The 72,089-nt window shown below is 39.1% G+C and overlaps 2 protein-coding genes and 3 long non-coding RNA genes across 5 annotated transcripts; 4 read left to right on the top strand and 1 right to left on the bottom strand.

Annotated features, from left to right (window-relative positions):
* Positions 1-20,044: 20,044 nt before the first annotated feature.
* LOC149958569 (uncharacterized) lies at positions 20,045-21,979 on the bottom strand. The gene is made up of 3 exons (XR_016478308.1): positions 21,458-21,979; positions 21,157-21,292; positions 20,045-20,353 (listed from the first exon to the last, which is right to left on the bottom strand). It is a non-coding gene; the product is annotated as an uncharacterized LOC149958569 (long non-coding RNA).
* A 9,468-nt stretch (positions 21,980-31,447) lies between these two features.
* On the top strand, positions 31,448-34,227 carry LOC149958568 (uncharacterized). The gene is made up of 3 exons (XR_016478635.1): positions 31,448-31,547; positions 32,194-32,309; positions 34,079-34,227. It is a non-coding gene; the product is annotated as an uncharacterized LOC149958568 (long non-coding RNA).
* An 11,123-nt stretch (positions 34,228-45,350) lies between these two features.
* LOC149958567 (uncharacterized) lies at positions 45,351-46,421 on the top strand. Its single transcript, XM_090167221.1, has one exon. It carries the CDS (start codon positions 45,351-45,353, stop codon positions 46,419-46,421), a length of 1,071 nt encoding a protein of 356 aa, XP_090023347.1.
* Positions 46,422-47,736: 1,315 nt separating this feature from the next.
* Positions 47,737-48,201, top strand: LOC149958566 (uncharacterized protein F54H12.2-like). The gene has a single exon (XM_090167220.1). It carries the CDS (start codon positions 47,737-47,739, stop codon positions 48,199-48,201), a length of 465 nt encoding a protein of 154 aa, XP_090023346.1.
* A 5,361-nt stretch (positions 48,202-53,562) lies between these two features.
* LOC149958565 (uncharacterized) lies at positions 53,563-55,794 on the top strand. The gene is made up of 3 exons (XR_016478307.1): positions 53,563-53,668; positions 54,303-54,423; positions 55,598-55,794. It is a non-coding gene; the product is annotated as an uncharacterized LOC149958565 (long non-coding RNA).
* The last annotated feature ends 16,295 nt before the right edge of the window (positions 55,795-72,089 follow it).

Genomic DNA, 72,089 nt, shown 5'->3' with positions numbered 1-72,089 from the left:
AAACCCGGCCGAATAGTGCATGTTGTTTCCGTTTTATAAACCCCAATTTACTCAACTATCTGAAAGCCCGGCCGAATAGTGCATGTTGTTTCCGTTTTCTAAACCCCAATTTACTCAACTTACTGAAAGCCCGGCCGAATAGTACATGTTGTTTCCGTTTTCGAAACCCCAATTTACTGAACTAACTGAAAGCCCGGCCGAATAGTGCATGTTGTTTCCGTTTTCTAAACCCCAATTTACTCAACTAACTGAAAGCCCGGCCGAATAGTACATGTTGTTTCCGTTTTCTAAACCCCAATTTACTCAACTATCTGAAAGCCCGGCCGAATAGTGCATGTTGTTTCCGTTTTCTAAACCCCAATTTACTCAACTAACTGAAAGCCCGGCCGTATAGTACATGTTGTTTCCGTTTTCGAAACCCCAATTTACTGAACTAACTAAAAGCCCGGCCGAATAGTGCATGTTGTTTCCGTTTTCTAAACCCCAATTTACTCAACTATCTGAAAGCCCGGCCGAATAGTGCATGTTGTTTCCGTTTTCGAAGCCCCAATTTACTCAACTATCTGAAAGCCCGGCCGAATACTGCATGTTGTTTCCGTTTTCTTAACCCCAATTTACTCAACTATCTGAAAGCCCGGCCGAATAGTGCATGTTGTTTCCGTTTTCTAAACCCCAATTTACTCAACTAACTGAAAGCCCGGCCGAATAGTACATGTTGTTTCCGTTTTCGAAACCCCAATTTACTCAACTAGCTGAAAGCCCGGCCGAATAGTGCATGTTGTTTCCGTTTTCTAAACCCCAATTTACTCAACTATCTGAAAGCCCGGCCGAATAGTGCATGTTGTTTTCGTTTTCTAAACCCCAATTTACTCAACTAACTGAAAGCCCGGCCGAATAGTGCATGTTGTTTCCGTTTTCTAAACCCCAATTTACTCAACTATCTGAAAGCCCGGCCGAATAGTGCATGTTGTTTCCGTTTTCGAAGCCCCAATTTACTCAACTATCTGAAAGCCCGGCCGAATAGTGCATGTTGTTTCCGTTTTCTAAACCCCAATTTACTCAACTATAGAAAGCCCGGCCAAATAGTGCATGCTGTTTCCGTTTTCTAAACCCCAATTTACTCAACTAACTGAAAGCCCGGCCGAATAGTACATGTTGTTTCCGTTTTCGAAACCCCAATTTACTGAACTAACTGAAAGCCCGGCCGAATAGTGCATGTTGTTTCCGTTTTCTAAACCCCAATTTACTCAACTATCTGAAAGCCCGGCCGAATAGTGCATGTTGTTTCCGTTTTCGAAGCCCCAATTTACTCAACTATCTGAAAGCCCGGCCGAATAGTGCATGTTGTTTCCGATTTCTAAACCCCAATTTACTCAACTATCTGAAAGCCCGGCCGAATAGTGCATGTTGTTTCCGTTTTCTAAACCCCAATTTACTCAACTAACTGAAAGCCCGGCCGTATAGTACATGTTGTTTCCGTTTTCGAAACCCCAATTTACTGAACTAACTAAAAGCCCGGCCGAATAGTGCATGTTGTTTCCGTTTTCTAAACCCCAATTTACTCAACTATCTGAAAGCCCGGCCGAATAGTGCATGTTGTTTCCGTTTTCGAAGCCCCAATTTACTCAACTATCTGAAAGCCCGGCCGAATACTGCATGTTGTTTCCGTTTTCTTAACCCCAATTTACTCAACTATCTGAAAGCCCGGCCGAATAGTGCATGTTGTTTCCGTTTTCTAAACCCCAATTTACTCAACTAACTGAAAGCCCGGCCGAATAGTACATGTTGTTTCCGTTTTCGAAACCCCAATTTACTCAACTAGCTGAAAGCCCGGCCGAATAGTGCATGTTGTTTCCGTTTTCTAAACCCCAATTTACTCAACTATCTGAAAGCCCGGCCGAATAGTGCATGTTGTTTTCGTTTTCTAAACCCCAATTTACTCAACTAACTGAAAGCCCGGCCGAATAGTACATGTTGTTTCCGTTTTCGAAACCCCAATTTACTCAACTAGCTGAAATCCCGGCCGAATAGTGCATGTTGTTTCCGTTTTCTAAACCCCAATTTACTCAACTAACTGAAAGCCCGGCTGAATAGTACATGTTGTTTCCGTTTTCGAAACCCCAATTTACTGAACTAACTGAAAGCCCGGCCGAATAGTGCATGTTGTTTCCGATTTCTAAACCCCAATTTACTCAACTATCTGAAAGCCCGGCTGAATAGTGCATGTTGTTTCCGTTTTCGAAGCCCCAATTTACTCATCTATCTGAAAGCCCGGCCGAATAGTGCATGTTGTTTCCGTTTTCTAAACCCCAATTTACTCAACTATCTGAAAGCCCGGCCGAATAGTGCATGTTGTTTCCGTTTTCTAAACCCCAATTTACTCAACTAACTGAAAGCCCGGCCGAATAGTACATGTTGTTTCCGTTTTCGAAACCCCAATTTACTCAACTATCTGAAAGCCCGGCCGAATAGTGCATGTTGTTTCCGTTTTCTAAACCCCAATTTACTCAACTATCTGAAAGCCCGGCCGAATAGTGCATGTTGTTTCCGTTTTCTAAACCCCAATTTACTCAACTTACTGAAAGCCCGGCCGAATAGTACATGTTGTTTCCGTTTTCGAAACCCCAATTTACTGAACTAACTGAAAGCCCGGCCGAATAGTGCATGTTGTTTCCGTTTTCTAAACCCCAATTTACTCAACTAACTGAAAGCCCGGCCGAATAGTACATGTTGTTTCCGTTTTCTAAACCCCAATTTACTCAACTTTCTGAAAGCCCGGCCGAATAGTGCATGTTGTTTCCGTTTTCTAAACCCCAATTTACTCAACTTACTGAAAGCCCGGCCGAATAGTACATGTTGTTTCCGTTTTCGAAACCCCAATTTACTGAACTAACTGAAAGCCCGGCCGAATAGTGCATGTTGTTTCCGTTTTCTAAACCCCAATTTACTCAACTATCTGAAAGCCCGGCCGAATAGTGCATGTTGTTTCCGTTTTCGAAGCCCCAATTTACTCAACTATCTGAAAGCCCGGCCGAATAGTGCATGTTGTTTCCGTTTTCTAAACCCCAATTTACTCAACTATAGAAAGCCCGGCCAAATAGTGCATGCTGTTTCCGTTTTCTAAACCCCAATTTACTCAACTAACTGAAAGCCCGGCCGAATAGTACATGTTGTTTCCGTTTTCGAAACCCCAATTTACTGAACTAACTGAAAGCCCGGCCGAATAGTGCATGTTGTTTCCGTTTTCTAAACCCCAATTTACTCAACTATCTGAAAGCCCGGCCGAATAGTGCATGTTGTTTCCGTTTTCGAAGCCCCAATTTACTCAACTATCTGAAAGCCCGGCCGAATAGTGCATGTTGTTTCCGTTTTCTAAACCCCAATTTACTCAACTATCTGAAAGCCCGGCCGAATAGTGCATGTTGTTTCCGTTTTCTAAACCCCAATTTACTCAACTAACTGAAAGCCCGGCCGTATAGTACATGTTGTTTCCGTTTTCGAAACCCCAATTTACTGAACTAACTAAAAGCCCGGCCGAATAGTGCATGTTGTTTCCGTTTTCTAAACCCCAATTTACTCAACTATCTGAAAGCCCGGCCGAATAGTGCATGTTGTTTCCGTTTTCGAAGCCCCAATTTACTCAACTATCTGAAAGCCCGGCCGAATAGTGCATGTTGTTTCCGTTTTCTTAACCCCAATTTACTCAACTATCTGAAAGCCCGGCCGAATAGTGCATGTTGTTTCCGTTTTCTAAACCCCAATTTACTCAACTAACTGAAAGCCTGGCTGAATAGTACATGTTGTTTCCGTTTTCGAAACCCTAATTTACTCAACTAGCTGGAAGCCCGGCCGAATAGTGCATGTTGTTTCCGTTTTCTAAACCCCAATTTACTCAACTATCTGAAAGCCCGGCCGAATAGTGCATGTTGTTTCCGTTTTCTAAACCCCAATTTACTCAACTAACTGAAAGCCCGGCCGAATAGTACATGTTGTTTCCGTTTTCGAAACCCCAATTTACTCAACTAGCTGAAATCCCGGCCGAATAGTGCATGTTGTTTCCGTTTTCTAAACCCCAATTTACTCAACTAACTGAAAGCCCGGCTGAATAGTACATGTTGTTTCCGTTTTCGAAACCCCAATTTACTGAACTAACTGAAAGCCCGGCCGAATAGTGCATGTTGTTTCCGTTTTCTAAACCCCAATTTACTCAACTATCTGAAAGCCCGGCTGAATAGTGCATGTTGTTTCCGTTTTCGAAGCCCCAATTTACTCATCTATCTGAAAGCCCGGCCGAATAGTGCATGTTGTTTCCGTTTTCTAAACCCCAATTTACTCAACTATCTGAAAGCCCGGCCGAATAGTGCATGTTGTTTCCGTTTTCTAAACCCCAATTTACTCAACTAACTGAAAGCCCGGCCGAATAGTACATGTTGTTTCCGTTTTCGAAACCCCAATTTACTCAACTAGCTGAAAGCCCGGCCGAATAGTGCATGTTGTTTCCGTTTTCTAAACCCCAATTTACTCAACTATCTGAAAGCCCGGCCGAATAGTGCATGTTGTTTCCGTTTTTTAAACCCCAATTTACACAACTATCTGAAAGCCCGGCCGAATAGTGCATGTTGTTTCCGTTTTCTAAACCCCAATTTACTCAACTAACTGAAAGCCCGGCCGAATAGTACATGTTGTTTCCGTTTTCGAAACCCCAATTTACTCAACTATCTGAAAGCCCGGCCGAATAGTGCATGTTGTTTCCGTTTTCTAAACCCCAATTTACTCAACTAACTGAAAGCCCGGCCGAATAGTACATGTTGTTTCCGTTTTCGAAACCCCAATTTACTCAACTAGCTGAAAGCCCGGCCGAATAGTGCATGTTGTTTCCGTTTTCTAAACCCCAATTTACTCAACTATCTGAAAGCCCGGCCGAATAGTGCATGTTGTTTCCGTTTTCTAAACCCCAATTTACTCAACTAACTGAAAGCCCGGCCGAATAGTACATGTTGTTTCCGTTTTCGAAACCCCAATTTACTCAACTAGCTGAAAGCCCGGCCGAATAGTGCATGTTGTTTCCGTTTTCTAAACCCCAATTTACTCAACTAACTGATAGCCCGGCCGAATAGTACATGTTGTTTCCGTTTTCGAAACCCCAATTTACTCAACTAGCAGAAAGCCCGGCCGAATAGTGCATGTTGTTTCCGTTTTCTAAACCCCAATTTACTCAACTAACTGAAAGCCCGGCCGAATAGTACATGTTGTTTCCGTTTTCGAAACCCCAATTTACTCAACTATCTGAAAGCCCGGCCGAATAGTGCATGTTGTTTCCGTTTTCTAAACCCCAATTTACTCAACTAACTGAAAGCCCGGCCGAATAGTACATGTTGTTTCCGTTTTCTAAACCCCAATTTACTCAACTAGCTGAAAGCCCGGCCGAATAGTGCATGTTGTTTCCGTTTTCTAAACCCCAATTTACTCAACTAACTGATAGCCCGGCCGAATAGTACATGTTGTTTCCGTTTTCGAAACCCCAATTTACTCAACTAGCAGAAAGCCCGGCCGAATAGTGCATGTTGTTTCCGTTTTCTAAACCCCAATTTACTCAACTAACTGAAAGCCCGGCCGAATAGTACATGTTGTTTCCGTTTTCGAAACCCCAATTTACTCAACTATCTGAAAGCCCGGCCGAATAGTGCATGTTGTTTCCGTTTTCTAAACCCCAATTTACTCAACTAACTGAAAGCCCGGCCGAATAGTACATGTTGTTTCCGTTTTCGAAACCCCAATTTACTCAACTAGCTGAAAGCCCGGCCGAATAGTGCATGTTGTTTCCGTTTTCTAAACCCCAATTTACTCAACTAACTGAAAGCCCGGCCGAATAGTACATGTTGTTTCCGTTTTCGAAACCCCAATTTACTCAACTAGCTGAAAGCCCGGCCAAATAGTGCATGTTGTTTCCGTTTTCTAAACCCCAATTTACTCAACTATCTGAAAGCCCGGCCGAATAGTGCATGTTGTTTCCGTTTTCTAAACCCCAATTTACTCAACTATCTGAAAGCCCAGCCGAATAGTGCATGTTGTTTCCGTTTTCTAAACCCCAATTTACTCAACAAACTGAAAGCCCGGCCGAATAGTACATGTTGTTTCCGTTTTCTAAACCCCAATTTACTCAACTATCTGAAAGCCCGGCCGAATAGTGCATGTTGTTTCCGTTTTCTAAACCCCAATTTACTCAACTAACTGAAAGCCCGGCCGCATAGTACATGTTGTTTCCGTTTTCGAAACCCCAATTTATACAACTAGCTGAAAGCCCGGCCGAATAGTGCATGTTGTTTCCGTTTTCTAAACCCCAATTTACTCAACTATCTGAAAGCCCGGCCGAATAGTGCATGTTGTTTCCGTTTTCTAAACCCCAATTTACTCAACTATCTGAAAGCCCGGCCGAATAGTGCATGTTGTTTCCGTTTTCTAAACCCCAATTTACTCAACTAACTGAAAGCCCGGCCGAATAGTACATGTTGTTTCCGTTTTTGAAACCCCAATTTACTCAACTAGCTGAAAGCCCGGCCGAATAGTGCATGTTGTTTCCGTTTTCTAAACCCCAATTTACTCAACTATCTGAAAGCCCGGCCGAATAGTGCATGTTGTTTCCGTTTTCTAAACCCCAATTTACTCAACTAACTGAAAGCCCGGCCGAATAGTACATGTTGTTTCCGTTTTCGAAACCCCAATTTACTCAACTAGCTGAAAGCCCGGCCGAATAGTGCATGTTGTTTCCGTTTTCTAAACCCCAATTTACTCAACTAACTGAAAGCCCGGCCGAATAGTACATGTTGTTTCCGTTTTCGAAACCCCAATTTACTGAACTAACTGAAAGCCCGGCCGAATAGTGCATGTTGTTTCCGTTTTCTAAACCCCAATTTACTCAACTATCTGAAAGCCCGGCCGAATAGTGCATGTTGTTTCCGTTTTCGAAGCCCCAATTTACTCAACTATCTGAAAGCCCGGCCGAATAGTGCATGTTGTTTCCGTTTTCTAAACCCCAATTTACTCAACTATCTGAAAGCCCGGCCGAATAGTGCATGTTGTTTCCGTTTTCTAAACCCCAATTTACTCAACTATCTGAAAGCCTAGCCGAATAGTGCATGTTGTTCCCGTTTTCTAAACCCCAATTTACTCAACTAACTGAAAGCCCGGCCGAATAGTACATGTTGTTTCCGTTTTCTAAACCCCAATTTACTCAACTATCTGAAAGCCCGGCCGAATAGTGCATGTTGTTTCCGTTTTCTAAACCCCAATTTACTCAACTATCTGAAAGCCCGGCCGAATAGTGCATGTTGTTTCCGTTTTCTAAACCCCAATTTACTCAACTATCTGAAAGCCCGGCCGAATAGTGCATGTTGTTTCCGTTTTCTAAACCCCAATTTACTCAACTAACTGAAAGCCCGGCCGAATAGTACATGTTGTTTCCGTTTTCGAGACCCCAATTTACTCAACTAGCTGAAAGCCCGGCCGAATAGTGCATGTTGTTTCCGTTTTCTAAACCCCAATTTACTCAACTATCTGAAAGCCCGGCCGAATAGTGCATGTTGTTTCCGTTTTCTAAACCCCAATTTACTCAACTAACTGAAAGCCCGGCCGAATAGTACATGTTGTTTCCGTTTTCGAAACCCCAATTTACTCAACTAGCTGAAAGCCCGGCCGAATAGTGCATGTTGTTTCCGTTTTCTAAACCCCAATTTACTCAATTAACTGAAAGCCCGGCCGAATAGTACATGTTGTTTCCGTTTTCGAAACCCCAATTTACTGAACTAACTGAAAGCCCGGCCAAATAGTGCATGTTGTTTCCGTTTTCTAAACCCCAATTTACTCAACTATCTGAAAGCCCGGCCGAATAGTGCATGTTGTTTCCGTTTTCGAAGCCCCAATTTACTCAACTATCTGAAAGCCCGGCCGAATAGTGCATGTTGTTTCCGTTTTCTAAACCCCAATTTACTCAACTATCTGAAATTCCGGCCGAATAGTGCATGTTGTTTCCGTTTTCTAAACCCCAATTTACTCAACTAACTGAAAGCCCGGCCGAATAGTACATGTTGTTTCCGTTTTCGAAACCCCAATTTACTCAACTAGCTGAAAGCCCGGCCGAATAGTGCATGTTGTTTCCGTTTTCTAAACCCCAATTTACTCAACTAACTGAAAGCCCGGCCGAATAGTGCATGTTGTTTCCGTTTTCTAAACCCCAATTTACTCGACTAACTGAAAGCCCGGCCGAATAGTACATGTTGTTTCCGTTTTCGAAACCCCAATTTACTCAACTAGCTGAAAGCCCGGCCGAATAGTGCATGTTGTTTCCGTTTTCTAAACCTAAATTTACTCAACTAACTGAAAGACCGGCCGTTTAGTGCATGTTGTTTCCGTTTTCTAAACCCCAATTTACTCAACTAGCTGAAAGCCCGGCCGAATAGTGCATGTTGTTTCCGTTTTCTAAACCTAAATTTACTCAACTAACTGAAAGACCGGCCGTATAGTGCATGTTGTTTCCGTTTTCTAAACCCCAATTTACTCAACTAGCTGAAAGCCCGGCCGAATAGTGCATGTTGTTTCCGTTTTCTAAACCCCAATTTACTCAACTAGCTGAAAGCCCGGCCGAATAGTGCATGTTGTTTCCGTTTTCGAAACCCCAATTTACTCAACTAGCTGAAAGCCCGGCCGAATAGTGCATGTTGTTTCCGTTTTAGAAACCCCAATTTACTCAACTAGCTGAAAGCCCGGCCGAATAGTGCATGTTGTTTCCGTTTTCGAAACCCCAATTTACTCAACTAGCTGAAAGCCCGGCCGAATAGTGCATGTTGTTTCCGTTTTCTAAACCCCAATTTACTCAACTAACTGAAAGACCGGCCGTATAGTGCATGTTGTTTCCGTTTTCTAAACCCCAATTTACCCAACTAACTGAAAGTCCGGCCATATAGTGCATGTTGTTTCCGTTTTCTAAACCCCAATTTACTCAACTAGCTGAAAGCCCGGCCGAATAGTGCATGTTGTTTCCGTTTTCTAAACCTAAATTTACTCAACTAACTGAAAGACCGGCCGTATAGTGCATGTTGTTTCCGTTTTCTAAACCCCAATTTACTCAACTAGCTGAAAGCCCGGCCGAATAGTGCATGTTGTTTCCGTTTTCTAAACCTAAATTTACTCAACTAACTGAAAGACCGGCCGTATAGTGCATGTTGTTTCCGTTTTCTAAACCCCAATTTACTCAACTAGCTGAAAGCCCGGCCGAATAGTGCATGTTGTTTCCGTTTTCGAAACCCCAATTTACTCAACTAGCTGAAAGCCCGGCCGAATAGTGCATGTTGTTTCCGTTTTCTAAACCCCAATTTACTCAACTAACTGAAAGACCGGCCGTATAGTGCATGTTGTTTCCGTTTTCTAAACCCCAATTTACCCAACTAACTGAAAGTCCGGCCATATAGTGCATGTTGTTTCCGTTTTCTAAACCCCAATTTACTCAACTAGCTGAAAGCCCGGCCGAATAGTGCATGTTGTTTCCGTTTTCTAAACCTAAATTTACTCAACTAACTGAAAGACCGGCCGTATAGTGCATGTTGTTTCCGTTTTCTAAACCCCAATTTACTCAACTAGCTGAAAGCCCGGCCGTCACTAATAAAGTTTAGTCATTGGTATTTAGGAGAAACCTTACAAAAAAGGTTTATTACAAATAGAATTGTTAAAGAATGGAACTCATTACCCTTTAGTATATTAAAGCTAAGGGCCCAATGTGGAGACGTTTTTCAGATTCCACGCTAAATTAAAGGAACATCGCGAATTTCTCGTCAAAACGGGTGTGCAGAGACATCTCGATCGCAAAAATAACAGAAATGCGCTCTGTTTATTTTGCGGCAAAAAATGTCGGAATTTTTTTGTGGCGTTGAGTGCTTTGCGAAGAGCGAAGGAAATAAATCTAGAAATAGACTTTGTTGAACCAAATTTTAAAAGAAAAAGAGTTTATCACTATCGACCAGAGCTTTTGGAATTACCGATCTTGAAGACGAAAAACTTTGTCAGAGACAGCATAGCTTTTAAGAATAAATATACTTTTCTGCTTTTGGCATATTCTAAGTTTCTAACCATTTGTGTTTTGTGAGCTTGCATTTTTGGCTACTGGAAGTATACAGCACTTGCGTAACGTCTTACGATTATCGCCACAGGGTGGACAATTCCGTAGTGGCCAGAATAATTAGCCGTGTTATAAATTACATCAACCAGCGGATGCACCGATACGTACGTTTTCCATCTAGCCATTAAGTACTACAAGAAATATATCTTGGATTCTATAAGAAATAAAATCTTCATGGCGTTGCATTGGATTGTACACACATACCCATACAGAAGACATCTGGTCCTAGAGCCGATGTCTTTTTAAATTGAACAATTATTTAACGTTCAACTGCTAGTTTTTTAAATACTCATTATTTAATGATCACATTTTGAAATGTCATGTTGTTCAGGTATGCGATTCTAACCGTCTCATCTTGGGCATAGTTGCAGACTGGCACACACGATGAGACAATTTGGGCAAACTGTGGTATAGCACTCGACTTCCATGTGTGCAGCCACCTTAACTCCGGAGATATTGGTGCTCTCTCGACATTGTTATTACCAAGTGTCTATTATTTTGACTGCCGGAACACTTTGACCATTTATAATTACCTCCATTGACTGAGCTTCCTCTTTATTGTGAATTGACATTGAACCACACTTTGTACCTACCGTAGATAAGAGCGTACTTCCCGCATAAGTTCTATAGATCTCCGAATGAATGAATGAATGAATGAATGACTTTAATACCGTCCATAAATTACAATGGTCCCTTTTTTAACAGGGAGGAGTCAATGACTCTACCGGTACAATATGGTAAAATACACTGAATAAAAATAAATCAAGAAAACAGTAAAATGTAAACAGAGATATGTTAGATGATGGTATTATGAACTTATATACAGGGTCTTTTTTTTTGCTCGGAAAAGTGTTTTTTTTCAAAAACTATTTATAGTACCGATTTCAAATTTGGAAGGTCAATTCTCTATACCGGGGGACATCAGTTTGAGAAATTTGAGCGTTTTCGGTAATGTTTTTCACCAATTTTGAAAAATTATTTTTCGACCACTAGGTGCGAGATAAAAAATTTCTATTATAAAGTTGTAGGCCGTCATCGAAAACCCTTAAAAATTGTTCACTCGACGAAAAACAATTTATTTATCAGTGAAAATTCGAGCTTGAAAAATTTACAAGTTGGTGAAGCCAAATTACGATTGTTTGAAACGATAATTGAAACCGAATTACCTAATCCAGTTGAAACTTTGGTTAAAAAAACGACCGGATTTAAAAAACACGAGGCTATAGGTCAATCCTAAACATGCATTGGGTATTTAAAGGAAAACTTTGGGAGATTATTATCAGTGTTTGATAATATTTCGAACAATGCCTCGTTATTCAGTAGCTGAGCGTACCGAGATAGTTGCCATTTACTATGGAGAAGCAGCGCAAAACCTTAGAAGAGTGACTGAAATCTTCGCAGAAAGACATCCAAATGGAGCACCATCTGTAAATACAGTAAGACGAGCAATTCACGATTTCAATCAATTTGGTAACTTGCAACCTAGGTTTCGCGGATTGGGTCAACCGGATTTAGACTTCGAGAACAATGTACTCGCGTACTTTGTGGCATATCCTCGTCACAGTTGCGCTAACGCCGCTGCTGATTTGGGTTCTGCAAATCGTGTGTGGAAAATTCTTCGTAAGAATCGCTATCACCCATACAGAGCTACGCTCCACCAAGGACTAATTGACGGAGACCATCAAAGACGTTATGAATTTAGCAACTGGTTACTAAATGCTGTCCAAGAAGATAGACAATTTTTGCGCCATGTTTTGTTCTCCGACGAAGCGTCATTTTCTAGAGATGGGCCCTTTAATCATCAAAACAGCCATCTTTGGTCTGACATCAACCCACATTGGGGTTTTGAATATCATCACCAGGTTCAATTTGAACGGGTCAATGTTTGGGTTGGACTTGTTGGAAACCGTTTGATTGGTCCCTTTTTCCTGCCGACGAACCTCAACGGCAAAAGGTATTTACATTTTCTACAGAACGAACTGAGTGACGCAATCGACGACCTTCCATTGGCTGAAAGACGTCAGTTGTGGTTTCAGCAAGATGGCGCCCCTCCGCATTTTTCCCGGCAAGTAACTGAGCACCTCAACAACGAGTTTCCTGAAAGGTGGATAGGGAGAAATGGTCCAGTGCATTGGCCAGCAAGGTCACCTGACCTAACACCGCTGGATTATTTTCTCTGGGGATTCGATAAAGCAAAGGTATACGCCACGCCCATTGAAACTAGGGAGGAACTCATTAGACGAATAATCAGTGCTTGCCGAGACGTCACACCAGAAATGGTAGAGAAAGCGTTTGAGAACTTAATTGTCCGCGCACAAACCTGTGTTGCAGCCAATGGTGATATTATTGAAAATGTTTTGTATAAATTTATGTGAATAAAATATCTGCATTTAAAAACCAAACGTGTACATTTTTTCAAGTGTGAAAACTCTACTACGTTTGTATTAGACTTGTTCCCTTTTCAATTATCGTTTCAAACAATCGTAATTTGGCTTCACCAACTTGTAAATTTTTCAAGCTCGAATTTTCACTGATAAATAAGTTGTTTTTCGTCGAGTGAACAATTTTTAAGGGTTTTCGATGACGGCCTACAACTTTATAATATAAATTTTTTATCTCGCACCTAGTGGTCGAAAAATAATTTTTCAAAATTGGTGAAAAACATTACCGAAAACGCTCAAATTTCTCAAACTGATGTCCCCCGGTATAGAGAATTGACCTTCCAAATTTGAAATCGGTACTATAAATAGTTTTTGAAAAAAAACACTTTTCCGAGCAAAAAAAAAGACCCTGTATATTGGAAAACTATTGAATGAGCAGGGGCAACTCAAAGAATAATAGTAAGGCCACGAGAATTGTTCAGTTCAGTTCGAAGGTGTTTTTTGGATGCGGGCTTTATCCCACTCATACAAAATGTTTTTTTGTGGAATTTATACGTTCCCAGTCCATCTCCGATGTCGAATAAAAACCAAGGCGCTCTTGGAATTCAGTGTCATTAGAACGCTCGGGATCCAATGGGAGGCGATAGCTCGCGGACACTGAGGCTCGCGGAGAAGCAAACGTGTAGGAAATAAATAAATCTTATCCGATAACTTCGATTAATTAACTTCTGATTAACCTTATTTGCGAATAGGTTCTGGCTATCACGATGGATAACGCTTCGAATAACCAAACGTTCACTAAGGAACTAGAGGCTATGAATTGGGAGTTAGATTCACAGCCGAATCACGCCTGCGTTGCTTCACTCATGTTCTAAGCCTAGTGGCCTTTTAAAATGTTTCAAGTCAGAACCACAAATCTGACTACGAGGAGCAAATTTTAGTTTTAAGCGCGCAAATATCTTTATGAAGTACTGTAGCTAGGGTATATATAAAGTTTTAAGTCATAACGACCCTAGCAGTGAAAAACTAAACACAATTAAATAAAATAGCCATAAATTCCATCAGTACCGCGCCGGGAATCTGGCTTGCGCCTATTACACTGAAAAGAAAAACTAAGCCTAAGCATTAAACATTTCAAAAACGCGTTATAAAAAATCCAATAAAATAGAAAACCCCATAATGAAAAATCCCATAAAATTGAAAAATCGATTATGAAAAATCCAATAAAATAGATAACCCAATTATAAAAAATCCAATAAAATAGAAAAACCGAATTATGAAAAATCCAATAAAATAGATAACCCAATTATAAAAAATCCAATAAAATAGAAAAACCGAATTATGAAAAATCCAATAAAATAGAAAACCCCATAATGAAAAATCCAATAAAATAGATAACCCAATTATAAAAAATCCAATAAAATAGAAAAACCGAATTATGAAAAATCCAATAAAATAGAAAAATCGATGGTGAAAAATCCAATAAAATAGAAAAATCGATTATGAAAAATCCAATAAAATAGAAAACCCAACTATAAAAAATCCAATAAAATAGAAAAATCGAATTATGAAAAATCCAATAAAATAGAAAAACCGAATTATGAAAAATCCCATAAAATAGAAAAATCGATTATGAAAAATCCAATAAAATAGGATATGTATCCACCACTACTTCGGGGAACCCCCCGAACCAATGAGGAGAGAACGCAATAAAAATCAGCTAGACTAATATCCAAGACACCACCCCAGGCCCAAGTAAGCTAGAGACTTTTAATGCCATTATATCAGGTGGGCTGGTTACAATTCATTCCACTCGAGCCAACAGCTCCCTACACTAACTATTACCGTTTTATGGCAAGGGGAAAAACCTCTAGCATGTGGGGAGATAACTCTACGTGGAAGGAGTAGTTCCGAGTTTTCACCCAGTGCCGCAAGCTTGGATCGAAACCGGCTCCTCTCGCCGTGAAGCGAAAGTGCTCACTACTCGGCCACCAAATATTTTAGATGTTTGGAAATTCTGGGTAAAATTCGAGAAGTTCCATTTCTTCTGTAACACAATCAAACTCTTCAGTCTTACTTAAATAATCTCACTAAAAACTATTAAAATTCAAACACCGGTTTAAATCATTTTTTAATTTTTATGCTTTTATTTTACACATGGTACAATAAATGTATACACTTTATATTTTCTTTTCAATACACTCCGAATATTTTATACATTTTACACTAAAATAACTGTTACACGAGTGTAAAAAGAATAATGTAAAAACGTGATTAGCCTAGCTGATTATTATAATCTAGAATTTGGTAGTGTTACCAGGTAAGGTTTTTAAGCCAATATTTTGCAATTCGATTCGAACTAAATAAACATATTTTGAAGAAAAATTTATAATGTTCACGTTTACCGAATTAAAATTTCAAATAACAGGATAACATTAGTTTTCAAATTCAAATTTAAAACTTCAGAAGTAATTTTTAAGTTAATCTGCCGTTACCTAACGTGTCAACTGTCCCTTTCATTTGTATCGTCCTTGTTAAACATTCAACGGATTGTATTTGAAATTTGCAGTGCATGTATTATGAGATATACAATTCCTCTAATGCATGATTTTGAACTTCCGTTATGCATTTTAGAAGCATGTGCTTTGTTATTATATGGTCACAGGAAACTGGTCTTCAAATATATTTTCGGAATCTGCTTTGTAAGTGTAAGTTCTTATCCATTCTCGCTTTCCTAGCAGTGATTGCAAGTGGTGATTTTAGAGAATAGCTTCTATATTCCTAAAAGCATCCTACAGACTTCTCCTAGAGCGCATTATGAAAAGGCGAAGGCTTATTCAGATTTGAATTACGTGGATTCAAGTGCGGAATCCTATTACTTGACTAGCCTTAGTAAAGAATTCCGTTGTATGCAATATCGTGATTTTATTTACAATACTCGCAGTATTTAATTTTATCAGATCCTTTGCTTTTACTTAAAACTAGCCATATGCCATGATTATCTAGCAAAATATTGAAAAAAATTATAAAGGAACGCTTGTTATAATAAAGATTTGAAAGTTTTGAAGCTCATTTCATTACCTCTAAATTTTTCTCAATTTATAAATAAATTGTATTGAATTATTTTTGTATTCATTTAAACAAAATTAGAGGTTAAACCTTATTAATTAACATCTTCAACTTATTGTGGATCTGGACGGGTGCTGGGGTGTTGAATTTCCATAACTGAATGAACCTTGAGGCATAATTCTTAATGTGCTGAGTTGCTCCTGAGTCGAAGTACCAGGCAGCTTCTAATGATGTGCAAGGGACTAAGCCGTTCGTTGCGAAGAGACCTCCACCGTTCTGCGACCACTAGCTCTGTTAATTCCTATCTAAGGTGCTTTCTTCGGCTCTGGGAAATCGTTCGAAACATGCCCCAGCTTGGGTAGCGTCCATTAATTACGTGAAGCGATTTTGGCAATTTTTCGACCCCCCCCCCCCCTTCCCCTTGGTGAGATGTCGTGAGATTTGGCTCGACCCCTCCCTCCCCCTAATATCACGTGAGATTTTTCAAAATGCGTATTTTTAGTGTAAATACGCTAATCTGTATTTGATTGCGTTGGATTTATTTAAAAAAAAACATGATTTGCTTAATTATTTATATTTAAGACTAGTTAAGATGCGCATAGGTGTTATTGTGTAGGATTTAGCAGTATTTTAGTGGATAAACATGTTTTACTTAATTAAACCCAGTTTTATCGCAATTTTACAGTTTCTTGCGAAAAAAATTACGTGATATTTGGCGAAACCCCCCTCTCCGGCACGTGAGATTGGGTGAGATTCAGCTCGACCCCTCCCTCCCCTAAACGCCTCACGTATGGACGCTCCCTTGATGATTAGAATACGGTTAAACGAATATTTCGGTACCTAAAAGGAACAACAAGTCTAAGACTGTTGTTTGGAGTCAACGACGTACCAATCACGGTTCCGTATTGCGACGCAGATTACGGGGGTTGTGACGATACTAGACGGTCAACATCTGGAGTCGTCTGCTTCATCGGTTCAACTGCAGCCACTTGGGCCAACCAGGAGCAACAGTCCGTTGCTCTTTCGACAACTGAAGCCAACAAAAGATGTGGTCTGTATTGAAGGCATCCAAGCAGCCCTGGATACCTAGAAAGCTAACGACGTTCTTCTACCACATATCGACAACGCCGGAGCCATAAAGTGGATCCGTAATCCAGAGTTCCACCGGCCCACCAATAATACTCTCGGGAATTAGTCGACCTAGGGAATCCTAGACGTCATCTACGTTCTCACTGATGATCAGTTGGCGGAAATCTTCACTAAACCACTTGGCAATCAAGTCTTTGCCCAACTACGTTAAACCTTCACATTTATGAAGAAGTCTTCATCGAGGGCGAGTGTTGAAGTAAATATGATTAAGACTTCATTCCACCCGATACAAAACCATATGCCTATAGTGAAAGTCCAAGCCTTCTTTTTAGGTTTTATATTGTCTAATAAACAGTTATATATTTAATTATTGTCTCGTCATTGCATCTAGGAGCAACAAACACAAGGGGAACGCAGCTAGCCTTTAAACACGCTAACGCGGTGCTGTGTTCAAATTTCATTGGACGAACCTTTACGCTGAACGTTTTACTGGCGGGGGAGAAGGCAATTTCCTAATTTTTCCCCTTCCGACGGCAGCAGGCGCTAAAGCGTCTAACCAATGAATAATGTACGCCAGAAAATACGCGACTTTTGACGGTTTGCGCTCTCCTTGTGTGGGGTGCTCTGTTTGTTGCTCTTAGATTGGATCAACTTTGATTATGTTGAATCAATTACTTCAACGGAAATGGTTGTACATTACGGTAAATATTTTGTTTTAAATTGTGGATTTACCCAAATTTATGGTTTTTAAATTTGTTCAGGATCAAATTTCACAACGTTGTGAATTTACGATTGTAATTTTGATAAGATTTTAATGTTGTGAGTACACTGCAAAAAAAAGGTTCACTAGTAAATCACTAAAAGCACGCTAAAAGTGCGCAACAAAATCGGATCACTATACACCAAGAGATCACATTTGGAATATAGTACTTCGTGTGTGTGTAACTAGTGTACTATAGTGATCTACAAGCGTGAATAATACGTTCTTTAAGCAATTCAAAAGTGTGTACAGGTGGATCACTAAAAGATCACCAGCGCAACAAAATTGGCTCACTTGCTCACTTAAAGCACACTTAGGAAACACATAAGAGAACACTACTGTTTAAGTGTTTTTTGGTGTGTTTTTATTGTTCCTGAGTGATCTTGTAGTGTTTTTTGGCATTCTGAAAGTGTTTCAAAAACAGTTCAAAATAGAGCACTAAAAGATCACCTGCGCAACAAAATTGGCTCACTTGTTCAATTAAAGAACACACCGGAAACACAGTAGAACACTTAAACAGTAGTGTTCCCTTATTTCTTTAAGTGAACAGGTGAGCCAATTTTGTTGCGCAGGTGATCATTTAGTGCTCTAATATTGAACGGCATTATTTTTGTTTGCAATTTATTAACGTGAATGATATAAGTATCTTTTTCTGCTACTACAGATATATCTAAAAAAATAGTTTAGACCCCGTGCGTTAAAAATCTTGGTTTTACCGATATGGGTAGGAAATAAATATGTAAGGCAATAGGCCCCTGGCGTAGATTAGATATCTGGCAGCATTAAAGGTATCCGCAATGAGGAAAAATACCACATGTGGCTCTCATTTTCGTCTGCTTTATTAAGTTTACACTATAGTCCTTGGATAAATTAAAAGTTAAGCAGACGATTTGAATTTACTTGTATCTTCTCTTTTCATGCACGGGGCCTATAGTAAATTTCATAACCTCATTTCTTATTTAAATTAACGGTTATATTATATTGTTTTACTTTTTTCATAATTCAATGTCCATTGGCGGCTTCTTCTCGCTAAATTTACTATTTATTGTTCCCTAAGTAAAAAGAATTAAGTAGAAATGTTCATATTGTAACGAGCTTTGGTCGCTGATTTTCAGAGTTATTAATTACTTTATTACATTTTATCTTTCTTCATTGGTTTCTTACCTCTACAGCTGATCGTATACGTTGATTGGAATAACACCAGGAATCCAATAACTCACCAATTTGGTAAATTTTATCGGGAGCGTTGTAATCATAGAGATATAATCTCTATGGTTGTAATCGGTCGTTGCTGCGGCGATGTCTCTAGCACGATTGCCAACTTTTTGGACCACCTAGACAGGCCGGAACTTTTTTCTAATTAATTGTCAAGATGAAAGTGAGAATGATAAATTTTGGGGAGTTTTGTGCTACATATTTATCCTGTTTATTCGCGTTTGTAGTGAAACGATGCTACAAGTTATACGTAGTGGATGATATTTTTTGCATTAATCTATATTAAAGAAAACATAACGGAGTGTAATTATGATTTATGGGAAAGCTTTTTAGTTCTAGACAAAAACTTATCACGTATGTTACTTTTAGTTTCCAGGCGAGGACCATTATGTTTGACGCGGAAAAACTCGTTAAGTGTGACATCTAGCGAAATAATAATGAAGAATAGAAGCACTTTATCGAAGATTTCATTGTTTATAGTGTTTACAAAGTTCAACGACTTTTAGATTTTAGAGCGAACGACTCCCGTAAGCAATCGAGAACAGAGGTGGACTGGCAGGTGGACCAAATTTTTCTCTGGAGTCAGTAGATTAGAAGGAAGTAGGTGTTCCTCTTTTTAAGAGGTCAGTACTATTTATTCGGCATCCGCCCTCGAGATTCAAACAAGTGGCCCTCTTTCACGAGCAGAGGCCCAAATTCTCGAAAAGGACCAAAAAATTTAATAATTTTGCGTACTTGTTTACTTTAGGTCGCACTCTTTTACTACTGACAGATCTGAATTTAAGATACATTTTGTGAATAATGATGATAACATATTACTTAACATTAATTACTACTTAATTATATACAATAACATTTATTTGTTTATTTATTATTTACCATTATTTACCCCCAATTAAATATTAATTTGGATCGTATCCTATAGCTCAGGTGGGGTGAACCACTAAAACGTTTTTCCGTTATTAAAAATGTGAACCTTAACTATCTTGTCAGATCTTTATACTGTTTATTATTATTAAAGTTTTAAATGGACCAGTATCTCGCAAATTGAGCCTGGGCCTCCTGGACCAATAGTTATAATCTACGTCAATTCAATTTGAAAACTTGCACAACATCGTGTTAAAAGATTTTATTTCTAAAGAAATTCAGGAGATTACAAACACTTTGCAGCTAGATTAGGGTGTTGAAAAGGTTCAACAACCTAACGGAAACACTAATCCAAAACATTTAACAGATCAACACACTGATTAACTTCGAACATATTGATAACGTCGTTGAATTAAATAAACGAGCGCTATGGATATCGGTAAAAATAAGGTAAAATATCAAATAGAGATGGCTATTGTTTAGCGCTATGCTATGATGTATCGGAAGTTATTCGTGAAATAAAAGTAAAATATATTTTATAAACCAATATTCATTTGGTATTTTAATTTTCCTTACATTTGCAATATTTATATCCACCACCAGGTAAAATTTTACATTTACTTGTTCCCTCGGGACATTTTACGTTTTTGGATCTTGGGGTGTAGGAGTTTTCACATTCGTTGTCATCGCTACAAGGACAAACGCAACGACTATACCTGCTCCCATAGCAGAACGCTTCGGCATCGGATGCGCATTTAATTGTGCTTGAATTGCATTTCATTGGTTCTTGTTTCGGAGAGCAAACTACAATGAGAGAAAAATACTCAAAGAAAGGTTAAAGTACTATTATTAAAGGCAGTCAATGAAGCTAAACTATTGGCGTTTGCTCCTAATTAAACGACGATTTTCAAAAATATTCCGAATTTCTTTTTTAAATCATTATACTAATAATATATTATAATATCATCTAAGTGTAATTTATAATATACTGTTCACGAGATAAGTACATGCACATTCACAGCCTCGATGCAAATTCCAATAAGCGCCGTTTAATAATGGATTTGTTCATCGTCTCACGTTTCAAAAGTAAAGTCTAAAAATACCATTACTGCGCCTAACGAAGTAAAATTTAAAAGTTGCATTTGTTATGGTTATTTTGTTATTTATAATTCGTATTTCCCCTCTGTTATCAATTTCCCCTCTGTTATCAGACACGGGCAAAGCTTTGGAGGAGACACGGAAAACATTCGTTATTTCCCGAAGGTCAGAGTGAAAAGGCGTGTATGACCATCTCTCCTCTGAAGCGAAGGTCTGCTCTACAGCAAATACAAGTGTTCCTTCCGTCCTTTGTCCTCCATTCTATGGATTTATGGTTCCGCATCCGAATTTCGCCCTCTTGAAGGAAGTTTTGTACTCTACCCTCTCTCCCTTCGTTCTAAAAAGTACCTCCAACCTTCGCCCCTCCGACCTCTGAATAAAGCTTTTATCCTTGATTCTGGAGGCTGGAGGGAAAAGAACGTGCTTCAAACCTCCGCTTAAAATGGGAGAGGGGTAAAAAGAAGTGAGCCGCAATTTGGCCCAAGCATAACTTGTGTCTAAATACTTGCATATGGTTTGTTGTGAGAGTGCCTTGTCCACAGCGTCGAACGTGAGTAACAGGCAGAAGAAACAGACCAACCATTTGGCAGACATCTCGGTGACTGAAAATCAAGTCGGAACAACAAGCAGCGAAAGTTTCAAACCCTGTAATCACACATAATGTAAGAAGGGTATCGCATTATTTTAGACTTTAAACATTTCTCTAACTTCGTGGGCTTATTCAAAGCCACTATAAGACTATTAACATTTAACCAATGACAACGAGAAAAATCCAAAAAATAACTAATGTCAAAAAAAATTAAAACTTACCTTAAGACAAGCCTCCTCTATCCCAACGTGAAAAGAGTAAAAACGAGCTGAAGCCTGAAAACCAGCGCGCGAGCACTTGACTGCGACAGAATAGGTTCTAACGTCGAAAAGGTGAATATCCGCGGTTAGCTTCTCTTTCTAAACAAGAACAGGCGACAGAGCCTAAACGGGAAAAACAATCAACTCGCATTTATCACACGGTGACACAATAAAGCCCGTAAACTACTTCCTAGATAAATTTAATACAGCATGATTAATCTAAAATTTTAACAAAAAACGCAAGTGGTGTAAATGCCAGATGCGTGTCTGGAGGGTTTAGTGGACGCCGACCTCTTCTTCAATGCCTTCTCGAAGTGTCGCGAATATTTGATAATCAGCAACCAACTTCAAATCGGTTCCCTAACGAAATTGGAAGTATTAAAATTAGTGTTGTTAATTTTCCGGAAAGATAAAATGCGGAAAATGTTTCTTCAACAATACAAATGCAAACATAAATTTGGAATCGAAATTTATCTGAAACTTGTACAAGTTCCAAATAATGCCAAAATAATTCCCATAGGTGAAAAGAGAAAACGTGGGCGACCTCAAAAGGCCCATTAATTCTTTTTTATTTATATTTTATCTGAGGACAAATTTACTTATTTGCGGCTTTTAAAAGTAAATTTGAGCAGTTTTTAATCCGTGGATAAAAACTATTCTTTGGCGGTATAAAAAATCTTATTCTGCGACGGGATTTAATTTTTAGTCTTTAAAATTTCAAGGCCCTTTCCAAGCTTTGCATTCAGTAAAAGAAATACACAAGAAAATTAAACGTTTTTGTTGGCTTGGATTCTATTAATTGATAAAACGTTTCTGAAGTCACTGGTTCACATATATCGCAATTTTTAAACTCTTCTTTGCGAATTTGTACAGATAGAGTAGGGAAAAATACTGTAGAATCTTATCTCTAAGCCTAGGCCAGAATAGTTACATAACCAAATTAGTTGTGAGTATCACAAGCGGTGGAAAGAATAACTTTCAAAAGATCCACCTTCGAACATTCCATATTCGAAGAGAAAACATTAAAACTAACTTTCAAATGTATTTATATAACAAATTAAACCGCCCTGACTATTCACAAACCCGCAAAGAAAGTACGATGGTGAAAGCCAGACGGGGGGGGGGGGTGAAATGAAATTTTTATTTCCCCCCACCTGCCCCCTCAGTTTAATCCATTCCCCCTCAAAGAATGTTCTCTGCACCTTCGTCTTTATTACTTTTTTAAACTTCTATTCGTTGAAATTATCCTTTTCAACCACTTGTCTTTGTCTAAGGGTTAGGTCGTTTTTTATAGGAAACTATTTCTTAATAAAATACAAGTTGTAGAACGGTCTGCTTCAGAAATCAAGGTTTTTTTTGTTGAACACCAAAAGCGCCACTTACGTTAATTTTCGAAATTAGGTAACGGAAAAAATGTGCCCCCTCCCAAAAAGCTACTGTCCCCTTAACGAAATTTTTCTGGCTACGGGCCTGGTGAAAGCACTGAAGCAGACGATTTTCAAAATCGTAACCTCCGATTGGTTTATTTAAAACGTTGAATGACGTAAATCGAAAGTTAGCCCAACCTTCTTTTGACGATGAAGGTACCATAGCTGAATTAAAGGCTTTAAAAGTCGCTCGATGACTTCGGCCTAGGGTGGTTCTTTGGGTATTAGCCTAGCTGATTATTATTATAGCCGCCTACAGATCAAGGGGTCGGACATTCCAAAAAAAAAAACGGGATTTCGATTTCTCTGTGATTTCGCGATTTCGTCAGAGATGTCGCAATTTCGTCAATGTTGTGTATGTGTAGAATTAAATATTCACTTTCATAAAATATAATACTTTAAATTCTCACAACAAAGATATCACGTTAGTCGCGGGCCGTACAGAAACTCCGAGTCCCTCTGCTCACAAACCAAAGAAAAACTAAATGCTAAAGGGGTGGTATAAAGATATGGCGGAAAATTCAAATCCTGACTTATGATTTATGAATTATTTGTAATGGATATTACAATACCTCCCAATTAAATTTACTTGTTATGGGGTTGAGTACGGTACATAACTGTTCATTAAGGTAGATAGCGCGCCGGAATCTTTCGGTGTCGCACTGGTCGTGTTCGGAAAGACGTGGATTCATCAGTCATCCACTGCTCGGATGAATATTCAGCTGTATTGTTTTTCTCAAGGGCCCGGGATGTTCGTGTTGATGCCTCCGTTGTTGCTGGTACGAAATTCAAACGAGTTTGAATCATTAATCTCATAGCTCGCTGTCTGCGTGAGGGAGGAAACATTTCGTCAGCTGGAGTGTGGTGCGGAGAAAAAGGAGGAGCTGACTGCGGCGATTCATCTGCCGTGAGGGTTGGGGTTGTCATCACTGGCGTGGAAAGACGTTGGTGTCTATCGTCCGGTGGTTGCACTGCAGGGGATTTATCGTTTGAGTTGTTAAGCGGTGTGCCATTCCGTGGCCTCAATTGATTTTGATGTCATCTTATTTCACCTCGTGGAGTTTGTACAACGTACATCATGGCACCCTGAAGTCTTGTAATCAAACCATGAAACCAACGATTTCCGGAACCAAAGTTGTAGGCATAGACCAAATCATTTTGTTGGAATTGAGGTTTCATTTCAAATTGGTCATGTGAAGAGGTAGACCCCCGTAGATAATTAGGATTTATCTTTGGGTGACAAAGGTCTATGCGCGCTGTGATTATTCTGCCCAACATTAATTCGGAGGGCGATTTTCCACTTGATGTTGGAGTTCGCCGATGATTGATTAGAATCTTAGCTAATCGCTCTTCCAATGTCCCCTGTTTGTAGGTGTTTAATCCTGTGTTTACAATGTCCAAAGCTTCAAAACGAATATCCGATACCTTAGCTAAATTGTCTTTCACCGTTCTAGCGCCCCGTTCCGCAGCTCCATTGGACGCGGGATGATATGGCGCAGTTGTTAAATGATGGATTCCATTGCTTGTAACATATTCTGAGAATTCTTCGCTACTAAAGAAAGTTCCATTATCGGAAACTAAACGTTATACCGAATCGTGAGATGACTTCCCGTAGGACGCGAATAACGGCATGTGAGGTTTGCGAGGTTGTCACATAAACTTCAAGCCATTTACTATAACTGTCCACAATTATCAACAGGTATCTACCTTCAACAGGACCCGCAAAATCCATGTGGACACGGTCCCATGGTGCTCTCGTAGCCGGCCATGGTTGGAATTTCTTTGACGGTAACGTAGCGTGTTGACAACAAACTTCACATTTACGTGAAACTTCTTCGATATCACGATCTATAGCCGGCCACCAAATCCGTGATCTGGCTACAGATTTCATTTTCACGACTCCTTGATGTGATGAGTGTAATAAGTCTTGTTGTTTCGATTTGGGAATTACGGCTCTATTGCCCATGATAATTATGCTGTTGAAGTTTGATAAATCAGTTCTGCGTCGGTAGAATGCTTGTAGTTCGGGTTGAATTGTAGTTGGCCATCCGTTCAACATATAGGTCTGTAATGTTTGAAGTGTGGGATCTTCTTTTGTAGCTTTTCCCAATTGTTGGGGAGTGAGAGGTCCTGCTGCTGCTATCGCGCGAGTGAGATACACGTACTCTGCTGGACTGGGAATCGTTGTTTTTGAAATTGGCAAAGGGGAACGGCTGAGGGCATCAGCGTTAGCGTTTGCGTTACCCTTTCTAAACTTGATGGCGTATGAATATGCTGCCAATATGAGTGACCAGCGTTGTATTCTAGCTGCAGCAAGGGGTGGTACTGGTTTATTAAAAGCCAAGAGTGACACCAATGGGTGGTGATCCGTATAAAGTGTGAAGTGTTCACCATACAAATAGTCTTTTAAACGTTTGACACCGAAAATCAAAGCCAACCCCTCCTTTTCAAGTTGGGAATAATTTATCTCAGCTTGAGCCAAACTTCTTAAAAGCTATAGGCCGGTCCTGTCCATCCACAATGTGCGAAATTACTGCTGCAACGCCAACTGGGGACGCATCACAAGCCAGCGTGATTTCTTAATTTTCGTCAAAATGAACCAACAAGTTTGATGTTTGCAAGGTGTTCTTTACTTCTTGAAATGCTTCTTGTTGCGGTGTTCCCCAGGTCCATGGTGTGTCACGTTGCAATAAAGTGTAGAGTGGTGCCAGTCGAGTTGAGTTATTGGGAAGGAATCGTGCGTAGTAATTCACAATACCCAAGAAAGATCGTAAGGTTTCCACATTCGTGGGAGCGGGCGCATCCATAATCGCTGTCATCTTAACTTCTTGGGGGTGTATACCATGCTCATCCAGTTTATGCCCCAAAAACTCGATCTCGGTCTGGAGAATTTTGCATTTCTGGCGATTGAGTTTTAATCCATGTTCCTGGTATTTTTTGCAAAACTTGGTCCAAAATTTGTAAATGCTCAGTTTTAGTGCGGCCCCCAATCAGGGTATCATCCTGAAAAGGTGTAACCCGTTTGATATCCGCAAGTACCATTTCCATTACTCGTTGGAAAATTGCCGAGGACGATGCTATCCCTTTTGGTAGACGTTTGAATCGGAATAGTCCCAATGTAGTGGTGATAACCGTGACACGTTGGGATTCTTCATCAATTTCGATTTGGCTATATGCATCACGTAAGTCCAATCGGCTGAAAAACTTGCATCCAGCAAGTCGGGCAAAAATATCTTCGCACTTTGGTAGTGGATATTTGTCAATATTCAACTGAGGATTTACTGTGGCTTTGTAATCCCCACATGTTCGTATACCTCCGTCTGGTTTCTGGAGACTGACTATTGGAGAAGCGTACTCTGAAAAATTTACTCTCTCGAGAATTCCCTCTTTTTCCATTCTGCGAAGTTCGTCTTCTACAGCTTCTTTGCGTGCGTAGGGAACAGATCGAGCTCCACAGTATTTAGGGATCGCTCCATCTTTCATGTATAAATGGGCCTTTAGACCCTTCAATTTTCCAATGCCTGGACTAAAAATCTGGGAATGCTTATCCAAAATTTTATTAAGATCGGAATCCTCAGTTAGTAAGTGTTCCTTGGGAGATGTGTGATGCCTTGTAGTCTGTTGTGTTATGGTGTTTATTTAAGGTATCCGTTGACTAATTTCAGGCAAAATCTTGAGCTCTGAGTACAACCATCTTCGTCCACAGAAGTTAGGTTTATTTCCACTAACTATAATAATGGGTAACTCAGCTTCGCTGTTTCTATATTTAACATGCATTTTGGCTTTTCCCAATACATTGATTACTGTTTCTGTGTATGATTGAAGTTGCCTATCAAAAGGCTGTATTTCCGTTTCTTGTCCTACGATTTGTAAATCCTTTTCATTTACCATGGTGTATCCAGACCCACTATCAATCTCAAAGTTCAAAAAGTGTCCATTCACTTCCAAACTTACAATTTCTTGAGGTGGTACGTATTCGTCATCCATATATATTTGGTTGATACTGTCAGCATGATTGGCATCTGTCTGTGTTATATAGTAAATATCAGGGTCGTATTCCTCGAAATAGCTCATAACTGCCTTCAGGTTCGTGAACTACTGCAATTTGATGGGTGTTTTTCTTATTTGCTCCCTTGTAATCTTTGTTATCCTGAGTATTATTCTTGTGCGAAGGATTAAGACATGCCTTGGCTAAGTGACCAATACGATCACACTTGTGACATTTTGCGTCAGCAAATGGACATGCATGAGATTTGTGATCACTCCTCTTGCATCGTAGACACTTCGTATAATCGGGTTGAGGTTTCAAATCTTGCGGGCTACTTTTGCTCTTAGCCGGAGGTGGTTTTCGATTAGCTGGGACGTGGGCCTGTTGACCTTCCCTGCCAGATTTAGTACAAGTGTTGTGGAACTGTTGTTTTGGTTTTATACGATTAATCTGTGAGGCGGTTGTCATGTCCTCTGATTTCATTTCCCCTTGACTTCGTCTAGCATTTTCAATAGCCAATAAAATGTTGGTTGCCTTTTTCAGAGTGATAACTTTATTTTCAGCTTCTTCCGCTATTAGCTTTTGTTGCATAACATCATCTCTGATACCATAGATGATCTTGTCGACGATCATCTCATCAGGCTTATCAAATGCACAATCTTGTACCAACATTTGTAAATCCGCGATGTAATCCTCAATGCCCTCCTCTGGCTTGCGATTTCGTCTGTGAAAACGCAGGCGTGCAATACATCGCAGAGGTTTCGGACTGAAGTATTGTTTCAGTAATGCTACCTAGGAGCAACAAACACAAGGAGAACGCAGCTAGCCTTTAAACACACTAACGAAGGGTTGTGTACGAATTTCATTGGACGAGCGTCACGAGCCTTTACGCTGAACGTTTTACAATTTCCGAATTTTCCCCTTCCGACAGCAGCAGGCGCTAAAGCGTCTAGCCAATGAAAAACGTACACAAGAAAATCCACGACTTTTGACGGGTTGCTTTCTCCTTGTGTGGGGTGTTGTGTTTGTTGCTCCTAGATGCTACTAACTCAGCATAGTCTTTAGAGGCCAAATTAGCAGGACGTGCACGGTTAGTGAGCATAACATATGCTTCTGGGCTGAGAACTGTTTGAAGCACTGCCTTCATGACACCCGGATCAGTAATGTTGTTCGCTGTGAAATAAGCATTTAGTCTCTCCGAATATATGTCCCACGATTCCTTCTTGCTGTCAAAAACATTCAGGTGTTCTATTATACCAGCAATTATTTGCTTGAATAGCCAATGCTGAGGTTGTGAAGTGTGGAATACTTGATATATTGAGCAACTTTTGTATCTTGTAGTTGTGTAGACAATGGGTGTGACAAGGCCTACTGAACTCGACGTTTGTTTGAACGGGATATCTTCTTTTAAAGTTGTCTTGTTCTGTCCAATCTTTAGAAGTGTTGGGATCGCCATTTTTGTTGTGTATGTGTAGAATTAAATATTAACTTTCATAAAATATAATACTTTAAATTCTCACAACAAAGATATCACGTCAGTCGCGGGCCGTACAGAAACTCCGAGTCCCTCTGCTCACAAACCAAAGTAAAACTAAATGCTAAAGGGGTGGTATAAAGATAAGGCGGAAAATTCAAATCCTGACTTATGATTTATGAATTATTTGTAATGGATATTACAGTCAAAGATTTTGGGATTTCGTCAGAGATTTTGAAATTTGGTCAGGGATTTCGGGATTTCAACGGAGATTTCTTGAGAAGTGTACTGGATTTTGTACCCCTTACCGCAGTATCTTCTCGGATGGCATTCTTTTGCGGCATTAGGGCTTTTCGAATAGGTTCTTTTGCTTTATAATTTTCTACGAAAACTTATTAATATTTAAGTTAAATACCGTTAGTTAATGAACAGTCTATCAGTCAAGTTGACGAATTTATTTGGTAAAAAGGAAGTCAATGCACATGCGTAAACCGATATTTTAATTATGTAATGTTGGGCAAAATTTATTATTTTTTATTATTTTACGAAGGCTGAAACTGAAACTCCTTTAACCCATATAGCCTCATCATCTAAATTATTTATCCAGAACGATGATGGTGAAGAACCACCCAGCCGAACTCAGGAAGAAGAAAATCCAAAGCCATTACATAATAGCATTGGCCGTGGCGTACCTAAATGTGGAACTATTGCCGATTTCTTAAAGCGGACTAGTGAAGATTCCTCACGTACCAGTTCATTTTATATCGTTTTGGATTAAGATAGATAATTACTCTTAATAAACACAATTCTGAAACAAACTCTCGATTGTTTTTCTTAACTACACGATTTTTTTTAAATAGAGCTATACCCAAGGCACCACCTTCGACCTATTAAACTTGGTTTGGCTTGATTATTATAAACAAGGCTAAAAGGCCACCTACAATATACACAATGTGTCTATTGTAGGTGGCCTTCTTGCCGAAAATTCGGAAATATTTCCCACAGCTCATATGGGGAAGTGAAGAGAGATAATATTTTATTGAAAAACCAATTTTTCAAGCCTATTTCCTAAACCCAAATGATTCGGTTTAACAATATTTTTATTCAGTGTTTAAGCTGATGGTTACCATAATAAAACGGTTGCTAATATCAGTACGATATGATTTGTATTATCAAATGTAGAATTTATACATTTTTAATGTACATGCATACTGAAAAGCTATCATTAACTAACTTGTGAGAGGAACCCATAGCTCTATTTGGAATGCTTATCGCGGCAGATTTTCGTCTCGATGTGGCTGACGGTTTTTATGACGTCACTATGTTAACTTAACAAACAACAACGTGAGAGGAAAGCGCGCGCATAGGTGATTTTTTCTCTCGTAGGCGGGGCCAAAGCCGTCAGAGTGATCTTACCATACGCGATACGGCAGGATAAGTATTCCAAGTAGAGGTCTGGATTCCTGTGGAGGCTAATAGTGTCTGTCCCAATCACGGACATTCTTTTGACCATAGAAAAACACCTTCCTACGCGTTGTAACCCGGCCACCTAAATTGAAGGCATTAAAAGTGGTTAAATGACTTGGGCTTAAGCTGGTGTCTTGGGTATTAGCCTAGCCCAGCTAATTAATTAAAAAAAAATTATAGGAAAAATAGGAAACAAAAATGAAGATTTTATATGAGATTTTTAGACAATTACAGGAAAATATAGGACAAATTCCATTGAAATAACGGGAAAATATAGGTTTCAAGTACTTAGAAAGTGAAAAGCCGTGGATTTATGGTGGAATTTCGATTATTTGTAACTTTGTAGAATTTGAAATCAAAAGATTAATTGCAACAGTTGAAGCCCGATAAATTACACAAGTATAGAAAGTTAATCAAAACTGACCTTAAAGGATGAAACGTCCACTCGAGGGTGTAATCGCTTTAGTAATCAGATTTACAAATTCACTTACGCAAATCAATGGAAATCACGATAATATTTAGAAAAATCGCCTTTTAATATAATTTAGTACTTAATTTAAATTAAATCTAAATTGACTCTTTAAAATTGAACCTAAATCGTTATAAGGAAAAGGGGCAACAAATTCCTAGAACAGACAACGACGAAGCGCACCGAACAGCTCTACACATACACTCTCCCTCTATATCCTGTCAGTCGGTGTCCCAATATCGAAGCGGCGCTTTACCTTTGACAATAGTGTCAACCGAAACTGAACTTCGAAAATTGTTCCTTAATTAGAGATAATTTTATAATCAGAAACTAATCAACTTAAACAATGCATTTAATTGTGCCACGAGCTTTTCTATCTAGCGTAAGTCCTTAAGTAAGCTCCATAAGTGCATCTCTTACTCGAAATAGTTACTGAAATCTCTGTGGGAAGTGACGTAATAACCAAAAGGATAAATTCCAGCGAGAACAACATGCCAAGGTTGCCACAACATTTTTAGATTCAAATTCCCTGACCATTTATGGAGATTTTTTTTCTGACCATTTAAGGCAAAAAAATTAAAATGTTTGATTTTATATTCCCTCGTTTAAATAATTACAAGTTTTCAATGAACTAACAAAATGAATTAGACCCAGAACTGTCGTAAAATTTAAATAAAATATGTTTCGAGATAACATTGTATCCCTTGAATTTTTATAAATTCTCAAAATTATCTGAACTTTCCCGGATATTTCATAAGTAATTTCAAAAACCCTGACTTTTCCCTGACCCGTGTCCAAATTCAATTATTTCAACACTTGAATACCAAATAGGTAATACTTGATCAAATTCCAACATGAAAAATTAAACTTTATTCCGATTTGATCCAAATTATTGAATTGAAACGGATGGGTCTTCTTTCAAACTGCATTAAAAAACGAGCAATTATTCCCAAACCTCAAATACCAGCGGTCCATTAGGAAGAACAATTTGATTTATAATAACCAGCGTCACGAGTCCTCCTTTAGCCACCTCGAAAAATATTATAAATTTCGCGAAAAATTCAAAATTTAATTTATTTACAATTTTTAGCACCGTGATAAGAATGCAACGGTAAATTTGTCATCAAGCGATATTAAATGCTTAAAAATAATACGTGTCCGTTAAGCCGTATAAAAGATATGTTCAAGTTTTCAATGAATTATTCCTCCAGTTGAACACTACGAGCGTAAGTTATCTTTTCCGTTCTTATTGTCCTAGTTATTCAAGAAAGCATAAGCAACATAATATTATGTTACTTATGAAGTTGTTTCTAAGCAAATAACTGATTTCCAGTGTTAACACAAGCTTCAACAACATGATTCCACTGCCCGTCATAGCGCTGACCCTCTGTCTTATGGCAAAACCTAGTAAACGCCAGTTTTGAAAATTTAGAGTTCGTTTTAAGTATAAATGCGATTTGTACACCTACTGAAAAAAATCCAACCCCACAAAATAAATCTTCGAAGAGAGTTACCAGTAAAAAGTCACGTCACTCAAAATCCAAAATAAATGACGTTTACTTAGCTTTGCCAAAAGACTGCCGATCTCTAGATTCATTGCTGATCTAATAATTAGACTTCCTAAATGGTGGCTTAGAACCCAATCTAGAGTTAGCGCTATAATAATATTAAAAACGATTACGAACTATGAGAGGAATTGGTGGTAGGTGGAATCTTCAGTATATTTTCAACCAAATCATCCACTTGCTCAGTCTGCTCTTGCTAGAATGGCTATGAGAGCTTTAAATGGCTACTGCGAAGGTCATTGATGGACCAAATCGGTTTGAAAAGGGCGATGCTAAATAAATGTGATGAAACAGCTCTTTTCACCAGGTGAAACATTCGGGAAAGTTGAAAAGCCAGCATGAAGTTAATTATAATCAGCCTGCTACTGGCCTCGCTGACGACTTCCACTTTAGCAGAAAAGATATTTCCCAGGCAATATTGGGGTAAGTGTGGCGACTAAAATTCTTTCGGGGTTATTGGTCTGGCTTCCACAGACGTTTCAGACTTAAGACCTATTGCAGGGTTGCCTGACCGTCTGCGGAGATTTTCCCGAGACTAATTTTGTTAAAAAAATTCCTTATTTAACTCGGAAAGGTTTCCTATTTGCAACCGAAATTAAACTGCCTGACTTTTAGATTTTTACTCAAATTCCCTGACATCTCGAGGTTTTCAATATACTTTGACAATCATGTATTTACGCGAGCTACGATTTTAAAAGCTCTGCTTTGTTGGTAGTTGAAAGACTTTAATTCGCGAAACGTAGAATTTTCGGTCACACGCTCGAGAAAAATTTGTCGAGATTTCGTGTAATACTTGTTAAGAAAACGACGGCTTTAGTTCAAAACGTGTCCAACATGTAAAATATTCGAACGGAGCAACTTGCTTCGGGACCAGTACTGGTCAATATGACCACAATACCCCCTACTTAAAAAAATAATTTACTGGTCATGACCTCTCTTTTCTGCCCCACTTATCTCCCCCCTTTTATTTTACCTTTGAAAGTGAATTGTTAATAGCGATTAGGAACCATGATGAGTTTTATTTATCACAAACCAAAGAGCTTTGATATTTATTACATTTCTTAAGGAACTTTTAAAAATATTTCATTATATTCTTGTTCTTCGAATAAAAACTTTTCCGTATTTACAGTTTTACATCACCTTCTAGTCCTTCAAATAAAAACTTATCCGTATTTACAGTATTACATCATTTTCTAGTCCTTCGAATAAAAACAGTTTTACTCCTTTCTGACTTTCTTTTTGTTTCTAAAATCCATAAAGAAATTGCAGGATAGGCATAAATGTCTTCTCTGCTTATGTTTCTTAAACATTTTCTTAATGGTTGATCTAGATGTTTCGCAGTTAGCTCGACGAATCTGACTGATTGTAGCTGCAGAAGAACGTCGAATTGCATTACTGCCAGATGCCAGGAAATACGTTCGATTTAGGAGTAGAAATAAGTCAAAATCCGCAATTTCATTGGCTGTGAGAAGATGAGAGTGCAACGCTTTATCATTTTCTCTTTTCAGTATATAATTATATTTTAAATTAAAAATAAACTGGCCATTATGACCAGTGAGCCCCCCAGATTCCATTTAATTTACTGGTCATAGCCCAAAATAAACTGGTCTTTGACCGACGCCACCGCCTTATTTCCAACACTGTTCGGGACTCGTGTTCACCAACAAAGTTTTGCAGAAATGTTTATTCGTGTGAATAAGCCTTATAATAAAAAAGCTTTTAGTAGCAACGATATGGCCATGGCCAAGACCATATTATTAGCCCATCACCATTCGTTTTCCAGGGCAACAAATTATTTTTAGATGTGGCGAGGTTGGTGTGGCCTTATTGCTAAAAGATCCTATACAAGGTGAAATTGCGGTGTATATTACGAAAAACGTTTTACAATGCTTAATGTCAAAGACGAAACAAGCATCACGAAAACCTTAAGCCTTGGCTGCACCTCTCAATATATATTTTATCGGGCGCCAAGAGAGAGTTGGCACTCTTTTGGATCTTATGTCGCTTTTGCTAATACGCCGCCTTTTCATGTTTTGCGGAGTCCCATTCGGACTTACGCCAACGGCAGCGCCCAAAATAACACCCTCATTTCCGGTAATAACTACGGGGGAAAAGGATAAAAACATGAAATTCGTCGAATTGGAATCCTTCTTTCTACTCCCTCTAACATATTCCGTTATTTTTTGTTCTAGGTTGCATAGGGGAGCATCCCGGCTATTGCGGCGCTTACTGTCATTGCAGCGTGTACTACCGCAACTGCCAATGTGACGATGAACAGTACAAGAAGGACATGGAAGCCAAGAAAAGGTCAAAAGGCCACGAAGAAGATCTCTATTTTTAATTTTAATTTCAAAACGACTTGTCATATAATTTAAATAAAGCAATATTAGAGCACTAATTCGTGTCTTTTTCAATTATTCGAGTTACTTATTTTCGGTGCACTTAGAATTCATCTCCACCAATTTCGAGAATCAAATTTGAATCCAAATATCTGCGAAATTAAACTTGATCTGGATTTGATCAAAATTATTTAATACAAACGGATGTGTCTGGTTTTTAATGGCATTCACCATTTTGGACATTGGATTTCGTCCCAAATCTCGAATAAATCTACAAATAAGAATAATATAATTTACAATAGCCAACACGAAAGTGACAATACGATTATCGAATTTGCGAATATTCGATCAAAATAAATTAATTAACCGCCAAAATTTCAATTAATCATTAAAAGTAGTATTATTTGTTTTATACGAATAAATTATACGAATAAACAACGATTTAACATGCAAAATTAATACTTTTTTTCGAATACTTCTGAATAATTCTCGGATAAATATAAACAATCGTATAATTTCTTATTCAAACGCCGACCTCTATGGCGAACGCTCCTTTAATTGTGATAAGAAACAAATAACGAAATACGCTCTAAGCCCATTTATCGCCAAAATTGCACGTATTTCGTTATTTGTTTCGTATTACAATTAGCGTTCGCCATCATTTAACCTTGGATTAAAAATATCATATTATTAATCCAAGATTTAACGATAGTAATCGGGTTTTTCCGTTTCAAAATACGCGGTAGATTAAACCGAGGTTTAAGACTGGGCAAGATTCACCACCTTCAAATTTTCGTCTACTTTAAAGAGTAATTCTGAACGAACCAATGGATGAAAAGTTATGAAACTAGCTTTTAAATAAACTTTGAAACTTGTTTCAAGTCATATTTATAATTCACTGATGACCAAATTCGCGAAAAGTATTAATATCGTTCCGAATTACAACCTACTTTCTAATTCAAAAATCTCATTTTGCTTTCTAATACGCGCGTTGACAAAGCAAACTTTACCTAGACGAGCAGATGTTCGATTATCTACATGGCGCGTTTAAAAATATTATTTTTGGATGTTATAAAACGATAAACGGCTTTTCAAGACGATTTAATATTACAATTAAGTTCATATAAACGGGAAAAATTGTCAGTGGAATATTTCTTATATCATTTGGTAGGTTAATTAACGTTTAATTATCGCCAACTTTACATTAATTTCAATGCGGGCGGGAAAAAACTTTTAACCAAGTTACGCGTGATCTCGCCACGAGAGGCGCTGCGTGTCATTTTCGTTTGAAACCGACAAAGCCTATAGCACCGAATAGAGAAACTAAGCCTAAATATTACAATTTCAAAACGAGTTGCGTAGCAACGGAAAGCCGAATAGGGGGAGAGTGGTGGTTTCAATATTAAATGTTTTTCGAAATCAAGCTATAATTTCTGTACAATCACACCATAAGTAACGTAATTTCAATAAGTATGACACCTAATGAAAAAATCAGTCGTTGCGTGTTTCGAAATGAAATACCCAGCGCTGCGCGGTCCCTTTGACCAGCCCTCGTCTTTCTCGCAACGCTCTTATAGCACTTCTGCCTCGTTGGCATTGCCAACTTTTTTCGCTCGTCCTACTTTCAAGCCACTACGCGCGCGTTGCAGGAACGTATAGACTGGCTGGTCACAGGAACCGCGCCGCACCCGGAAGTCGTCAGGTCGAATCTCGTGACGTTAAGCGGCCAGAAACTGACTGCAGCGAAATCAAGTTTGTCCGAAATGAACTAAAATATGACCCCTTATTGGCAATGGAAACCACGGTGGCGCTCATAGCGGTGGTGGAAGAAACTACTCGAAGGGAAGCTGGACTTAGCAGATGCTTCACGTATTTGGGCTCCTTATAGCATAGGTTGGCAAGACTTTTGGTCTCCAGTCTCCAGTCCTCCAACCTCCACTGGAAGATTTGGTCTCTGGTCTCCAGACCTCTACCATAAAGTTTGGTCTCCGGTCTCCATTCTTCACTGCAAGATCTGGTATCACTATAAGTTATAGTGATAGGCGCCGCAGCGTCACCTAGTCCCGTTTCCGTCGCGAACAAATGCGTGCTTTTGGAGCTAAGCCAATGAGTCCCTCTATTGTATGCCTTGGTCCATGGTCGAGTGAATAGCTTATTTACTTTATTTTGGAACACGCAGTAGCTCAATTAAAAATTAAAGGCAATTAAAGACAGTCTGACAGCGTCAGCAAAACCTAAATTGAAATTAAACAACTTAACAGAGATATACTATTAGTTTTTCTGATCATAGTTTACGTTACCGTGATCAACCTTGAAAGGGTTTCAAGGTTATTCACGCAAGATATCGTTTGAAGTACTAAAGTGAATAAAAACCCGCCTCTTAGACTTGATCTTCGTTCTTGACTATTGGCAGTTTATTTGGTTAAAAGGCGTTCGTCATTTCGTGAAAGCATATTCCTGGATTTATTTTTTATCATGCAGGCTAACATTTCGAAAAATTTCTCAGATATCTTCCATATCGAACAAACATAAGCTTCCACATTCCATCTTGTTAAAATATCAAATTATTAAAGGGGAACGGCCAAGCTTTTCCAAATATTGCCTTATTTCCGTATCAAAAGATCAACATCATTACAGGGGTTTTTCATCATTTGTCCTGGTCGAGCCGTCGACCTGTATACAAATTTAGGAATCACTTCCTAAAAGACGTACTTAAACAAGTATACACTCGTATACTTGTACCACCTACTCACGAATCGCTCGTGAGTTCGTCAAAGTTCACAACGATATAACGCATTACGCGTTCAAGATCGTTGATCGTTTCGTTATCCAGATTTGCAAGAAAGTCAGCCCTTTCATTCCCTGCACACCCAGTGTGAGACTTTATCCAAGTTACACCTTACGGATTTTATGGCATAAGCAATGACTATTTTTATGATTGCTTATTGCGTTATTAGCAAAAAGACAATCCGTAAAAACTGTTGCACCATCACCTGGATGTTGACCATGCGTCCATAACCAGCAAATACTCTCATGTATTGCTAAGAGAAAATGCATCCACCTTACCATTAACGCGAATCGCCTCGTTATACACTTCCACACCATCCCTGTACACAGCAAATGCCACCCCGGCACCTTTACTGGACAATGAACCGTCAGTAAACACCTCTACCCCATTGCCATTGGGTAGTTGTTCTTTGATGTTTATAATGCCGGTCCTCCCACGGGTCGCCTGGGTAGAGGTAGTTACCACCCCGTAACTCCACCTCACAGTGCTTGCTGTCTTCTCTGAAGGAGAAGGACCTGAAAACAGCAGCTTCCTGACTTACCACCAGATCTAACGGTTGTACACCAGCAAGGACCCTCAGCGCATCGCTCGAGACAGTCCGGTATGCACAATCTATACGAAGGGCAGCAATTCTCTGTATTGAGCTCAACTTTCTCACCATTACACTGTTCTGCGTACTCTTCCACCAAGCACCGCAAGCGTAAGCAACTATTTTGACCATACAGCCATTGTAGATAGTTCTTAACGCCTTAAGCCCGCCGCACTCTGGAAAAAAATTTCTTCAAGTTGACGCTGGCGCAGGATATCAATTTTTTTCAAAACACGATTTTGTTGTCAGCGCGGAAAAACGCTGGCGCTGACGTTGGCTTCATTTTCGGGGAATCGCCCACTAGCAGGTCGCTACTATAGAAAACAGGAACACCATCGGATCTTGATCGGATGCGCGCGCAGTCGTTTGTTTTGATATCAGTCGTGTTTGTCGCGCGGGCATAAATATCGTTTCGTATAGTTATTTTGATTTCATTTATCATTATTATCTTTAAATATTATAATAATTTTGTGATATTTTAGAATTGAATGTGAGTTTATATGAAAAAAACCCCCGGGTTATTAAAGGGTGAAATATATTTTACGAAAATTTTTTAGGCCTTTGTAATGGAAATAAATAAATTTTTCATTCCAATATAAACTATCACAGACTCACAGTCATTTTCTTCGTTCATTGCATTTTCACGCTCTCATTATTTTCAAAAATAATTGACATTATGTCGTCTGCCACAATATAAGCCGGCTGATAATAATTAAATTCAACAAAAAGAAAACATATCCACGTGTTTCGTGGCGTGGTGCAATCTCTCTTTTTGGCGGAAAAATCTAGTGTACCCCTTTCCCCGTATGCTTAATGGATAAAAAGAGTAGGAATGTAGTGACGTCAGAGACTGAAGCTGAGAGGAGCGTCAAAATGTTCAGGCAAGTTGAAGTCGGTACGAACAGCAGGTCGCCAGCATCAGCGCGAGTTTAGGCTATTGTAATGTGCGATATATTGTCGCCGATACGAACAACGTTGGCGGCAACCGTCCAAGGTGCCTCACTCAACCTTTGCAAAACAAGCAATGATTTGCACAAGCTTTGTCACCCGGACACTAACTTCCTCGAGGTGAGGAAGGAAGGTAGGTTTGTTGTCGATGGTGACACCAACAACTTTCAACTTGTCAACGTTAGCAATGTTGACGACTCCCATTTTATAGATTGGGAGTCTCATCATGACGCTTTTTGCGGCGAAGGTGATTGCTGCCGACTTTTTTATGGAAAATCTCAGCTTATAGACTTGGCTCAATTTATCCAAAATCACCTTACCCGTGGTTTCGAGAGCACACCTGGACGTGCCCCAAAATAATGACTGCAAGTCATCCGCGAAAGCCTGGATTTGAGAATCCTCTGGGTACTCAATCCTCAGTGCGCTATCCATTACCACATTGAATAGCAGAGGGAGCTGCCACCGAAACCTCCGCCCAGGGAGCCGCCGGAACCTCCGCCCAGGGAGCCACCGTCAAAACCTCCGCCCAGGGGGCCACCGCCGGAACCTCCGCCTAGGGAGCCACCGTCAAAACCTCCGCCCAGGGGGCCACCGCCAAAACCTGCGCCCAAGGATCCGCCGGAACCTGCGCCCAGGGAGCCACCGTGAAAACCTCCGCCCAGGGAGCCACCGCCAAAACCTTCGCCCAAGGATCCGCCAAAACCTCCGCCCAAGGATCCGCCGGAACCTCCGCCCAGGGAGCCACCGAAACCTCCGCCCAGGGAGCTGCCACCGAAACCTCCGCCCAGGGAGCCGCCGGAACCTCCGCCCAGGGAGCCACCGTCAAAACCTCCGCCCAGGGAGCCACCGCCAAAACCTCCGCCCAGGGAGCCGCCGGAATGTCCCATCAAACGCTTTCTAACTCGGTATCACTTCCCAAAAAACGTTCTAACGAAGGCTTGCCACCTGCCCAAACGAAAAAACATAAACCCGTTTTGGATCAGAAAAGACAATTGGAGCATGCAGCTGACGATCCAATGGATAATTTAGAACATCAAAAATTTCTACAGTTCTTGAATAGCCAAAATGATCTTGGTATTTAGGAACACATGGAAAAGTGGGAAGAAGAACATCTACCACCCAACGACGGAAACCCAGGACCCGAAGTTGAACTTGGAGCCGACGGGGATCAGCAAAACATCAATCTTCAACCTCTTGACCAACTTGAACAAATCTACGCTCTCGATGGTGCGGTTGTCGCAGTACGGTTCACACCCAGTCATGTGGAAACAGACCCTGATCTGTTTTTAAACAAACATAGGCAACTAATTTTAAATTATCTTGTAAGTAAATTGCAAGAAAAAAAAGGTATTAAGTGGTATTTAACGGTCCGTGCTAGGTATACGCGTCCGCTCGCGAATGAAAACGGTATAGCGGAAGTGTTTCTATATTTTCGAGGCTATACTCATTCTACGTTAAGCGCGGATGTGTTAGACACGCAAATAAGCGAAAGTATTTTGAAAATCACCCAATCAATGGCCGAGTACGAGAACCAGGGCTCTGGCTGGATCCTAGATCGTATTATATTTTTTCAAATTAACGTCATTGCTTATTTACCTTTGTAAGGTGGGATCTATATTAAACTTCCACAGAAACTAGCTGCCAAAAAAGCTGTATTGAACGTTGATAATGGTAATGACCATAAATGTTTTATTTGGTCCATACTCGCAAAGCTTCACCCGAAACCTAACAGCGGGTAGATCATTACAGGCACTACGAAACTGAACTTGATATGTGTGGAATAGTTTTTCCATTTAAATTAGACTCTGCTAAACTACATAATTTTGAGCGTGTTAACAAGTTATCGGTTAACATTTTTGCACACGAGAAAGATATTTTCCCCTTATACGTGAGTAAAAATGAAGTTTGTGAATCGCGACAAGTAGACCTCCTTCTAATTACCGAGGGGCAGAAGAATCATTTTTCTCTGATTAAAAGCTTAAGTCGACTCTTGAGTGACAAGACTAAGAACTGCAGAACCACCTGGTATTGTAGGTATTGCCTTCATAGACATAGTGGAGAGGATGCGGAAGAAAACCACCGCGCCCACATCGTGGAATGTGCCAAACACGGTCCCCAAAAAATATCGATGCCAGAAAAGGAACCCATTTTGCGGTTCAAAAAATATGGGTGGTGTCAAAAAGTGAGTTTAAATATTTTTCCTATATTTCATTAATTGGTCTCATATTTCCATGTTTTTAACCTACAGGTTACATATGTAATTTTTGCCGACTTCGAGTCTCTATTAACCAAAATATCAACCTGCATGCCGGATGAAACCCTTTCCTCCACAACCGCTTTATCGAACCACATATCCGGTGGTTTTAGTTTCGTGGTAGTTGGCCCAGATGGTATAAATAAATATACCATAATTTTTGCAGTTGACTTTTCTAACAGTCTTTTCTACAACAGGGAAATCTTAAAAACCGGTTACGTACAGAGGAAAAAATGTAGCACAAACGTTTCTGCCATTTCTGCAAATGGAGGAAAAATTCATATGGCAGAAGATCAAGCAGAACACACCTATGAGTTTATCCGCATCTGAAGAGGAAGAATTCCAATCAGCGCTTTCATGTTACGTCTGTCTAGCCCCATTTTCAGAAACCGATTTTAAAGTGCGTGATCATGATCACTATAGTGGAAGGTTTCGAGGCCCTTGTCATAACAGCTGCAATTTGAAGATGAAGCCGCCTAGCCATATTCCCGTTTTTCTACATAACCTTTCAAAATACGATGCACACCTGATCATGCAAAGTATTGGTCTTATCAAGGACAAGGAGATTGGATGTGTTCCTTCAAATACCGAGAACTATATATCGTTCTCTTTGGGAAAGTTGCGTTTCCTAGACTCTCTTCGTTTCTTACCGGCATCCCTGGATACATTGGTCGGGAATTTAGCTAAGGGAGGTGTGGAAAACTTTCCAATTTTGAGTTCCAACTATACGCCGGAGGAAGTTACTCTTCTGCTAAGAAAGGGTGTGTACCCGTATGAGTTTATGGATTCCGAAGAAAAGTTCGAGATGAAGAAACTACCGTGCAAAGAAGAGTTCTACAGCGCTCTGACTGGGGACCACATAAGCGATGCTGACTATGAACATGCCCAGAAGATATGGCGAATCTTCAAAATTCAGAATCTCGGTAAATATTTAACTACACTCCCACCCTAAGTCTATATATAATTTATATTTTACAATACACAGGTGAATTTCATGACCTCTACGTGACTGTAGATGCGCTACAATTGGCGGATGTCTTTGAGAAATTCAGATCGACGTGTATGACTTCCTACAACTTAGATAGCGCTCACGCGTATACAGGCCCGGGATTCGCATGGGAAAGCGCACTTTTCATGAGCAAAGTGGAGTTGGACCTGCTTCTATGTCCCGATATGCATCTCATGATTGAGCGTGGGATACGGGGTGGGGTATAAGTTATTAGCCACCGGTTCGCTAAGGCTAACAATCAATACCTCCCAGAGAGTTTTGATCCGGAAAAACCCAGCACCTTCATTACATACCTAGGTAAGATTTTAATGAAAATTGTGGTTTTTTAAAGTACTAATACTCATTTTCCTTAAGACTGTAATAATCTATACGGTACTGTGATGAACGACGCTATGCCTATGCGGAACTTTCAATGGAGTAATTCAACACCTATAGAAAGGATCTTGAACCATCCCGACAGCGACCAAATTGGATATATCCTAGAAGTAGACCTGGAATATCCAGACATTTTGCACGATGAACATAGTGATTATCCGCTGGCGCCAGAGAAACGTCCAATTAAAACCACTGAGTTATCCAACTACTCTAAATCGTTACTCAACCATTTGAACATACCGCTAAAGAACAGTATCCCAAGCTAGTACCCTGTCTCAATAGGAAAGAGAAGTACGTTATCCATTATCGGAACCTTAAGTACTATGTGGAAAAGGGCATGAAAATCGTTCAAGTTCACCGCATTATATCGTTCGAGCAAGGCACCTGGTTGAGCAAATACATTAATTTCAACACCGAGAAGCGCAAGTTAGCTGCCAATGCCTTCGAATAAGATTTCTTCAAACTCATGAATAACGCTGTATTTGGTAATTAATAATTAAAATAAGATTTAATTTTAAATTTTATATATATATTTATATCTTTCAAGAAAAACAATGGAAAATCTCTGCAACCGCATTGATTTTCATTTGGTACAAACTCCGGAAAAGGCAACGAAAAAGGCAAGCTCTCCAGCCTTCGAAAGATTTACCATCTTTCATATCGACCTCGTGGGGATCCATATGATGAAAAAAAAGCTCATCTTGGACCGTCCGATTTATACTGGATTTACGATTCTTGAACTTTCCAAACTCCTCATGTACCGTTTCCACTACGATGTAGTAAGGACGCGGTACAGTGACAAAGCAAAACTTCTTTTCACAGATACTGGTAAATATATATTTAAATACAATTAATATCTCTACAACATACTCACCTAAGTTTCTTATTCATAGACAGTTTAACGTATGCCATCGAAACGACCGATCTCTACGCTGATTTTGCCGATGAAGCAGACAAATACGATTTCTCGGGGTACCCGAGAAATCATCCCCTTTTCAGTATGGAAAATTGTAAAGTTCTTGGAAAGTTCAAGGACGAGTTGGATTCAGTCACAATCAAGGAGTTTTGTGGTTTACGTCCGAAAATGTACTCCATATTGTCAGCTTCTGGTGAAAAGAAAACTTGTAAGGGTATCTCTCGTCAGGTGGTGGAAAAAAAACGTCCGTCATAGACAATATCGGGAGTGCCTCTTGAATAAGAAAGTCACCATAGCTGAGATGGTTCACATTTTGAGCAAGAAGCACGAGCTATACACCGTACGTCAGTCAAAGATATGCTTAAACCCATGCGATGACAAGCGCTTTATCTTAGACGACGGAGTTACAACTTTAGCACACGGCCACTACTCCACACGACAAGACTAACCGCTTCCGACCTGGAACCCGCGCGCGCGCGAACGCGATTTCCCGACCCAGTCGCGACTCCGCGAACGCGTTTTTCCCGCGCTGGGGTGCCCGCGATCTCTCTCAGTTAAACCAAATATTGGCGACAGATTGCATTGCTGAGAAATGACGGGTTTTATCGAAGAGAACTTCTATAGAGCAAGGGGAGAATGGATCATTAAAGAAGTGGCCCTTTACGTAGACGAAACGGGAGATTATCAAGCATGGACATTCACACCACCATTTCCATTTTCGGATAAAAGACAGTGTAGATGGTTAACGTGGAACATTTGCGACTTACGTTGGAACGAGGGACAACACGCGTATAGCAGTCGAGAAACCGTCGCGAAAGTTATCCTTGAGAGAGCCAATAAATTCTATTGCAAAGGGGTGGAAAAAGCGGAAGTTCTCTCAAAATTTTTAAAGACTGACGTTAGCAACGTTGAAGATTTGAGCTGCCCCCGTCTTTCGACGATATACTGTTTAAATCCACCGGAACATTGCGAGTTCCATCAAGATCCCAATCGCTGCGCCATCGTTAAAGCGCATAAAATCGCGACATGGTTCCGTCGAATAGGGTGCAAGAGAATATAAACTTTTTGAAATCTTTATCGAGTGGGAAAGCACGTCAGAGAAAAGCCGCCATTAAAAACGCCAGCAATGAAGAGTTAAAAACTTTAGCCGAATGTTGTATAAATGTTTTACGGGGTTCGGTTAAAATTTCAGACGAGCACAAGAAGCGGTTGAAGAAACATTGTAGTGTTCTTCGTAAATTCAATCGAAAGTTATCCCCATCAAGGGGAAGAAAGATTCTTAATCAAACGGGTGGATTTTTACCCATTTTGTTGGCTCCGATCCTCTCAATTCTTAGCTCTGTGGCAGGTGCCGCTATAGGCAAAGCAATCAAGTGATGGCTCGGAAAATTATGTTAGTTTCGGAAGACGTTTTTAGAAGACTCCAAACGGGAAGTACCGAAGCGGGGAAAAATCAGGACAGACACCAAAAGTGGATTCTCTGCTTGAACTGCACACCGACCGAAACAATGTTATGGAACGAAGAAAATTGAGCCAAACTGAAAAACTAAATATTTTTAATCATAAATTGCAGCAACGTCTCAACAAGGTAGTGAAAGAAAAGAAAAAAACTTTGGTAAAAAACTGGGAAACACAAATCGCCTCTGTTATACCGGGATATTATATTGATCAGTGCTTAGCGTTGTACAAATGGATAAATAAATCTACAAATATTATGTTTAACGAAAATGGTGAATTAATTTATCGGGGTGACGCGATTTCCGGTTCGCATATTATAGATCTTTTGGCGTATTGGGCGGTAAATTCTAAAAAAATTAAAATCGTTCCCGGAGTTAATGAGTTTTACGATTGTTTAGTAAAGGAAAATGTACCTAAATCCTTATTTAGGGAAATAATAGTTAATAAAAATAAAAACAAACGTAAAATGGAAGATGCTGTACATTTAAAATCTGACAATAATGATGATGATATTATGATTGGTAACGGGTTCCGAAATTGGATTGTCTTGTAACGTTTTGAATAAAATTTTACTTATTATGAAAAACAATTAGAGTTTCTATTCATTTGCAACTTATTCACCACAATGGACAGTAGTGCGATGGAAGCTGCTGTTGTAACCGGTCTGACTCATTCGTTTTTTAAATATCCGAAAGTACTGACCGCTATCCTAATCGTAGCTATAATTATTATTTTCGAACTATCCGAGTTGGCGTTTCATTACTATAGTAGCGTGAACTGCACGCGGGATGTGTAGACTAGGGGAGATATACTTCGATGCCCGAGAGCCCGGTTCCTTTGGGGGTGCCAAAGCGCTTTATCAAGCGGCTAAATCGAAAGGTGTCAAAGTAACGTTGAAGGAAGTTAAAAATTTCCTTAAACATCAAGATACATACACGCTGCACAAACCTGTTAGGCGTGTATTTCAGAGGAACCGAACTATTGTTTACGGTATAGATGAGCAATGGCAAGTGGATTTGGCTGATTTACAAAGTTTATCACGTGTTAATAAGGGGTATAGATATTTGCTTTGCTGTATCGATGTCTTTAGCAAGTTCGCATTTGTAGTGGCAGTGAAAAATAAAAAGGGTAGAACCATGGTGGAGGCATTTAAAAATATATTAACGTCGGGACGTCGTCCCAAAAGAGTTGAAAGCGATCACGGCAGCGAGTTCGTGTGTTCCGCTGTTCAAAAATATTTCAAACAAAATGACATGAAATTTTTCGCAACGTACTCGGAACCGAAGGCGTCGGTTATCGAACGTTTCCAGGGAACCTTGAAAGAACGAATGTATCGTTACTTTACTGAAAATAATACAAATAAATATATAGATATTTTGAAAGAACTTGTCAGATCGTACAATAATAATTTTCACAGATCGATAAAATGTAAACCAGTTGATGTTTCCCCGAAAAATTCGGAAAAAGTATGGAAGATTTTATATGGGAAGATTAATTTTTCCCCGCCAATTTCGTTTGCTTTTGATATCGGAGATATTGTTAGAATAAGTAAAAATAAGAAAACATTTGAAAAGGGATATTTAGCAAATTGGACGGAAGAATTATTCCGTGTAGTGGAAAAAATTGCAAGAAATCCACCAGTATATAAGCTAAGTGATCTCAACTCGGAGCTCATTTTGGGCGTTTTCTACAAGGAGGAAATACAGCGAGTAGGTAAAGACCTGGAAAATTGTCCGTTCATAATTTCGAAGATTTTAAGAAGCAGACGGACTCCCGACGGTCACGTTGAGAAATTAGTACGTTGGAAAGGATATCCACCCTCGTTCGACAGTTGGGTTAAAGAAATTATCGTAGCATGAGTTTCTACATCACATTACCATCGGATTCATCTTCGAAGTTCTTTGAGGGAAATTCTATGAGTACATTTCGTACGTATCTCCCGGAATGCGTTCAACTGGACGGTTCTTACGAGGTGGGTCTAGCTGAGATTAGCTATCCTAGAACATGGAACAATCTTAGAGTTGATTGTATCGTAACTCTTTCGAAGAACAATGAGCGCGAGTTTCCGACTCATATAGACGTTCCGGAAGGTTATTACGGATGCGTCACGGATCTCCTGGAACTAATTCAATTCGAATTCGATAACAAACGCGCTACTGTTATAAACGCCACGGACTCACGTGTGTTACCAGTCACATTTATATACGTGAAACACTTGAGAAAGGTTTACGTGAAATTGGAGAACAAGGTTTATTTAAAAATGTCGGGGAACCTAGCGACAATACTTGGATTTACAAGAAATACCGAAGAAGATTTCACTATTAACAAAAAGGAAACGTTATCGAAGTATACCGTCGATATGGATGTAGGTCTTCATTCTTTGTTTATATATTCCGACATTGTAGAAAATCGTGCTGTAGGAGACTGTAGCGCACCGCTTTTAAGAATTGGGAGCGTTCAGGGTAAAGACGGTGACACCGTAGATAGAGACTTCATCAAACCGCATTACATTCCGGTGGCCACCAACAGATTTCAAACCATCGAAATTCATATTTTGTCGGAAATGGGTGTACCAGTTCAGTTCGAAAGAGGAAAAGTTCATATCACCCTCCATTTTAGACCTAGAAGAATGTGGACGTCGTTATAAAAGGGAACCCTAATGTATTTACTCCTCATTTCTCTGTTAGATATTGAAGAAAACGCACCATGAAAATAACATCTAGAGAAGTCGAGTCAGATTACGAAAAATATTATTTGAATCAAGTGAGGTTCGGTTCAAATAATACTATTGATTATCAATTGATGATCAATTCAATTTTATCAAGGCTCATCGACACAACGTGGCTATGGGCTCGGAAATATACTGGCATCTGCCTTTCGAAAAGCTGTCCCATTGTTAAAAAAGGGCGCTATATTCTTGGGGAAAAAATTCCTAAAAACTGGCGCTAGAGTCGCGGACGATGTTGCCAGTGGGGTTCCGATTAAAAGCTCGCTGAAAAATCACGGTACGACTATTGGGAAGGAAACCCTTTCGGAGTTAAAGGATATGGTGAAACAAAATATGTCTGGGAACGGTATAAAAAGAAAGCGTAGAAAGGTTCAACTCGTCAGTTCAGTCGCAGCTAAGAAGCGAAAGAGACGCACACTGAAACATCCCGATATATTCTCAAAATAATGGCTCTAATTCATCACCAGTCCGGAAAATGTACCAACTCGGAATTAGATCTCTTCGACGTACCTCTAACGCAAACCGGAATTGTGAGTGGAGAATGGGTGGAATTTAATCCTGTTTCCAACGCAGACGAAAATTCGAACATTAATTTCGACATTCCCGGAAACTCGGAGACCTATTTAGATCTGTCCAAGACACTTCTCCACGTACAAGTGATATTAGTGAAACCTGATGGTACTGATCCCGACTACGACAAAGAAACCGTTGGTCCAGTAAATCTGTTCCTTCACAGCTTATTCAGCGAGGTTCATTTAATTATGAATGAGAGATCGGTTACCACATCTGCCCAGAATTACGCTTACAAAAGCATGATTCAAACTCTATTAACATTCGGAGGGCCGGCTAAAGAGAGCTTTTTAATAGTTCTCTCTTCTACAAGGACACAGCCGGGAAATTTGACCAACTGACGAGCAACAAAGGATTTGAGAAAAGAATGATGTTTTCGAAAAAAGGTACAATAGATATGTTCGGAACAGTTCACATCGATATGTGTCAACAGTCGCGTTTTCTACCGAATTTGCTTAATCTCAGATTCCGGTTTATCAAAAATCCGAACGAGTTTTGCGTTCACTCGATAGGTGACATTAAATATAAAGTTAAATTTGAAACAGCGTCGGTGTATATCAGAAAAGTTAAACTTATTCCGGAAATTATACTCGCACACGCAAAAGCGTTGGAACGTGGCTCTGTGAAGTATCCAATTATTAGAAGTGAGTGCAACACTTATTCTATTCCGGTCGGATCGAAATTGTCGACACGTGACAATTTATTTAATTCTCAAATTCCCAAGAAAGTTGTAATTGGATTATTAGAACAAAGCGCCTATTTGGGTGATTATTCGAAATCGCCTTTTAATTTCCAAAACTTTGGTGTAAACCATGCGGCATTATACGTAGATGGTACGTGTATTCCCCATAAACCGCTAACTCCAAATTTCAAGAATGGATTATATATGAGATCCTACATTAATCTATTTCTTCAAACTGGACAGTTTAATATTGACGAAGAAAATCTAATTAATCGAGAAGAATTCGCTGAAGGGTGTTGCCTATTTGTATACGATCTCACCCCAGATCTCTCTCACTCAGCAGATCACTTTCACTTGATCAGGAACGGTATTGTGAGATTAGAATTAAACTTTGAGACAGATTTACCCAAAACGGTTACCGTTCTATACTACGCTGAGTATCAAAACCTCGTAGAAATCGACAAAAATAGAACTGTTGTCTTTGATTACACAAGTTGATGGACACACTACAATTGACAAAAATCTTGAGAAAAGATCCGTACACCGAAAGATTATTTCGCGGTGTTTTTGCGGCTGATAAATTACTCAAGTATGTGAGGATATTCCCATCTCTTTACATTGTCAATACGGGATTATCGAATACGAACGGGGAACACTGGACTGTAATATATTTCACATCAAATCGCAATACTGTATTTCTCGACTCCTTTGGACTTCCACCGGATTTTTTTAAATTTAATGAGTTTGTCGAAAGAAATAGCAAAACCGTTACTTATAATTCTAAACAACTTCAGAGTAATAATAGCCAAACTTGCGGTGGCTATTGCGTTTATTTCGCTGCTAGTATGTGCAGGGGTGTTAAAATGTATGATATTGTTTCTAGGTTTAAAAATAATAAAAATGTTAACGATCGTATGATTGAGGAATTCATGTACAAGAAATTTTCAATAAAGTTTTTCAAATAATTTTTAATTCATTTTCTTTTCATATAAACATCTTTCGTGGACGGGCAGGTGGGACAGAGCAGCGCGTACCACGGTACACCCCCAATTTGTTTTTCTATGCTTCAAAATTTAATCTACGGAAAATGACCGTTAACCCTAGGATAGGTAAGCTCGAAACTTTTTAACGGTTCCAATGGCTCCAACGGCCGTGATAACGTATCCCAACGTCATTAGACTTCCCCGATTTGTTTTTCTATGCTTCAAAATTTAATCTACGGAAAATGGCCGTTAACCCTAGGATAGGTAAGCTCGAAAATTTTTAGGCGGCTCCAACGGCTCCAATGGCTCCAACGGCTCCAATGGCTCCAACGGCTCCAAAGGCGTTATCTTGGGCCAGAACATACATTTTCCTACTACTTGCAATCGTGGTTTTTGTGTCGAAAGCAAAAATGAACGACTCTTTCCGCGAGATAACCAAAGTTGGTCGATCATACTTTTGTTCACGCTGGTAGTGCTAAAGCGACCCCACTCAAATGGTATTCCAGGGATTTCTAGATCGGGTTGCGCCATGATATAAATTGGTGGTCGCAGGTAGCCAAGTACTATCTGGCCCGGCTCTGCAGTGAAACTGGTATTAACAACTCCCAGAATGCCCATCTATGTTGATTAGTGCTGTTTCAAATATTCAAGTTATTAAATAAAGCAATATTGTAGTATTGATTCATGCTCTTATCAACTATTCAAGTTTGTTAAATACAGCTTGTAGATTCATCTACAAGAGAATTTTCGAGTTTTAATAAATTCGTAGAACAAGAGTGATTTGAACATTAAAGATCAAATAAAAAGTTGCCCAAAGGCAAAATATAGTTCTACATTCGACAAACGGAATAAAGGCAAGGAAATCGCATTTTTATCTCATTTAGTACTTAATTTAATTTAAATCTAAAATGACCCTTTTAAGTTGAACCTCCAGGGACATGACGTTGAGGGTACTACAGATTCCTAGAACAGACCACGACGAAGCACACCTGGCAGTCAGTTTCCAGATATCGAAGGGCCATTTTACCTTTGACAATGGTGTCAACAGAAACTAAATTTACGAAAACTGTTCCTAATTAGAGAGGATTATAAACTCAGTAACTAATCAACCTAAACAAAGCATTTAATTATGCCACGAGCTCATCTATCTCGCGTAAGTCTATAATCACGCTCCATAAGTGCATCCGTTACTCGAAATATTAACTGAGATCGCTGTGTGGAAAGTGACGTAATAGCCAAAAGTATATGCTTTTCCAGCGAGAACAACATGCCAGGGTTGCCACAATATTTTCAGATTCAAATTCCCTGACTTTCCCTGACCACTTATTCAGAGTTTCTCTGAACTTTTCAGGTCCAAAAGTTAGAAAACCTTTGATTTTATATTTTACTTTTATGCAGAGTTGGCATAGAACCTGCCATACCTGCTATAGCCACCTGGTAAAAACCTGATAAAGCCACTGGAAAAAACCAGATTTTTTGGCTTTAAAAAAAAATCAAAATTACAATATGAATATTTTACTAAAATAATAGTTTTTATTTAGAAATTTAGTTTATTTTCTGTTTCATATTGTGTCACTATTGACTGTTCCGTCGGAGAGTTTAAATTATTCTCTAAATGAGCGGGTATGTTTAAAGCAAGTGTCGGCTCTAGTTGAGTTTCGTTCTGGCTCGACAGTTGTCGCCACCGTGCAAATATAAACAAGTTGATTAGGCACATTACCCAGCATAATTAACCTATATGGCGTGGCCCAAAAGCCTACTTTTAGATCATTGGTTATTCTTAATCACTTATCAGAAAAGACTATTTGTAATCACGTGCTCAGTCGACACCTCGCTTGGATTGGCCCTAAATGGGTAGAGTGTGCAATAACTGGTGGCTCTACCGGGGAGTCGGGGTCCGGCTCTTGTAACCCATAAGGGCGGTGGCGCACTGGGAGATGTTAGCTCTGATCAAATGGTCCTATCTCCACCTCCGACTTCGGTCAGGTTTGGGCTGGATACTGAACTTCGGTTCCGGCTAACGGATAGGGTCCAGGGAAACTGGCCGCCTCGGCGGATTGGGTAGCCTGCTGTGGGGCGGCGAGCCTCCATATGCGGGCACGGCGGTCCTGTTTCCCGGCCTTTTGGGGCCCACCGGGATCTTCGGTGCCAGCTGTGCCGGGTTACTTGGACTGCTGTGTGCTCGTCGTTCCCCTTTAGGAGCTCTTTCCAATGGGTTTGGCTCCTTACCTTCATAGGTAGGGTGTCGGCTGGAGTTGCTATAGCATCCATTCTAAATCCCACTGCTGTGTGCGAAGTGGGGATTGGTCCACCCATTGCTGCACCTTCTGCTTGGTTGAGTGGCTTGCGTCAAAGGTGAGACCATCAGTAGTGGGGTTCTGCTACCCATGCGGGATTTGTCACCTTTCCGGGCTTGGGGACGCTGGCGTAGGGCACTATGATGATAGACCTCCGGTGGTATGGTCTTTGTTACTAGGTACACCGGGGTATAAATTCTGACACACCTCGCTTGGATTGGCTTTTCGGCAAACACGTAATTGTCGACTTGAAAATTAACGATAAATCGTTTTTGAAAGTCGATACTAGGTGGAAGCACCTTCCCGGCGATCTGAGCAACCATAGCCATCTTCGATACATAGACCCAATCGAAAATAACGTAGGTAATGATAGAGCCGACACTTGCTTTCAAGTTCCAAAGTTGGCTGCCTCGCTTCGGTCGGCGCGTCATAAACAAAAACCAGGGGAAAATTCCCGAGGAAATCCAAATAATTCAGTTATTTTATTACCTCTCCGAGGGGACTTTGTACCCTAGGAGGGGTTATACAACCACCGTGTCTGTCTGTCTGTCAGGCCTGCGAACGCGTTCGCATTTTCGGGGCAAAGCGTAATCACTGCGTACCCAGTTTCTTAGAACCCAAGCCCTCTTGAACGACAGGTGAGCGTTCTACCGCAGAACCACGGATACAGTTACGCTTCACTGAAAATTAAAAACTCTTCCGAGGAGAGGTATATTTTGGCTTGCCAACTTGTATAGTTATTTCGCTTTATTTGTTGAGTTTCTTATTTACGACAATAACTACAGACAATTTCTACTTACATAAGTAAAAGGTACTGTTTATATTTAAGCCGCGGTTATAACCGAAAAAAAACCGTGATAACCAAATAAAACCACTGGTCTGGAGTTTTTCTATAAAAGCCGGCTTTTTCCCAACCCTGCTTTTATCAAAGGTTAAAAAATGAACTTCAACTTGGTTTTTAGTATACAGGTTACGTTTTAACAAAAAAATATATTCCCACGTTTAAAGACCGACGAGTTTTTAATGAACTAAAAGAAATAACAGGTCGGGAGTAGTGGCTCACTCCTGTAATCCCAGGCGTCCGGGAGGCAGAGTTTATGGAAGGCCGTGTGAGGACGACTACCAATCCCCCAATGGGTGGTCGGGATACATCCGCCACGGGTGTCCCCACGTATCCCCCCGATGGCGTGGCCGTTACACATATCTCACCCTGATTAATCAGTTATTGTGTGTGTTCTGGTGTCTAAGGCCTCGGGTCGATGTTTGTGTATCTCAAAAAAAACAAGAAATAACAGAATTGGGCACAGAACCGTAGTATAATTTGTTTCAAAGATGTTTCGAGATAACATTGAATCCATTAAATTTATATAAGTTATCAAAATTATCTGAACATTTCAAGCGTAATTTTCCCTGACCAGTGGCCAAATTCAATTATATCGACATTTGAATATCAAATATTTGATCTAATTTCAACGTAAAAAATTAAACTTTATTCCGATTTGATCCAAATTATTGAATTGAAACAGATGGGTCTTCTTTCAAACTCCATTAAAAAAACGAGCAATTATTCCCAAACCTCAAATACAATCGGTCCATTAGGAAGAGCAATTTGATTTATAATTCCAGCGTCACGAGTCCTCCTTTAACCAACACGAAAAATATTATAAATCTCGCGGAAAATTCCAAATGAAATTAATTAAACATTGGTTGCCCCTTGATAAGAATGCAACGGTAAATTTGTCATCAAGCGATATTAATGCTTAAAAACAATACGTGTCCGTTAAGCCGTATAAAAAGATTTGTTGAAGTTTTCCATGAACTATTCCTCCAGTTGGACGCAACGAGAGTAAGTTGTCTTTGACATTCTTATTGGCCAATTTAATAAAGAAACATAAGTTACATAATCTTACGTTAATTATGAAGGAAGTTATTAGTAACTGCTTTCCAGTGTTAACACAAGCTTCAACAACACGATTCCACTGCTAGTCATAGCGGCGACCCTCTGTCTCATGGCAAGTCCTAGTAAACGCCAATTTTGAAAATTTTGAGTTAGTTAATGCGGTTTGTACACCTACTGAAAGAATTCCAACTCCGCGAAACAAATCTTCGAAGAGAGTTACCATTAAGAAGTCACGTCACTCAAATTCCAAAATAAATGGCGTTTACTTTGCTTTGCCAAAGGACTGCCGATCTCTAGATTCATTGCTGGTCTAATAATTAGACTTCCTAAATGGTGGTTTAGAACACAATCTAGAGTTAGCGCTATAATAAGGTTAAAAACGATTACGAACTATGACCGGAATTTGTGGTAGGTGGAATCTTTAGTATATTTTTAACCAAATTATCCACTAGCTCTGTCTGTTCCTGCTAGAATGGCTATATGAGAGCTTTAAATGGCTTCTGGGAAAGTCGTTGATGGACCAAATCGGTTTGAAAAGGACGATCCCAAATAAATGTGATTAAATAGCTATTTTCAACAGGTGAAAGATTCGGAAAGTTGTTAAGCAATCATGAAGTTCCTTATAATCAGCCTGATTCTGGCCACTCTGGCGGTTTCCACTACTTTGGCAGAGGAGAAATTTGGCAGCAGGCGATATTGGGGTAAGCGTGGCGACTAGAATTCTTTCGAAGTTATTGGTCCGGCTTCCACAGACGTTTCAGACTTAAGACCTATTGCAGGGTTGCCTGACTATCTGCGGAGTTTTCCCGAGACTAATTTTGTTCGAAACATTTCCCTATTTAATCAGCAAAGTAGTCCTATTTGCAACCGAAATAAAATTCCCTGACCTTTAGACCCATGTTTTAATTGTCCGATCTTTTGACCCATATTCAAATTGCCTAACCCTTAGACCCATATTCAAATTGTCCGACCTTTCCAGGTTTTCAAGATACAGCGGCAAACCTCTATTTACACGAGCCACTATTTTTGCTCTGCTTTGTTGGTAGTTTTAAGACTTTTATTCGCGAAACGTTCAGATTCTCGACCAAATATGGTCGATATTTATCGGGTAACAAGTTAAGAAAATGATTTTCCTTCAAAACTAGGCCCATGCACATGTTGTAAAAATATTTTATTTTATTTTAAAACCCATCCTAGGAAACTATGTCCCCTAAGAGAGGTAAAAACATTAACTGGCTGCACAGAAAATTGTTGTGTGGAATAACACTTCTTTCGCCATATCTCAAAGTTAAAGGAATTATCGAGTAAAAGAGTGAGAGCCTAATACCAAAAGCGACATTAGACCGTAAAGTGTGACAGTACCATATTATGTTTAATTAAACCTTTCGCGAATTATGGGAAAGTAAATCGAAGCAAAAACCTCACGCGAAACCATAGACTAAATGTATCGCTGCTAATACTATTCGAACTAGTAGGATATGTATTCTATTGTGAGACTTGCTCTCGGTTTATATTTTAAAGGGCGCCAATGTAGAGTTGACACACTTTTGGGGTCTTATGTCGCTTTTGCTAATACGCCGCCTTTTCATTTGAGGGGCGAACACCCCTTACGAGGTATTGGCAGCTGACATGGTTATATAGAGGGAACAAATACCGATGGAACGACACCCGAACTTAATTTCTATACTACGCTGTTGAAGGGAATTCAATGTTTAGCGGGGTCCCATTCCGACTTACGCCACTACCCACTCCATCGGCAGAGTCGAAAATAAAAACAACATTCCCCTCTATAAATACAGGGGAGAAGTATAAAAACGTGAAATTCGTCGATTTGAAATCCTACTTCCTAACATATTCTGTTACCTGTTGATTTAGATTGTGGCGGGAAGCAACCCGGTTATTGCGGTGCTTACTGTAGTTGCGACTGGTCCGCCCACTTCTGCGTATGCGACGATAATGAGTACAAAAAGGTCATGGAAGCCAAGAAGAAGGGCGAAGAGAAGCCCTTCAGCATCAACAATCAGCCACGGACAAGGTGGTAAAATTTAAATAAAGCGATATTAAGGGATTGACTCGAGCCTTTTTCAATTTTTCACGTTAGTTCATTTCGGTCCACTGAGAATTCATCTTCACTTATTTCGCCACGAATATCGTAGATCAAATTTGAATCCAAAATGTTCAATATTCGATAGCGACAAAATTTAACTTGATCCCGATTCGATAAAAATTATTTAACACAAACAGATGTGTCTGGTTCACAATTTTGGACATTGGATTTCGTCCCAAATCTCGAATAAAATCCAACAATTAGAAATAAGAATATTATAAATTACAATAGCCAACACGAAAGTGACAATACGATTATCGAATTTGCGAATATTTGATCAAAATTAAATTAATTTACAATGGAATCTTGATAAGAATGCAACAGTAAAATTGTCATTGACGGATATTGAATGCTTTTAAGTGAAACGTGTAGTTGAAGGCTATAAAAGGATACGTGGACTTGTACCGGCAGTTGGACACTACGAGATTAAGTTCTGCCTTTCCATTTTAATTGACATAGTGATTAAAGAAAGAGTTCTTCTAAGAAATTAAATGCCCATCAAAGCAAAACCTAGTAATCGCCAATTTAAAAAAAAATCATTTTCGATGAAAGTATGAATGTGAATTGTACACCTACTGAAGAAATAACAACCTTACGAAAAGCATCTTCGAAGAAAGATACCCGAAAGTAACACTTACATTACCGAAAAAAATCAAATGACTCAAAAAAAAATCCAAAATTTAAAAAATGGCGTTTACTATGCTTTTTCATAGGACTGCCGATCTTTAGATTGATAACTGAACTATTAATTTAATTTTCTAAATGGTGGTTTAGAAACCAATCTAGAGATGCCGCTGTAGTATTATTAAAAACGATTACGAACTATGACAGGAGTTAGCGGTAGGTGGGATCTGTAGTACATATATAACCAAATTATCCAATAACTCTGTCTGTTCTTGCTTGAAAGATCAACAAGCAAAGCTTTCTGGATTCCAAATGTTGGTTTAGAAAGCAAACTTCAGATGGCGATATAGTGTGATCATAAAATTTAATACGCCATGACAAAAAATGACGGTATGGGAAACTCTGTTATATTTTTGAACAAAATTATCCACTCTCTCTGTCGGCGAAACACAACATGGTTGATTCCCTTCGCATAGCCATCAGATGGTTCTTCGCGCCTGGAATGTACCAATAATAACTAATAAACCGGAATAAAGCGTTTATTTCAACGTGATTGAAGTACACGCGGGTGACACATTGTCTCCCCCCTTACGTCCCTATGGCGCCGTACCCGACCGCTGCCTTAATAACGGTTGGGTGACCTTGAAGATTCATTTTCCTCCGACCTTTGAGCTTCGCGGTTTCTGTCATATTAACCAGCTTTCGCTAAGGTTGTATAGGCAGCGTTTAGGCTGATGGTTACTATAATAAAGCGGTTGATAATTCCAGTACGGTACGATTTCAATAATAAAATATAGATGTTATTCATTTTTAATGTGTAGTGAAAATATATCATAAACCAGCTTGTAAGTATTCGTCATTGATAGTGCAAAATAAGGTTTGCTTAACAAACGTGGATGATCAAAAATTAGTATTCTACGAGCTGCTATTACATCTGACTGACCAAATCAGAGGTGGAAAAATCTAATATTCGCAATTCAGAAAATTAATAATACTGGCCCTTTCTAATTTAATTAGCCCCTGTCCAAATCTAGTGGTAACTTTCACGTGATGTCCTCATCTCTATAGTGGAAGCCGATAGTGTCTGCTGGTCACAGACAGTCTTTATGAGCTGTCAAAGCCAGGGTGACCACGGAAAAACACCCTATACTACGCGTTGTAACCCGGCCACCTGAATTTAAGACATTAAAAGTCGCTAGATATCTTGGGTCTAAGGTGGTGCCTAGCTGATTAGCTTTCAAAATTTTACAGGAATTTACAGGAAAATAACAAATTAATTCCGTTGAAATAATAGGAAAATGTGGGATAAATTGTGGATTTTATAAAATGTCTTTACGCTTGCCCAACTAGGAAATTGGTCATAACTGACCTTCGACGATTGAAACGTCCACTCGAGGGTGAAGTCGCTTCAGAAATCAGATGATCACAACCGTGGGTAAAAACGTTTATTCACTTGAGAAAGTAATTGAAAATGAACCAAAATTATAAAAAAATCGATGGAAATCATCCCAATATTTTGAAAAATCAGCGGTGGTAGTTTTAAAAATGATTACCCCCTTAACTTACACTTTAGTATTTTCAGCTTATTTCGTAAGATGCGGACAATTTCGGTCAATTTGTAACAAACCACAACTTGACCACAGACTAAGGGCCTGTTGCAAAAGTCTGCTTTGCTCATCTATCCAGCGTAAGTCTATAATCACGCTCCATAAGTGCATCCGTTACTCGAAATAGTTACTGAGATCGCTGTGTGAGAAGTGACGTATTAGCCAAATGTATAAGCTTTTCCAGCGAGATCAACATGCCAGGGGTGGCCACAACATTTTCAGATTCTCTGACCATTTAAGGACATTTTTTTTCTTTTATTAGAGTTAAAGATGGGCACTATCATATCTTTTTTAAATCTGATACTTTTTTGATCGATTTCAGAAATAGAGCTTATAATTCTATAAATTTTGATACGATTTTTAACCGAAAAATTCTATACAAATTGATTGGTAGTGATTCCACGGATTTTTATTGATAGAAAAATTTATCGGAATAGTGATAGTCGCGTTATATTAAAATATTGGAGATGAATAAAATTGATCGAGAAAAGTTACTCATCTTTGATTTTAAATTGATATAAATAAACATTGCAGGGTTTTGAAAAAAATTGATTATGATATTGATATTGGCGCCATCTAAATTATTTTGAGAGGTAAATGATAGATAGGATGAATTTTCACAATTGGTTTCTGACGTGATATTCATTTCCACCCCCTCAGTGACGTTTTTTTTTTTACAAAAAATGACATTGAAACACGTTAAAGGATTCAAGTTACGAAATATTTGCCGCATCTTTAACGCTCATTTTATTTCAACACTCGCCCTTGATGAAGATACCGTAGAATAGCTATATTCGACATCTGGTAGTGGACGACTCGTAGACTTCCTGTTGACGTTGTGACATATACCGCATGAAAAAGACCAATACCGTCCAATTTCTAATATTATATAATGACTCGCACACCCAGGAAATCAATGACTGCATTAGGAATCGTAGATGTCCAAATATCCACACCAATAAAAATGTATTAACAAGAAGCGAAAAACTTACCATTCACAAAGCACAGAAAGCAACTTAACTAAACGACCGCTCGTATATCAATAAATGACCGTAGACGGAATAGTTAGGGCCCTTTATAAATAAAACAAACGAACCCAATTAATGAACTACATTAAATATCTAAATCAGTCGAGAAAAGGTTTAAAATAAATTACGAAGTAATGACGACCCAGTTAAAAACCCAGACCAACATAAGTGTAAGAGCACAATGTAAACAACTCGATATATTCTTCATAAATGAACTATTACCCTTGAAAACTAAACGCTAAAACACAATAGATAAAAAAAGACTAAAAAAAAACCGAAATAAATTACAAAAAAACTAACGGGTTCTACCCTTTAACCATCTTATCTGCTTACTGAGCTAAAACAAGATTTGACCTTTCAATTTGCTTACGTAGAAAATTAAGATTTTAACAAGTTCACAAAAAATAACAAACAAAGTTCAATAAACAATGTCCACAGATATTGTATTCACCCGTTTTATAAAAAAAAATCCGCCGTATCATAATGGTTCCTTTACTTTAAAAAATTTCGTAAGGAAGTCAATTATGGCTCGGCGGTGAACTATCCGCATGGTAACAATGCGACCCGAGTTCAATTCCTGATCACGAACCAATTTTACATTAAAATACTTAAATTTTTAATTAAATATAAGATTAATATAATTTATAAATATTTAATTAAATATAATATTTTTATAATTTATAAATATTTAATTAAATATAAGATTAATATAATTTATAAATATTCAATTAAATATAAGATTAATATAATTTATAAATATTAAATTAAGTATAAGATTAATATATTTTATAAATATTTAATTAAATATAAGATTAATATAAAATATAAATATTTAATTAAATATAAGATTAATATAAAATATAAATATTTAATTAAATATAAGATTAATATATTTTATAAATATTTAATTAAATATTAGATTAATATAATTTATAAATATTTAATTAAATATAAGATTAATATAATTTATAAATATTTAATTAAATAAAAGATTAATATAATTTATAAATTTTTAATTAAATATAAGATTAATATAATTTGTAAATATTTAAAATGATGTAGAATAAATTATAGTACCTAACGTTATAACTTCGTAAAGGACATTCACCAAAGCTGTTTTTTAGAAAAACACCGTAGCTTAATAAGCGTCGGTGGCTGAGTTGTTAGAGTAAATCTCTTGCACGCAGCAGACTTTGTCCCCTCGGAGAGGTAAAAATTGATGGGATTTGATAATTGTGCTATATTAAAAAATTTGAGAGGAAAAACAATTCATCGATTAAAAATATTCATCTTTGATTTGAAAATTGTATTTCAACTTTGGGGGTTTTAAAAAAGTTGATCGTGATAGTGATATTGGCGCCATCTTGACTATTTTGAGAGGTAAAAATATAGATAGGTATCTCTGGCCGTGACCTCGCTTAAGCCTCTCATCCGTCCCCTGTGACCTCGCTTAAGCCTTTCATCCGTCCAATGTGACCTCGCTTAAGCCTCTCATACGTCCCCATGTGACCCCGCTTAAGCCTCTCATCCGTCCAATGTGACCTCGCTTAAGCCTCTCATCCGTCCTCTGTGACCTCGCTTAAGCCTCTCATCCGTCCAATGTGACCTCGCTTAAGCCTCTCATCCGTCCCCTGTGACCTCACTTAAGCCTCTCATCCGTCCAATGTGACCTCGCTTAAGCCTCTCATCCGTCCAATGTGACCTCGCTTAAGCCTCTCATCCGTCCCCTGTGACCTCGCTTAAGCCTCTCATCCGTCCCCTGTGACCTCGCTTAAGCCTCTCATCCGTCCAATGTGACCTCGCTTAAGCCTCTCATCCGTCCCCTGTGACCTCACTTAAGCCTCTCATCCGTCCAATGTGACCTCGCTTAAGCCTCTCATCCGTCCAATGTGACCTCGCTTAAGCCTCTCATCCGTCCCCTGTGACCTCGCTTAAGCCTCTCATCCGTCCAATGTGACCTCGCTTAAGCCTCTCATCCGTCCCCTGTGACCTCACTTAAGCCTCTCATCCGTCCAATGTGACCTCGCTTAAGCCTCTCATCCGTCCAATGTGACCTCGCTTAAGCCTCTCATCCGTCCCCTGTGACCTCGCTTAAGCCTCTCATCCGTCAAATGTGACCTCGCTTAAGCCTCTCATCCGTCCCCTGTGACCTCGCTTAAGCCTCTCATCCGTCCAATGTGACCTCGCTTAAGCCTCTCATCCGTCCCCTGTGACCTCGCTTAAGCCTCCGATTAAAAAAAAATTGTTTTGCTCTTACGATAATGAAAAACTAAAGAAAGCTTTATTCCGTGTCGAACTTTTGAATTCAATAAAAATCCGTGATAAAATACTCTTAAGTATGAAAAAATCATAATAAATAGAAATAACAAGTCGTTGACAAATCCATTGTTAGCAAAGGCCGAAACGAGGCGCTTTCTAAAACTAATTTACGTTCCAAATAAATAATGTCAATCCAAATACGTGGAATTAAAACGATTTTTAACTTTGTCCAAATCGAAAATGAAAATTTAAAATATCGAACGTTTGTGTTTACAAGAATACGACGATAAATTTGCCAGAAATAGAAACGCCAGTACTTCTGAAGGCGAGTTTAAGCTTCCAGATTTGATTTAAGACGAACAAATAAATCCTTTGCAGGGCTCCCAGCTATTTTTTTTAAAATATTATAGGAATTATAGGAAATTTCACAGAAATTTTAGGAATTTATAGGAACATTTTTAGCCAAAAAATAGGAATTTATAGGAACATTTTAGCTAAAAAATGAATTTATAGGAACATTTTAGGTTAAATTAAGAATTTATACGAACAATTTCTGGATATAGCTATAGAAAATTTTTTTTCGAAAAAATAGGAATTTATAGGAACAATTTTGAGAAAATAGGAAATTATAGGAGCATATTGAAATTATAGGAATTTATAGGAATTATATGAACGCAAAAGCCGTAATAGTTTGATAAATAAAACCACGCGATCGAGGTAATCTTATACAGGGTTGCCACAACATTTTCAGATTCAAATTCCCTGACCATTTTAAGATATTTTCCCTGACTTATTAGGGCCAAAATGTTTCTTTTATATTTTACTTTTATCAGAAGTTAATAAATTTTATGGACTTATATTTCAGTAAAAAGGTTATTGCAATGTTGAAAAAATTAGCCAAACATTCAAGGAAATAAATGATAATCGTGGAATTTGTCATAGATCTAGAGTTAAATTACCTTCAAAAAGTGCCAAGATAAAATTGAATTCCCTGACTTTTCCCTGAATTTTTACCAATTCTTAAAATTCCCTGATATTTCCCGGACTTTTTAGGCCCATTTATAAATTCCCTTACATTATCCTGACTTTTAAGGCCCATTTATAAATTCCCTGACTTTTCCCTGATTTCCCTGACATGTGGCAACCCTGTTATTGTTCCTTATTTTACGAACCTTGGGTATAGTCATCTATCCTTCTACTGGGAAATATTTTTACAAAATAAGGTTGTGACTGCCGCCATTTTTGGCTCATTTTTGTTTAAAATGGCTAGAAAGCATAACCGCTGTTGTGTCAAGAATTGTGTCTCTTCGTGTTTTTTCTATTCCCGGTGTAATCCGAAATCAAGGTACCCAAACTGAAGATTTATCTAGTCATATGCGTAATAAATGGCTAGTTAAGCTAAGGCTTAACGAAACCGAAGAGTTGCTATCCAAATTTAGGGTGTGTTCTAGGCATTTTTACTCGGGTAACAGTTATATTCCTAGATTTAATTATGTTTTACTAAACTGAGTATTTTATTCGGGGACTCAGCCAAGTTGTATAACAAAACAAGTTCAGATTGGTACTGGAAGTTCCTCAGACACAGTTACACTTCATACTCCTATAGTCTTTGTCGATATATAGCTACGCCGCAAAATTTTCGTTTTGAAAACGAAAACATTTGAGAGAGTTGGCCTTTTTCGGTCCATCGAAATCTGTGCAGCCCTGCCTGCCTTCCAGCCTGTATCTCTATACCAAAAATGGCCGACGATTACGCCACCGAAAATGTTTTACTAAACTGATCGGCGGCGTTTTTGACCGTTATTTTGAATTATCGACTTAGACTATTAACGTTGCGCGTTACCATCGAAGGATTAAACGATCAAAACTAACGAGGAGACTACCCGAGGTGATAATCACCGATTTTGTTGAAACTAGGTGGGTACGTAGACCTTATGGGAAAAAGAAATTTCACCAAGGGAAAAGTTGCAATGGGCATTAGTTTTGCCATGGCAACCGAAAATGTTTTAATTGCGCAAGCATTAAGTTCCCACCTTTGTAAATGGGTCATTCCATGACAAAACGACCTAGTTTTTTTTAATTTTAACACCCGACCCCTTTCGATTTCGCCAAAATTTTGTATACAAGGTTTTTTGGGCCTAGGAAAACGATTTTGACAGTTTCATAACGATCGGTTCAGCCGTTTACGAGATACAGCATACGCGTTTTTTCAAAAGTTCGCCTTGACCCCCTAAATGTTTTCTAGTATATCTTATGACATAATTATCGCAAAATCACATGTAATACCTCATTTTAAAGACAATGCGCACCCTAATATGACTATTTAATCAGAGTTGTCATTTGACGTAAATGTCATTAAAATCTGGGCCTTTAAATAATTTGACCTTTGACCTTGCCCAGACACCTCAGTCGTAGGTCAACGATTTTAGCATTTTTAAAATTCCCACTATCGAATACATAATAATCACTCAAAATCTCAAAGTAATATTTGTAGTTTTCGAGATATTAATTTTTGAAATGTACCCCACCACACACAAAATGAAATACCAAAACCATTTATTTTTATAGTTTACACACCAATTAATTTTTTATTTACACAAAACAGCTTAAACTTCTTTATACATGGAAAAAGCTTTGGTAATTTAATTTTTATCGTGTTCTTTGATTTGATAGCCTTTCGAATTTGGTAAACCTACAAGAATTTCAATTGCACATAGAACATTTTCACTTCACACCCAACTGCTATCGATCCTTCTGGGCCATGTGTATTTGTCCGAAATACCAGGGGGACGCAAAAAGTTTACAAAGAAGTCTCCAAACTCTTCTGATACTTCCTCAATTAATCCAACGTAAAGTTGGCCTTTGTAGACGCTGGCTACCAAATTTCCCACTTTAAAGTTTTCAGCCTCTTGATTTCGAGTATCTGACAATTCCAAAGTCGAAACCTTAACTGTGGTTAGCGAATCGTCATTAGATAACGGAGAAACCATGATTTCATTTAACGATTTCGGAACGAATTTATGAAACCCTCGAGTTCCTTTTACTGTTATGGCTTTAGAAAACCTTTCTTTTAAAAGTTCCTTTTGTCGCTCAATTTCTTCGTTTTTAACATAGATGAACTTGATATTTTCGAAGTTTGATAGGCAGAAATTAAACATATCTGTTGGAGTCAAATCTGTCCAGTCACTGGTCGCTGAAGACTGACTCTTGCTGTTTTACGCTTCACTGTTCCGCCAATTCCGTCACAAGGTCCCTTGCCATGAGATGTGGCAAAAAAATGCCATTCAGTGTCCAAACCAAAATCTTGTTTGTGGCAACAGAGATTAGAAAAGTTGTATTTGTTTTTATACTGTCCAGCACATCCATCCGTAAAATAAATTAGCTTTTAACATTAGGAACATGTGTTTTTATATTTGGAATTAGATAAGTTAAAAAACTGTGAACAGTATTGGTTGTATGTGTTCTGGTATCACTGATAATACAAAAATTTAAGTGGTTAAGTTCTCCGTTTTCGACTACCCTGAAGTAGATTACGAAGGGATGCACTGTCGCTTGAGAATTGTCCCAATGGAACCCTTGTGCTTCGTCTTGAATTACGAAGGAATAGTTCTCCGCAAAATCACCGAGAACAATTACGTCACCAGGTTTTAGAGTTTTTTTAAGGTTTTTAAGATAATTAGATTGCGACTTAGATGTGTAATGATGACGCGTTAGTTCAAGTAGTTTAATGGCCAAAGAGTCGAAAAAGTTTTCAACACTCTCGCTCAAGGTCATGAGCTTTGTGCTGTCAGTTGTCACCCATTGCATGAACTTTATATTTTCAAAATCTTCTAAAAGGTTCGTTAAATATTCATTTTCAAGTAGACCATTTTTCCCAGGACAGTCCTTGCACACCCTCATCATACAATTCCTGTTTTGAGTGTCACACACGGTGAGCGCCATGAAATCGATATCACATTTTAAAGGACAAGGAGACGGTAGAGCTGATATCATTAGCTTGACATTTTGGTGATAGGTGCAGACACACACTGAATGTGTACCTGACGAACCTGCTAATACACACCAAGGTGGTCGTAGATAACAAAATGACGAAAATCCTAACGTCAAATCATGCTCTTCCTTGAATTTGTTATAGAGCTCTCTCAGGTTCAGCAGTACAAGCCTCTTTTGATGATGTTCTTTTTGACCTGTCTCGTGGTTTCTAACTGACACAAACTCCTTTTGTCCAGGTGTCATACGACTGTTATCGTCATTTTCGTAAAATTCCACGACCTTTGATTTAACGTCTTCGGTCAATATTAATCCCTTCGATTGTTTCTCTGGTAGCGAAAGAATTCCTTGACTAGATTTAAGATTCCTGCTTCGTTTGACCATGTATTCTGGTGCTCCAAATTCCTCCATTGTGCGTTGTATTCCAAATGGTGACAAGGTCAGGATCTGAAGCTTTTCGCCGTATGATGTCTTGGAGTTATTGAATTTCTCTCTCAGTTCGTTCAAAATATTCTCATATAATCGATGTTCTTCGAGCTTTCTAAAAACATCGTCCGTAACCATATTATCGTCTGTTTCATCAAGATAAATTTCCATTGACTCTTCTAATTTGCGTTTCAATGAATTGTTCACAGCGTTTAACTTAGTCCTGCTTAGAATTGTTTTTTGGCGAGATGACAAACCTTCTGTACAAAAGTTAAAAAATATATGTATTTATATATGTATACATATATAAATTCTTTCAAATTGAATATATTTCTTACTTCTTTTAACAGGAGATTCTCCCAAGTTTATTAGAGTTTCGTTAACTGCCACTAAAGCTATAGCTTTGTCGTCTTGCGTCGCATCTCCCGATGAACAAGGTTGACTAAATGAAAAAGAATCGCTTTCTTGTGATTCTTGTGCAGTGTGAACTTCTGAAACGTCCAACTGTATTTGGAGTTCATCCTTTACTTTTTTTCCAGCTGACATAAAACACTGGATGCACAACTTATTTCCAGCGATAACTTCAATTCCTCGTAACTTTAATTTTTTGAACAAATCCAATGAAATAGTTTTTAGTCCACTCTTTCTTTCAGCGTCGTGAGTCCCAAAAGGATTCATACACTTCTTTTGACTCGTTGAATACCTTTTCATAAAAAGTTCTTCATGGTGACGACATATGTTTCTTATTTTGGACATAGGTATAGCTGTTCGGCTGCTAAGAACTAATTTGTCATCCTCGGACAGATGGTTGTTGATACCAACTGTTTTCGAAAGTGTTAGCAAATGACATTTACTACTGTCTCTCCAAAACGAACAATTTCGATCCATTTCAGGGCTTTGTTCGAGAATATACAGTTAAATAAATTCTATTTCGCTACTCAATTATCGCTGTTAATATATTTAACTACTCAATTATAACTATTATATATTAAAAAGATATTAAAACATTTTTACGTTATTAATAACGTAATCGATATGACTAAGAGCAATATTGGGTTTTCTTGAGATATCTAGCACATTTCCATTTAAGGGTGCAGTAAGATACGCTACAATAATATTGAACGCCAGACTATACTAAGGACAAGCAATTTAGTGATGTCTTCTGTCTACAGATAACATGCAAAACTAAAAATAATATGTAAATAACTCAACTTAATTTAAGAATTAGTGTATTTGATATTCTAAACTCAAAATTACCAAAATAATAATATTTTTAATTTATTTAGTAGGTCAACTAGTTTCGTGTATAAAATAGCATTTTCATTAATTTGAGGGGTAAATTTCAAAAATTAATATCTCGAAAACTACAAATATTACTTTGAGATTTTGAGTGATTATTATGTATTCGATAGTGGGAATTTTAAAAATGCTAAAATCGTTGACCTATGACTGAGGTGTCTGGGCAAGGTCAAAGGTCAAATTATTTAAAGGCCCAGATTTTAATGACATTTACGTCAAATGACAACTCTGATTAAATATTCATATTAGGGTGCGCATTGTCTTTAAAATGAGGTATTACATGTGATTTTGCGATAATTATGTCTTAAGATATAGTAGAAAACATTTAGGGGGTCAAGGCGTACTTTTGAAAAAACGCGTATGCTGTATCTCGTAAACGGCTGAACCGATCGTTATGAAACTGTCAAAATCGTTTTCCTAGGCCCAAAAAACCCTGTATACAAAATTTGGGCAAAATCGAAAGGGGTCGGGTGTTCTGTGGCAGGCGTTTTGTCATGGAATGACCCAAATGGTAAAAAGCAATTAGACCCCTATGATGTCGAAGCTACTCGGAAATTAGCTAACGTGATAATTCACGTTGAGATAGTCATTGGGCAGCTTATCCAAAAATACCAAATACTGCATTCCAAAATCTCAGTTGAATTTCTAAAGAAAGCCCCAGACAAAATTGAAACAGTTTGTTGTGCTCTAACAAATTTAACGCCATCAGTTGTGTCCACTGCATAATTATTGCATAATTAAAATTAGTTTTGGTAAATTTTACCATAATTTTTTTGTTTTGTCTAACTTTAAAATCTGACATATTTTTAAAAACAAAAATTAATTCCTTAACTAATATATTAAACTTATTTCAAAGAAAACTAAAGTTGTAGTCTATTTTTCTTCGTAGCTTGTTTAATTCCATTCCACGTACCACAATCCGGGCAAATCCATTTTCTTCTAGGGATTTTCTTTAATGTGGCAGCTTTGTGATTGGCAGACTATCATTTTGTGCAATTCAGGTTAAAGGCATTACTTTTAAAACCAACTTGACGTAGCAGCTTTCAAATGGTAAATTTAAAATAATAAAGAGTCGAGATACTTCATGACTAAAGTTTTAAAATTTATTTAATTAAAATAAACACGGCGAGCTTTCGGACCGTGGTTTGTGCGAGTTTGTAAAAGTTTTGGCTTGAAGAGGGACCACGGTCCGAAAGCTCGCCGTGTTTATTTTAATTAAATAAATTTTAAAACTTTAGTCATGAAGTATCTCGACTCTTTATTATTTTAAATTTTGTAATTATAACGCCATGACTTTAAATAGATTTAAAATCAATGTTTCTAATGGTAAGTTGGTAACCCATTCGAGAAACGCGCTCAAAATGGCGTCCGAAAATATTCCCTAGTAGCCCATAGATTATACACCCTCAAGTATAGCTATAGCGTCTTTGCTTTTCCGTATAAGCAGACGACAAAAAAAACCACGCCTCAACTGACTCTACTCTATTAGCGAGTGTAGGGAGCTGTTGCTACACTTGGCATGAAAGGCTTGCCACCACCCTCCTACGCGTTGTAACTCAGCCATCTGTTTAAAGGCATTAAAGGTTTCTAGACGACTTGGGTCAGTGTTTGTGCCAAGGGTGTTAAAGGTTTTAAGAGTCTCTAGATGACATGGGCCAGCGGTGGTGCCAAGGGTGTTAAAGGTTTTAAATCCTCTAGATGACTTGGGCCAGCGGTGGTGCCAAGGGTGTTAAAGGTTTTAAATCCTCTAGATGACTTGGGCCAGCGGTGGTGCCAAAGGTGTTAAAGGTATTAAAAGTCTCTAGAAGAATTGGGCCAGCGGTGGTGCCAAGGGTATTAAAGGTATTAAAAGTATCTAGATGACTTGGGCCAGTGTTGGTGCCAAGGGTGTTAAAGGTTTAAAAGTCTCTAGATGACTTGGGCCAGCGGTGGTGACCAGGGTGTTAAAGGTTTTAAAAGTCTCTAGATGACTTGGGCCAGTGGTGGTGCCAAGGGTGTTAAAGGTATTAAAAGTCTCTAGATGACTTGGGCCAGCGGTGGTGACCAGGGTGTTAAAGGTTTTTAAAGTCTCTAGATGACTTGGGCCAGTGGTGGTGCCAAGGGTGTTAAAGGTATTAAAAGTCTCTAGATGACTTGGGCCAGCGGTGGTGACCAGGGTGTTAAAGGTATTAAAATCTCTAGAAGAATTGGGCCAGCGGTGGTGCCAATGGTGTTAAAGGTATTAAAAGTCTCTAGATGACTTGGGCCAGCGGTGGTGACCAGGGTGTTAAAGGTATTAAAAGTCTCTAGATGACTTGGGCCAGTGGTGGTTCCAAGGGTGTTAAAGGTATTAAAAGTCTCTAGATGACTTGGGTTAGTGTTTGTGCCAAGGGTGTTAAAGGTTTTAAAAGTCTCTAGCTGACTTGGGCCAGTGGTGGGGACCAGGATGTTAAAGGTTTTAAAAGTCTCTAGGTGACTTGGGCCAGCAGTGGTGATCAGGGTGTTAAAGGTTTTAAAAGTCTCTAGATGACTTGGGCCAGTGGTGGGGACCAGGATGTTAAAAGTTTTAAAAGTCTCTAGGTGACTTGGGCCAGCGGTGGTGACCAGGGTGTTAAAGGTTTTAAAAGTCTCTAGATGACTTGGGCCAGTGGTGGTGCCAAGGGTGTTAAAGGTATTAAAAGTCTCTAGATGACTTGGGCCAGCGGTGGTGACCAGGGTGTTAAAGGTATTAAAAGTCTCTAGATGACTTGGGCCAGTGGTGGTTCCAAGGGTGTTAAAGGTATTAAAAGTCTAGATGACTTGGGTTAGTGTTTGTGCCAAGGGTGTTAAAGGTTTTAAAAGTCCCTAGATGACTTGGGCCAGTGGTGGGTACCAGGATGTTAAAGGTTTTAAAAGTCTCTAGGTGACTTGGGCCAGCGGTGGTGACCAGGGTGTTAAAGGTTTTAAAAGTCTCTAGATGACTTGGGCCAGTGGTGGTGCCAAGGGTGTTAAAGGTATTAAAAGTCTCTAGATGACTTGGGCCAGTGGTGGTGCCAAGGTTGTTAAAGGTATTAAAAGTCTCTAGATGACTTGGGCCAGTGGTGGTGCCAAGGGTGTTAAAGGTATTAAAAGTCTCTAGATGACTTGGGCCAGTGGTGGTGACAAGGGTGTTAAAGGTTTAAAAAGTATCTAGATGACTTGGGCCAGTGGTGGTTCCAAGAGTGTTAAAGGTATTAAAAGTCTCTAGATGACTTGGGTCAGTGTTTGTGCCAAGGGTGTTAAAGGTTTGAAAAGTCTCTAGATGACTTGGGCCAGTGGTGGTGACAAGGGTGTTAAAGGTTTAAAAAGTATCTAGATGACTTGGGCCAGTGGTGGTTCCAAGAGTGTTAAAGGTATTAAAAGTCTCTAGATGACTTGGGTCAGTGTTTGTGCCAAGGGTGTTAAAGGTTTGAAAAGTCTCTAGATGACTTGGGCCAGTGGTGGTGACAAGGATGTTAAAGGTTTTAAAAGTCTCTTGATGACTTGGGCCAGCGGTGGTGACCAGGGTGTTAAAGGTTTAAAAAGTCTCTAGATGACTTGGGCCAGTGGTGGTTCCAAGGGTATTAAAGATATTAAAAGTCTCTAGATGACTTGGGTCAGTCTTTATGCCAAGGGTGTTAAAGGTTTTAAAAGACTAGATGACTTGGGCCAGTGGTGGTGAGAAGGGTGTTAAAGGTTTAAAAAGAGTCTAGATGACTTGGGCCAGTGGTGGTGCCAAGGGTGTTAAATGTTTTAAAAGTCTCTAGATGACTTGGGCCAGTGGTGGTTCCAAGGGTGTTAAAGGTTTTAAAAGTCTCTAGAAGAATTAGGCCAGCGGTGGTGCCAAGGGTGTTAAAGGTATTTAAAGTCTCTAGATGACTTGGGCCATCGCTGGTGACAAGGATGTTAAAGGTTTTAAAAGTCTCTAGATGACTTGGGCCAGCGGTGGTGACCAGGGTGTTAAAGGTTTTAAAAGTCTCTAGATGACTTGCGCCAGTGGTGGTGCCAAGGGTGTTAAATGTTTTAAAAGTATCTAGATGACTTGGGCCAGTGATGGTTCCAAGGGTTTTAAAGGTTTTAAAAGTATCTAGATGACTTGGGCCAGTGGTGGTGCCAAGGGTGTTAAAGGTATTAAAAGTCTCTAGATGACTTGGGCCAGTGGTGGTGCCAAGGGTGTTAAAGTTATTAAAAGTCTCTAGATGACTTGGGCCAGTGGTGGTGACCAGGATATTAAAGGTTTTAAAAGTCTCTAGATGACTTGGGCCAGTGGTGGTGCCAAGGGTGTTAGAGGTTTTAAAAGTCTCTAGATGACTTGGGCCAGCGGTGGTGACCAGGGTGTTAAAGGTTTAAAAAGTCTCTAGATGACTTGGGCCAGTGGTGGTTCCAAGGGTATTAAAGGTATTAAAAGTCTCTAGATGACTTGGGTCAGTGTTTGTGCCAAGGGTGTTAAAGATTTTAAAAGACTAGATGACTTGGGCCAGTGGTGGTGAGAAGGGTGTTAAAGGTTTAAAAAGTCTCTAGATGACTTGGGCCAGTGGTGGTGCCAAGGGTGTTAAATGTTTTAAAAGTCTCTAGATGACTTGGGCCAGTGGTGGTTCCAAGGGTGTTAAAGGTTTTAAAAGTCTCTAGAAGAATTAGGCCAGCGGTGGTGCCAAGGGTGTTAAAGGTATTTAAAGTCTCTAGATGACTTGGGCCATCGCTGGTGACAAGGATGTTAAAGGTATTAAAATCTCTAGAAGAATTGGGCCAGCGGTGGTGACCAGGGTGTTAAAGGTTTTAAAAGTCTCTAGGTGACTTGGGCCAGCGGTGGTGACCAGGGTGTTAAAGGTTTTAAAAGTCTCTAGATGACTTGGGCCAGTGGTGGTGCCAAGGGTGTTAGAGGTTTTAAATGTCTCTAGATGACTTGGGCCAGTGTTGGTGACCAGGGTGTTAAAGGTATTAAAAGTCTCCAGATGACTTGGGCCAGTGTTGGTGACCAGGGTGTTAAAGGTATTAAAAGTCTCCAGATGACTTGGGCCAGTGTTGGTGACCAGGGTGTTAAAGGTTTTAAA

The sequence above is a fragment of the Leiobunum rupestre genome, chromosome 2 (assembly GCF_980474605.1).
Source record: "Leiobunum rupestre chromosome 2, qqLeiRupe1.1.hap1, whole genome shotgun sequence".
Lineage (NCBI taxonomy): Eukaryota > Metazoa > Arthropoda > Arachnida > Opiliones > Sclerosomatidae > Leiobunum > Leiobunum rupestre.
The sequence above is the reverse complement of the archived record's forward strand: the minus strand, read 5'-3'. Positions and strand labels throughout refer to the sequence as shown.

What these genes read in the sequence shown, in the direction of transcription:
- LOC149958567 (XM_090167221.1), top strand. Translation starts at nt 45,351, where the DNA reads ATGTGTAGACTAGGGGAGATATACTTCGATGCCCGAGAGCCCGGTTCC.
- LOC149958566 (XM_090167220.1), top strand. Translation starts at nt 47,737, where the DNA reads ATGGCTCTAATTCATCACCAGTCCGGAAAATGTACCAACTCGGAATTA.